Source organism: Ambystoma mexicanum, chromosome 6q (genome assembly GCF_040938575.1).
Source record: "Ambystoma mexicanum isolate Mex_15411 chromosome 6q, UKY_AmexF1_1, whole genome shotgun sequence".
Taxonomy (NCBI): domain Eukaryota; kingdom Metazoa; phylum Chordata; class Amphibia; order Caudata; family Ambystomatidae; genus Ambystoma; species Ambystoma mexicanum.
In genome coordinates, this window is record NC_090937.1 from 332,234,590 (window position 1) to 332,306,678 (window position 72,089).

The following is a 72,089-nucleotide window of genomic DNA, read 5'->3' on the forward strand; positions in this document are numbered from 1 at the left end:
GCTGCATGTATCTGCACCGTGTACATGTGCATGTGTGTGTATTTCACAAGGGTGCAACAGTGATGCAACATGGATGCTTGGGACACTGATATGTAGAAGACTGATTGCCACATGTGACATGGATGCCGATCTCATCACTGTGACAGTTGGTGGAGGTGTACACATGCATGTAAGTGTGGTGGCTTGTGTGCATGTCTAGTGCACTCCCTGTGTTTCATGTGATGTCTGGTTCACCTTTGTCTGCTCATGCTGTTGTATGTGTATGGTTGGTGCTGGCTGTTGCCATATGGCTGTGGAATTGCTCATGTGTGTGAGTTGACATGCCATGTGTGTTGGGGATTGTGATGCCATGTCTGAAGTTTGACACTGCCACTCATGTGCAACTGGCATGTGTGTATCAGTCCATTGTACAGTGTCCTGATGCCTGTCTCCTATCTCTCCCTGTCTGCAGCGTCAACTGATGTAGAGGGCGGAGAGGGTGTTGTGGAGAACAGCGGCGGGAATCACACCACCAGCCGGAGATGCAAGGCGCGGCTCCCCTCCCAAGTTGTGATCTCATCAGGGAGTGAGGAGTCCATTGCCGTGTCCCAGGCTGCAGCTGCTGAGGGTAGGTATAAGAGGCGGAGGTCGGAGTTGGACTCCTCGGCAGCAGAAGGGGCAGCTGAGACCCCACAGGGTCCGATGAAGGAAGATGGCATGGAGTCATCCAGGTTGGTTGGGGGTTTGGTGGAGGAAGAGGCCGCGCAAGGGACAGAGACATGATCTGGAGGTGGGGATTCCATGGTGCCAGTGGTGCAGTGCAGGAGCAGGGACAGGAGGCAGCACAGGCTGCCGCGGAGGTGCCTGTGTGTAATCCTGTCCCCGATCCTGTGACTGCATCATCCCACACCAGCAGGGATGCCTACGTCCAGACCCGTTTTCAGGGAGGGGATCCGCTTACAACAACTGGCCTTCGTCTCCCTGCGAATGTGGCTATCCTGGACCGGGTTGAGCCTGTCCTGGAAGGGGTGGCGTTGCGTCAACGGGCCATGCGAGGTGACCTGCAGTCTTTTCATGGGGAGACTGCACGTCATCTCGAATGGCTCGTTGACCACGTCACCCTACTGCGACAGGTCACCCAAGCCGGATTCCTCCGTTTGCTGAACCTTGCTTCAACTCCCTCCTCACCTGAACCGCCTATGCGCCAGTCGTCCTCCGTGCCATCTTCCCACCCATGTATCACCTGGGTAGCATGTGGAGCTTCCTCTGACCATGCGGCCAGGCTGGTGGAGGACACATCCCTGCCACAGTCGGGAGTCGAACGTCCAGCAGGGGTGTCCACGTCATCAACTGCACCACAGCCGGAGGATGATGTGCAGGCAGCAAGAGCCAGGGCACAGGCACAGCAGCAGCAGCAACAAGGTAACAAGGTGGGAGCCATGATGGCTCGGGGCCTTCGACATCGGAGGGGCAGGCATTGGGCGGAGGGCAGGAGGACCCAGGACGGGAAGTGTCTTCCGTGTGGCAGCGGTTAGGCCATGCTATAGATGCGGAGCGGCAGCGGGCGGAAGAGGCACGGCTCATGATGGTCAGGGTGGAGAACTCCATGCAAAGGGCTCTGAGGCGGGCCGAGTGCCTCGAGGCAATTCGCAGGGACCTGGAGGTCCGGATGTCATCGTCCCTGCGAACCCTCGGGGCCATGGAAGAGGACCTCCTCCGGGACATTGAGCAGGAGTTCGATGATGCCCTGGCCCGGGAAATCAGGAAGTGAGCCGTCGGACTAGCCCGCTGCCATTGTATATAGTTAATTAGTGTTAGGTTTCCTTTTGGTTTTCATTTCATTTGGGGCGCTTGGACAATGCCCCACCTTTTTGTATATAGTTGTTCATTATGCAGGGTTTTTGTAGGTTTCCTTTCAATGGAGGGGCTCATGGACCCTGGATTTGTACTTTGTATATAGTTCAACACTGGATTTCACTTCATTTAAGTTTCTATTTTACCATGGATCAATGGATGTGTCTTATTTTTACACTTTGGATTTGGTTTGCCGGACAGACTCTTTGGACCCATTTGCTTTTGGATTGATTTGGATTCTGCTTTCACACATGTTTTTTTAAATATTTTGGACATGCAGCTTTTTCTTCATTATTTCCATTATTGTTTGTTTTTGTTTTATTCATTTGGTTAATTATTGAATACATATTTATTATATACTTTACTGATGTGGTCTTATATCATTTGTTTTGTGCATGTCACAATGTTGATCTTTTCATAGTCATGTGTCACCATTGCGTGGGTCTGAGGGACATTGATTCATGGCCATGCTGGTTATGTATTTTCTATCATGACTTTGGAAATTCAATGTGGGGTGTTTGGACTGGGGTGGGATTTGGGTGGCCATGAGGGGCATGGGTCTGTGATGACCTGTCAAGAGAGACATGTGTGGAGGCCTGCTGGCAGGTTCCCCTGACTGCTGTGGGGTGGGGGTGCAGGGGGACATGTGTGGGGGCCTGCTGGCAGTAGCCCCTGACTGCTGGGGGGTGGGGGTGCTGGGGGACATGTGTGGGGGCCACTGGCAGGTGCTCCTGACTGCTGGGGGTGGGGGTGCTGGGGGACATGTGTGAGACATGAGTGGGGGCCTGCTGGCAGGTGCCCTGCACTGCTGGGGGGTGGGGGTGCAGGGGGACATGTGTGGGGGCCTGCTGGCAGGTGCCCCTGATTGCTGGGGGGTGGGGGTGCAGGGGGACATGTGTGGGACATGAGTGGGTGCCTGCTGGCAGGTGCCCCTGACTGCTGGGGGTGAGGGTGCTGGGGGACATGTGTGGGGGCCTGCTGGCAGGTGCCCCTGACTGGTGGGTGGTGGGGTTGCTGGGGGACATGAGTGGGACATGAGTGGGGGCCTGCTGGCAGGTGCCCTGCACTGCTGGGGGGTGGGGTTACAGGGGGACATGTGTGGGGGCCTGCTGGCAGGTGCCCCTGACTGCTGGGTGGTGGGGGTGCTGGGGGATATGAGTGAGACATGAGTGGGGGTCTTCTGGCAGGTGCCCTGCACTGCTGGGGGGTGGGGGTGCTGGTGGACATGTGTGGGGGCCTGCTGGCAGGTGCCCCTGACTGCTGGGGGGTGCGGGTGCAGGGGGACATGAGTGGGACATGAGTGGGGGCCTGCTGGCAGGTGTCCTGCACTGCTGGGGTGTGGGGGTGCTGCGGGACATGTGTGGGAGCCTGCTGGCAGGTGCCCCTGACTTCTGGGGGGTGGGGGTGCTGGGGGACATGTGTGGGAGCCTGCCGGCAGGTGGCCCTGACTGATGGGGGGTGGGGGTGCAGGGGGACATGTGTGGGGGCCTGCTGGCAGGTGCCCCTGACTGCTGGGGAGTGGGGGTGCAGGGGGACATGTGTGGGACATGAGTGGGGGCCTGCTGGCAGGTGCCCCTGACTGCTGGGGGGTGTGGGTGCTGGGGGACTTGAGTGGGACATGAGTGGGGGCCTGCTGGCAGGTGCCCCTGACTGCCGGGGGTTGGGGGTGCAGGGGTACATGTGTGGGACATGTGTGGGAGCCTTCTGGCAGGTGCCCCTGACTTTTGGGGGTTGGGGTGCTGGGGGACATGTGTGGGGGGCCTGCTGGCAGGTGCCCTGACTGCTGGGGGGTGGGGAGCTGGGGGACATGAGTGGGGGCCTGCTGGCAGGTGCCCCTGACTGCTGGGTGGTGGGGGTGAAGGGGGACATGTGTGGGACATGAGTGGGGGCCTGCTGGCAGGTGCCCCTGACCGCTGGGGGGTGGGGGTGCTGGGGCACGTATGTGGGGGCCTGCTGGCAGGTGCCCTGCACTGCTGGGGGTGGGGGTGCTGGGGGACATGTGTGGGGGCCTGCTGGCAGGTGTCCTGCACTGCTGAGGGGTGGGGGTGCTGGGGGACATGTGTGAGGGGCCTGCTGGCAGGTGCCCCTGACTGCTGGGGGGTGGGGGTGCTGGGGGACATGTGTGGGGGCCTGCTGGCAGGTACCCGTGACTGCTGGGTGGTGGGGTGCTGGGGGACATGAGTGGGACATGATTGGGGGCCTGCTGGCAGGTGCCCTGCACTGCTGGGGGGTGGGGGTGCTGGGGGACATATGTGGGGGCCAGCTGGCAGGTGCCGCTGACTGCTGAGGGGTGGGGGTGCTGGGGGACATGTGTGGGGGGCCTGCTGGCAGGTGCCCCTGACTGCTGGGGGGTGGGGGTGCTGGGGGACATGTGTGGGGGCCTGCTGGCAGGTACCCGTGACTGCTGGGTGGTGGGGTGCTGGGGGACATGAGTGGGACATGATTGGGGGCCTGCTGGCAGGTGCCCTGCACTGCTGGGGGGTGGGGGTGCTGGGGGACATATGTGGGGGCCTGCTGGCAGGTGCCCTGCACTGCTGGGGGGTAGGGGTGCTGGGGGACATGTGTGGAGGCCTGCTGGCAGGTGCCCCTGAGTGCTGGGGGGTGGGGGTGCTGGGGGACATGTGTGGGGGCCTGCTGGCAGGTGCCCCTGACTGCTGGGGGACATGTGTGGGGCCTGCTGGCAGGTGCTCCTGACTGCTGGGGGGTGGGGGTGCAGGGGGACATGAGTGGGACATGAGTTGGGGCCTGCTGGCAGGTGCCCTGCACTGCTGGGGGTGGGGGTGCTGGGGGACATGTGTGGGGGCCTGCTGGCAGGAGTCCTGCACTGCTGAGGGGTGGGGGTGCTGGGGGACATGTGTGGGGGGCCTGCTGGCAGGTGCCCCTGACTGCTGGGGGGTGGGGGTGCTGGGGGACATGTGTGGGGGCCTGCTGGCAGGTACCCGTGACTGCTGGGTGGTGGGGTGCTGGGGGACATGAGTGGGACATGATTGGGGGCCTGCTGGCAGGTGCCCTGCACTGCTGGGGGGTGGGGGTGCTGGGGGACATATGTGGGGGCCTGCTGGCAGGTGCCCCTGACTGCTGGGGGGTGGGGGTGCAGGGGGACATGAGTGGGGGCCTGCTGGCAGGTGCCCTTCACTGCTGGGGTGTGGGGGTGCTGGGGGACATATGTGGGGGCCTGCTGGCAGGTGCCCCTGACTTCTGGGGGGTGGGGGTGCTGGGGGACATGTGTGGGAGCCTGCTGGCAGGTGCCCCTGACTGATGGGGGGTGGGGGTGCAGGGGGACATGTGTGGGGGCCTGCTGGCAGGTGCCCCTGACTGCTGGGGAGTGGGGGTGCAGGGGGACATGAGTGGGGGCCTGCTGGCAGGTGCCCCTGACTGCTGGGGGGTGTGGGTGCTGGGGGACTTGAGTGGGACATGAGTAGGGGCCTGCTGGCAGGTGCCCCTGACTGCTGGGGGGTGCAGGGGTACATGTGTGGGACATGTGTGGGAACCTGCTGGCAGGTGCCCCTGACATTTGGGGGTTGGGGTGCTGGGGGACATGTGTGGGGGCCTGCTGACAGGTGCCCTGACTGCTGGGGGGTGGGGTGCTGGGGGACATGAGTGGGGGCTTGCTGGCAGGTGCCCCTGACTGCTGGGTGGTGGGGGTGCAGGGGGACATGTGTGGGACATGAGTGGGGGCCTGCTGGCAGGTGCCCCTGACCGCTGGGGGGTGGGGGTGCTGGGGCACGTATGTGGGGGCCTGCTGGCAGGTGCCCTGCACTGCTGGGGGGTGGGGGTGCTGGGGGACATGTGTGGGGGCCTGCTGGCAGGTGCCCTGCACTGCTGAGGGGTGGGGGTGCTGGGGGACATGTGTGGGGGGCCTGCTGGCAGGTGCCCCTGACTGCTGGGGGGTGGGGGTGCTGGGGGACATGTGTGGGGGCCTGCTGGCAGGTACCCGTGACTGCTGGGTGGTGGGGTGCTGGGGGACATGAGTGGGGCATGATTGGGGGCCTGCTGGCAGGTGTCCTGCACTGCTGGGGGGTGGGGGTGCTGGGGGACATATGTGGGGGCCAGCTGGCAGGTGCCCCTGACTGCTGGGGGGTGGGGGTGCAGGGGGACATGAGTGGGACATGAGTGGGGGCCTGCTGGCAGGTGCCTGCACTGCTGGGGGGTAGGGGTGCTGGGGGACATGTGTGGAGGCCTGCTGGCAGGTGCCCCTGACTGCTGGGGGTGGGGGTGCTGGGGGACATGTGTGGGGGCCTGCTGGCAGGTGCCCCTGACTGCTGGGGGACATGTGTGGGGCCTGCTGGCAGGTGCCCCTGACTGATGGGGGGTGAGGGTGCTGGGGGACATGTGTGGGGGCCTGCTGGCAGGTGCCCCTTACTGGTGGGTGGTGGGGTTGCTGGGGGACATGCGTGGGACATGAGTGGGGGCCTGCTGGCAGGTGCCCTGCACTGCTGGGGGGTGGGGGTTCAGGGGGACATGTGTGGGGGCCTGCTGGCAGGTGCCCCTGACTGCTGGGTGGTGGGGGTGCTAGGGGATATGGATGGGACATGAGTGGGGGTCAGCTGGCAGGTGCCCTGCACTGCTGGGGGGTGCGGGTGCTGGGGGACATGTGTGGGGGCCTGCTGGCAGGTGCCATGCACTGCTGAGGGGTGGAGTTGCTGGGGGACATGTTTGGGGGGCCTGCTGGCAGGTGCCCCTGACTGCTGGGGGGTGGGGGTGCTGGGGGACATGTGTGGGGGCCTGCTGGCAGGTACCCGTGACTGCTGGGTGGTGGGGTGCTGGGGGACATGAGTGGGACATGATTGGGGGCCTGCTGGCAGGTGCCCTGCACTGCTGGGGGGTGGGGGTGCTGGGGGACATATGTGGGGGCCTGCTGGCAGGTGCCCCTGACTGCTGGGGGCTGGGGGTGCAGGGGGACATGAGTGGGACATGAGTGGGGGCCTGCTGGCAGGTGCCCTGCACTGCTGGGGGTAGGGGTGCTGAGGGACATGTGTGGAGGCCTGCTGGCAGGTGCCCCTGACTGCTGGGGGGTGGGGGTGCTGGGGGACATGTGTGAGGGCCTGTTGGCAGGTGCCCCTGACTGCTGGGGGACATGTGTGGGGGCCTGCTGGCAGGTTCCCCTGACTGATGGGGGGTGAGGGTGCTGGGGGACATGTGTGGGGGCCTGCTGGCAGGTGCCCCTGACTGGTGGGTGGTGGGGTTGCTGGGGGGCATGCGTGGGACATGAGTGGGGGCCTGCTGGCAGGTGCCCTGCACTGCTGGGGGGTGGGGGTTCAGGGGGACATGTGTGGGGGCCTGCTGGCAGGTGCCCCTGACTGCTGGGTGGTGGGGGTGCTGGGGGATATGAGTGGGACATGAGTGGGGATCAGCTGGAAGGTGCCCTGCACTGCTGTGGGTGGGGGTGCTGGTGGACATGTGTGGGGCCTGCTGGCAGGTGCCCCTGACTGCTGGGGGCTGGGGGTGCAGGGGGACATGAGTGGGACATGAGTGGGGGCCTGCTGGCAGGTGCCCTGCACTGCTGGGGCGTGGGGGTGCTGGGGGACATGTTTGGGGCCTGCTGGCAGGTGCCCCTGACTTCTGGGGGGTGGGGGTGCTGGGGGACAATTTTGGGAGCCTGCTGGAAGGTGCCCCTGACTGCTGTGGGGTGGGGGTGCAGGGGGACATGTGTGGGGGCCTGCTGGCAGGTGCCCCTGACTGCTGGGGGGTGGGGGTGCAGGGGGACATGTGTGGGACATGAGTGGGGGCCTGTTGGCAGGTGCCCCTGACTGCTGGGGGGTGGGGGTGCTGGGGGACATGTGTGGGGGTCTGCTGGCAGGTGCCCCTGACTGCTGGGTGGTGGGGGTGCAGGGGGACATGAGTGGGACATGAGTGGGGGCCTGCTGGCAGGTGCCCCTTGTTAGGGAGAATTGTCTGTTTAGGCTGAATTTCCTAACCTTGTGAGTCCCCCAGCAGCTTTGCTGGATTTCTGGAGTTTTTAATTTTCATCCTGCCAAGAGTGAGACTCTTTTTCTCCCACTCTTAGACATTAATGTGTGTAATACCTTTGAATGTCCATGTTTTCTATGGGCTATGGGGTCTTTTACTCCATAGGGTCTCATATGTTTTACTATGTGTGTTACAACGCACCCTCCATGCCGTAGCACTGGGGCGTCCTAGCGGACCTCCATCATAGACTCCATACCCGGGGACTGACTACTGTCTCCCCGGGCATGTAAAGTCACCATTGGCTTTACTAGACCTAAATTTACTAACAGAACTAGTACAAACCATCCTATTGTGGACGTACTAGTAGGGGTAATTCGATTACTCCTGGGTCTGTTATTCGAGGGGGCACTGTCCCGTCCCCCCTCGGCGAGTTTTGGCTGGTGGCAGTGGGATCTACTTGTTATATTCGACCCCGAATATAACCCTATGGGATTCTTCCCATTGTTGGAGATTGATACTTTTCCTCGTTAATCTCTAACATACCACCGGTTTACTTATCTTAAATAAATCTATCGGATGGTATTTTCTGCCAGAACTCGGTTTTTAAAATGGCGTCTGTGTTCGTCTCTGTGACTCCTAAACCAAAGGTTGAGCCCTTTGTTCAACTTTTGGCGGGCTTTTGTACAGAGACCCTCCAAAGTGGTGCCATTCTATCTGGGTTACCACAGGGGTGTGGGAGGGGGTTTAGGCACCCTGGACCGAGTTGCCTTGCCAACTCCGGTCTCACTCTAGTGTGATTGGCCCAAGTGGTGAGCCACCCCACTCACCACTTAGCGTGTTTTGATTAACAGCTAGGTTGAATGAATGGGGGTATTCTGCATAAAAGCAGGGCTTTTGGGACTGGATCTTCAGAAGTCACCACAGGACCTAAGAATCTGACGAGGGTAAAGCTGAGCCGACCTGCAACGACGACACCTCCGGTGGAGCCCTGCGGAACCGATTCACCACTTCCCGACGACAGAGGAGATCTCCCTGCCGGAGAGTCTCTTCCCCTGACTGGTGGGAACAACCAGTCCCCTTTGCTTTTTCTTCGCTGAAGGATGCAGTGGTCGAATTGCCCGTGCAGAGCACCTCGGCAACCGGATAGCCACTATCACTGTACCGCAACCAAAAGGTGGTGCCTTGTGACGGAGCACTCCGCGGCTGGTCTCTTCCCTGGTGGTGCACCGGACTTCACTTTTCTTCGACGACGAGATCATCTCTACTCTTGGCAAAGACCCGACGTGCATCCACCACCAGGAACAAATGCCCCCGCCGGAGCTGTCTCTCCACAAACAAGGTACCGTGTCCGCCTAGCTTCCCTTTCTGCCGGATAGAGTGAGGTGTCTTATTCCTCACCTTTCTATTGGGTCGCCTCCAAGCTTTCTTTAACGTGTTGTTCTGAACTGGTCCAATCTTTCCATAACAATTTGCGATAAAGACTCGAAGCACATTTCCACTGAGACACTTTTTGGGACATATCGCCTTGCCTCTCTCCGAGTGGGCCTGGCCTCTGAACTTTGTGATCTGCAGTAGACCCTGCCTTACTTGCCTTGCATTTGTCCGTAAAGTATTGGTACATAGTTGACTTCATAACCTGCCTTATTTTTCTCTCCCGTCCTAACGAATACTAGAGTGCCATCTAGGTTAAAGCATACACCTCTGTCTGCAAATAAGTGATGCCGTGGAACCTAAACTTGTCGAACTATTGTTAGAGGGATTGATATTTTCTTCGTAGAGTAATTGTGATTGAAATCGTTTGCCGTATTGAGTGCCAGAGTGTTTTCTATAGATGTGTTCTTATAAATAAATAACTATATATCTTTACACCAAAGCCTTGTTGCGTGTTTGCTTGTCTTACTGTGTAGATTACCCTATTTTGTATACTCCACATACTGCCTAACTCTTCTTGAGGGAAGTCTGACTGCTCAGCCACAGCTACCAAGTGAATCTGTGTGGTACAGACTGCTACCAAGTGGGTTTACTGCCAAACACCTGTAGTCCTAAATCTTTTGCAGTGGTCCCAGAGGGAACTGCCAGGTTTCCGCCTAACACCCCTGACTGCTGGGGGGTGGGGGTGCAGGGGGAAATGTGTGGGACATGTGTGGGAGCGTGCTGGCAGGTGCTCCTGACTTTTGGGGGTTGGGGTGCTGGGGGACATGTGTGGGGGGCCTGCTGGCAGGTGCCTTGACTGCTGGGGGGTGGGGTGCTGGGGGACATGAGTGGGGGCCTGCTGGCAGGTGCCCCTGACTGCTGGGTGGTGGGGGTGCAGAAGAGACATGTGTGGGACATGAGTGGGGGCCTGCTGGCAGGTGCCCCTGACCACTGGGGGTTGGGGGTGTTGGGGGACGTGTGTGGGGGCCTGCCAGCAGGTGCCCTGCACTGCTGGTGGGTGGGGGTGCTGGGGGACATGTGTGGGGGCCTGCTGACAGGTGCCCTGCACTGCTAGGGGGTGGGGGTGCTGGGGGGCATGTGTGGGGGGCCTGCTGGCAGGTGCTCCTGACTGCTGGGGGGTGGGGGTGCTGGGAGACATGTGTGGGGTCCTGCTGGCAGGTGCCCCTGACTGCTGGGTGGTGGGGTGCTGGGGGACATGTGTGGGACATGAGTGGGGGCCTGCTGGCAGGTGCCCTGCACTGCTGGGGGGTGAGGGTGCTGGGGGACATGTGTGGGGGCCTGCTGGAAGGTGTCCCTGACAGCTGGGTGGTGGGGGTGCTGGGCAACATGAGTGGGACATGAGTGGGGGCCTGCTGGCAGGCGCCCCTGAGTTCTGGGGGGTGGGGGTGCTGGGGGACATGTGTGGGCCATGTGTGGGAGATTGCTGGCAGGTGCCCCTGACTGTTGGGGGTTGGGGTGCTGGTGGACATGTGTGGGGGGCCTGCTTGCAGGTGCCCTGACTGCTGGGGGGTGGGGTCCTGGGGGACATGAGTGGGGGCCTGCTGGCAGGTGCCCCTGACTGCTGGGTGGTGGGGGTCCAGGGGGACATTTGTGGGACATGAGTGGGGGCCTGCTGGCAGGTGCCCCTGACCGCTGGGGGTGGGGGTGCTGGGGGACGTGTGTGGGGGACTGCTGGCAGGTGCCCTGCACTGCTGGGGGGTGGGGGTGCTGGGGGACATGTGTGAGGGCCTGCTGGCAGGTGCCCTGCACTGCTGGGGGGTGGGGGTGCTGGGGGACATGTGTGGGGGGCCTGCTGGCAGGTGCCCCTAACTGCTGGGGTGTGGGGGTGCTGGGAGACATGTGTGGGGGCCTGCTGGCAGGTGCCCCTGACTGCTGGGTGGTGAGGTGCTGGGGGACATGAGTGGGACATGAGTGGGGGCCTGCTGGTAGGTGCCCTGCACTGCTGGGGGGTGGGGGTGCTGGGGGATATATGTGGGGGCCTGCTGGCAGGTGCCCCTCACTGATGGGAGGTGCGGGTGCAGGGAGACATGAGTGGGACATGAGTGGGGGCCTGCTGGCAGGTGCCCTGCACTGCTGGGGGGTAGGGGTGCTGGGGGACATATGTGGAGGCCTGCTGGCAGGTGCCCCTGACTGCTGGGTGGTGGGGGTCCAGGGGGACATTTGTGGGACATGAGTGGGGGCCTGCTGGCAGGTGCCCCTGACCGCTGGGGGTGGGGGTGCTGGGGGACGTGTGTGGGGGACTGCTGGCAGGTGCCCTGCACTGCTGGGGGGTGGGGGTGCTGGGGGACATGTGTGAGGGCCTGCTGGCAGGTGCCCTGCACTGCTGGGGGGTGGGGGTGCTGGGGGACATGTGTGGGGGGCCTGCTGGCAGGTGCCCCTAACTGCTGGGGTGTGGGGGTGCTGGGAGACATGTGTGGGGGCCTGCTGGCAGGTGCCCCTGACTGCTGGGTGGTGAGGTGCTGGGGGACATGAGTGGGACATGAGTGGGGGCCTGCTGGTAGGTGCCCTGCACTGCTGGGGGGTGGGGGTGCTGGGGGATATATGTGGGGGCCTGCTGGCAGGTGCCCCTCACTGATGGGAGGTGCGGGTGCAGGGAGACATGAGTGGGACATGAGTGGGGGCCTGCTGGCAGGTGCCCTGCACTGCTGGGGGGTAGGGGTGCTGGGGGACATATGTGGAGGCCTGCTGGCAGGTGCCCCTGACTGCTGGGGGGTGGGGGTGCTGGGGGACATGTGTGGGGGCCTGCTGGCAGGTGCCCCCTGACTGCTGGGGGGTGGGGGTGCAGGGGGACATGTGTGGGGGCCTGCTGGCAGGTGCCCCTGACTGCAGTGGGGTGGGGGTGCTGGGGGACATGTGTGGGGGCCTGCTGGAAGGTGTTCCTGACAGCTGGGTGGTGGGGGTGCTGGGCGACATGAGTGGGCCATGAGTGGGGGCCTGCTGGCAGGCACCCCTGAGTGCTGGGGGGTGGGGGTGCAGGGGGACATGTGTGGGACATGTGTGGGGGCCTGCTGGCAGGTGCCCTGCACTGCTGGGGGGTGGGGGTGCTGGGGGACATGTGTGGGGTCCTGCTGGCAGGTGCCCTGCACTGTTGGGGGGTGGGGGTGCTGGGGGACATGTGTGGGGGGCCTGCTGGCAGGTTCCCCTAACTGCTGGGGGGTATGGGTGCTGGGAGACATGTGTGGGAGCCTGCTGGCAGGTGCCCCTGACTGCTGGGTGGTGAGGTGCTGGGGGACATGAGTGGGACATGAGTGGGGGCCTGCTGGCAGGTGCCCTGCACTGCTGGGGGGTGGTGGTGCTGGGGGACATATGTGGGGGCCTGCTGGCAGGTGCCCCTGACTGCTGGGGGGTGGGGGTGCAGGGGGACATGAGTGGGACATGAATGGGGGCCTGCTGGCAGGTGCCCTGCACTGCTGGGGGGTAGGGGTGCTGGGGGACATGTGTGGAGGCCTGCTGGCAGGTGCCCCTGACTGCTGGGGGGTGGGGGTGCTGGGGGACATGTGTGGGGGCCTGCTGGCAGGTGCCCCTGACTGCTGGGGGGTATGGGTGCAGGGGGACATGTGGGGGGCCTGCTGGCAGGTGCCCCTGACTGCTGTGGGGTGGGGGTGCAGGGGGACATATGTGGGGGCCTGCTGGCAGGTGCCCCTGCCTGCTGGGGGGTGGGGGTGCAGGGGGACATGTGTGGGACATGAGTGGGGGCCTGCTGGCAGGTGCCCTGCACTGCTGGGTGGTGGGGGTGCTGGGGGACATATGTGGGGGCCTGCTGGCAGGTGCCCCTGACTGATGGGGGGTGCGGGTGCAGGGAGACATGAGTGGGACATGAGTGGGGGCCTGCTGGCAGGTGCCCTGCACTGCTGGGGGGTGGGGGTGCTGGGGGACATATGTGGGGGCCTGCTGGCAGGTGCCCCTGACTGATGGGGGGTGCGGGTGCAGGGAGACATGAGTGGGACATGAGTGGGGGCCTGCTGGCAGGTGCCCTGTACTGCTGGGGGGTAGGGGTGCTGGGGGACATATGTGGAGGCCTGCTGGCAGGTGCCCCTGACTGCTGGGGGGTGGGGGTGCTGGGGGACATGTGTGGGGGCCTGCTGGCAGGTGCCCCCTGACTGCTGGGGGGTGGGGGTGCAGGGGGACATGTGTGGGGGCCTGCTGGCAGGTGCCCCTGAATGCAGTGGGGTGGGGGTGCTGGGGGACATGTGTGGGGGCCTGCTGGAAGGTGTTCCTGACAGCTGGGTGGTGGGGGTGCTGGGCGACATGAGTGGGCCATGAGTGGGGGCCTGCTGGCAGGCACCCCTGAGTGCTGGGGGGTGGGGGTGCAGGGGGACATGTGTGGGACATGTGTGGGGGCCTGCTGGCAGGTGCCCTGCACTGCTGGGGGGTGGGGGTGCTGGGGGACATGTGTGGGGTCCTGCTGGCAGGTGCCCTGCACTGTTGGGGGGTGGGGGTGCTGGGGGACATGTGTGGGGGGCCTGCTGGCAGGTTCCCCTAACTGCTGGGGGGTAGGGGTGCTGGGAGACATGTGTGGGGGCCTGCTGGCAGGTGCCCCTGACTGCTGGGTGGTGAGGTGCTGGGGGACATGAGTGGGACATGAGTGGGGGCCTGCTGGCAGGTGCCCTGCACTGCTGGGGGGTGGGGGTGCTGGGGGACATATGTGGGGGCCTGCTGGCAGGTGCCCCTGACTGCTGGGGGGTGGGGGTGCAGGGGGACATGAGTTTGACATGAATGGGGGCCTGCTGGCAGGTGCCCTGCACTGCTGGGGGGTAGGGGTGCTGGGGGACATGTGTGGAGGCCTGCTGGCTGGTGCCCCTGACTGCTGGGGGGTGGGGGTGCTGGGGGACATGTGTGGGGGCCTGCTGGAAGGTGCCCCTGACTGCTGGGGGGTATGGGTGCAGGGGGACATGTGTGGGGGCCTGCTGGCAGGTGCCCCTGACTGCTGTGTGGTGGGGGTGCAGGGGGACATATGTGGGGGCCTGCTGGCAGGTGCCCCTGCCTGCTGGGGGGTGGGGGTGCAGGGGGACATGTGTGGGACATGAGTGGGGGCCTGCTGGCAGGTGCCCCTGACTGCTGGGGGTGGGGGTGCTGGGGGACATGTGTGGGGGCCTGCTGGAAGGTGTTCCTGACAGCTGGGTGGTGGGGGTGCTGGGCGACATGAGTGGGACATGAGTGGGGGCCTGCTGGCAGGCACCCCTGACTGCTGGGGGGTGGGGGTGCAGGGGGACATGTGTGGGAGATGAGTGGGGGCCTGCTGGCAGGTACCCTGACTGCTGGGGGGTGGGGGTGCTGGGGGACATGAGTGGGGGCCTGCTGGCAGGTGCCCCTGACTGCTTAGGGGTGGGGGTGCAGGGGGACATGTGTGAGACATGAGTGGGGGCCTGCTGGCAGGTGTCCCTGACCGCTGGGGAGTGGGGGTGCTGGGGGACCTGTGTGGGGGTCCTGTTGGCAGGTGCCCCTGACTGCTGGAGGTTGGGGGTGCTGGGGGAGTGTTAGGGAGAATTCTCTGTTTAGGCTGAATTTCCTAACCTAGTGAGTACCCCAGCAGCTTTGCTGGATTTCTGGAGTTTGTTTTTTTCCATCCTGCCAAGAATGAGACTCTTTTCTCCCACTCTTGGACATGTATGTATGTAATTCCTTTGAAATGTCAATGTGTTCGATGGGCTATGGGGTCTTTTACTCCATAGGGTCTCATATGTTTTTCTATGTGTGTTACACCGCACCCTACGTGCCGTAATACTGGGGCGTCCTAGCGGACCTCCACCATAGACTCCATACCCGGGGACTGACTACTGTCTCCCCGGGCATGTAAAGTCAACATTGTCTTTACTAGACCTAAATTTACTAACAGAACTAGTACAAACCATCTTATTGTGGACGTACTAGTAGGGGTAATTCGATTACTCCTAGATCTGTTACTCGAGGGGGCACTGTCCCGTCCCCCCTCGTCGAGTTTTGGCTGGTGGCAGTGGAAACTACTTGTTATGTCCGACCCCGAACATAACCCTAAGGGATTTGTCCCATTGTTGGAGATTAATCCTTTTTCTCGTTAATCTCTAACGTACCACAGGTCTACTTATCTTAAATATGTTTATCGGATGGTATTTTCTGCCAGAACTCGGTTTGTAAAATGGCGTCTGTGTTCGTCTCTGTGACTCCTAAACCAAAGGCTGAGCCCTTTGTTCCACTTTTGGCGGGCCTCTGGACCGAGACCCTCCGAAGTGGTGCCATTCTGTCTGGGTTTCCACAGGGGTGTGGGAGGGGGTTTAGGCACCCTGGACCGAGTTGCCTTGCCAACTCCGGTCGCACTCTGGAGTGATTGGCCCATGTGGTGAGCCTCCCCGCTCACCACTTAGCATATGTTGTTTGACAGCTAGGCTGAATGAATAGGGGTTGTCTGCATAAAAGCAGGGCTTTTGGGACTGGATCTTCAGAAGTCGCCACAGGACCTAAGAATCCGACGAGGGTAACGCTGAGCCGACCTGCACGACGACACCTCCGGTGGAGCCCTGCGGAACCGACTCACCACTTCCCGACGACAGAGGACATCTCCCTGCCGGAGAGTCTCTTCCCCTGACTGGTGGGAACAACCAGTCCCCTTTGCTTTTTATTCACCTCAGGACGCAGTGGTCGAATTGCCCATGCAGAGCACCTCGGCAACCAGATAGCCACTACCCCTGTACCGCGACCAAAAGGTGGTGCCTTGTGACGGAGCACTCCGCGGCTGGTCTCTTCCCTGGTGGTGCACCGGACTTCACTTTTCTTCGACGACGAGATCATCTCTACTCTTGGCAAAGACCCGACGTGCATCCACCACCAGGAACAACTGCCCTCGCCGGAGCTGCCCTCCACAACAAGGTACCGTGTCCGCCTGGCTTCCCTTTCGATCGGTTCGAGTGAGGTGTCTTAATCCTCTCCGTTCTGTTGGGTCGCCTCCAAGCTTTTCTTATTCTTTTTCTGAACTGGTTCAATCTACCGATAACAATTTGCTACAAAGACTTGAATGCATCTCCGCTAGACACTTTTTGGACATCGCGCCTTGCCTCTCCGAGTGGGTCTGGCCTCTGAACTTTATGACCTATTGTGATTCTTGCCTTCTTGCCTTGCATTTTATCCACGTAGGATTGAACTGTGTTGATTTCATGACTATCTTTTTCTCTCCCGTCCTAACTAATATTCGAGTGTCATCTAGGTTGAGGTATACACCTCTCTCTGAAAATAAGTGGTACCAGTAGAACCTAGAGTTGTCGAAGTATTGCTAGGGGGATTGATCGTTTTCTGCTTAGCAGAGTAATTGTGTTTGATTTGTTTGCCGTGAATTTGCTCTGATGTTTTTCGAAGATGTTTTGTTATAAATAAATACCTTAATATCTTTACACTAAGCCTCGTTGCGTGTTTGCTTGCCTTGCTGTGAAGAATTGCCCTATTTTGTATACTCCACATACTGCTCAACTTTTCTTGAGAGAAGTCTGACTGCTCAGCCACAGCTACCAAGTGAATCTGTGTGGTGCAGACTGCTACCAAGTGGGTTCACCGCCAAACGCCTGTAGTCCTAAATCTTTTGCAGTGGTCCCAAAGGAAACTGCACAGGTTTCCGCCTAACACTGGTGTACAGTGGTGGGATTTGTATCGAGCATACAGTTTAGAGTGCTTTTTGACACTGTAAGATAACTAACCACAAAACTTTGCACAAAAAGCAACTTTCAAAAAACATGTCTACGATGGAAACTTACAGTCAAGAGTCCTTGTCAGGTGAAAATACTGAGAGTTTGCGAGCTCTCTGTAGGCAAGCGAATCTTTCTGTAAGAGGCAAGAAGTTAGAACTAATCGAGAGATTGCTGGCGAACCAAAGTCTGGGTACTGGTTCAGAGGAACCAATCTCCCCAGCGACTGTAAATAACAGTGATGGTGTTGATCTGAATCGTAATTCTGATGATAGCGATGAAGAGGCTGACGAGGACGGCGAGGCTAACGAAACTGTCTCCCCTGCTCCTCTACCCGCCTTACCAGCTGTGCTTACGGGGACTATACCAGGTCCCACAAGTAACCCTGCTTATTTTGAACTTGAAAAAATGAAGCTCGAACTAGAATACAAACGGTTCTTGGCTCAATCTGAACGAAACCAAGAGCTCGAGTTCAGACGGATGAATGCCCAGGCTGAGCAAAAACAAGCTGAGTTAAGACTCAGAGAAATAGAACTTAATCACGAATTAGAGATGAAAAAGTTGTCTATGGAAAATGCTTCTCTCTCCTCTGGTTCCTCTAGGAGCTCCAGTCCCTAAAGACCCCGGATGCCGAAGGAATTAGTGGGTATGTATGAACCGAGATTCGATGTGTTGGATTGGTTAAAACTGTTTGAATACAATCATGGGCTCCAGGACATCACCAGGAATGCTTTGCTTCCCTGGTTGTTCTCTAGGCTCCCTCCTGTTGCGATTGATGTGGTAATGGAGTTGGGGGAGGCGGATAAGACGGATTACGAAAGTGTGAAACTAGCTTTAATAGCTAGATTCGGGAAGACCCCTTCCCAGTATCTTAAGAGGTTTAGAACCCTAAAAAAGCATGATGGTACCCCTTGGGCTACCTGGGTGAGTGAAGGGTTGAAAAACTTAGAGGGATGGATTAAGGGTTACAAAGTGAACACTTATGAGGGTATGAGAAATCTTTTTATGTTGGAGTCTATTTATGATGCCTGTTCTCCTGAGCTCAGACAGCACTTGGCTGATTCAAAGGAATTGGATTCCAGGGAGCTAGCTAAGGCTGCTGACTTGTGGGTTGCCAACAGGGCTACTCATAAGGATTCTGGGACAACTCAGAAAAAGGATGAGGGAAAACAGCCTAAAAAAGACTCAAAAGAGAATTCTAATAACTCACATTCCAAAGAGGGCCCATAACAAAACCAGAAGGGTAAGCCACCAGGAAAACCACAGCAGAATAGTGTGCCTTCTGGTGCCAAACCGGAAGGAGGTCAGAACAAGCCACCATTCCAGAAAGCATTTGGTAAATGCTTTGTTTGTGGCGCGACTGACAACGTGAAAGGAGATCCCAGGTGTAAGGGTAAACCTTCAGGGGTCCAGCTTGTCTCCTTAGCCTTCGCTCCAGAGGAGGAAGTCCAAATGGCAAGTGGAAACTTTCTACTGCTAGCTGACAAACCCATTGGAGTCTCAGCCAGCGTTTCTTTAGTATCTCTGGGGTTGTGGGAACAACAGAATTTAGATGTCTATAATTCTATCCCCGATAATACTAAAGAGTATTATAAGGACAGGGTCCAGGTGAATGGTCAGGAGACTCCTGTCATTAGGGACACTGGGGCCAGCATAACTGTGGTGGATAAATCGTTTTTTCAGGCTGAGGATGTTGCTAAGGCACCCAAACGCCTCACCAAGTTAGCTGGAGGGCCTGTGCAGATGCTTCCCCAATTACCAGTTCTCATCCAGTGTAACGACATGACTGTGAAGATACCTGTCAGCATACAGAGTGAGGTACCAGGACGCATACTGTTGAGTAACGATTTAAAAACTCTCGGAGTTGTATCGCATACTCCCAGACCTCCTAGTAAACGGTTACAGGAGCTAACCAGACCTGCAAGAGAGAGGACCATGCGCGGTACTCTCCAGGAGATGATGACGAAAGATATCACTCCTGCTCCACTGGAATTGTCGGCCGCTGTCTCCAAGAAATCAGAAGCGAAAGGGAAACCTAAGACTTCTACCCCGAAACCAGCAGCCCGCATTCCAGTGCAGCCAACACGGACTTCCCCGCGGTTGTCCACAGTTACACCCGTAACTCCACCTCCAGCCGAGGCTGAGAGCGAGGTACAACCCTGTGTGGTAGAATTAGACTCTGAGGAAGAGCTAATGGAAGGCCAGGAACTCATTGGAGATCTGGATCCTGTTGACCATCCTGAACTGCAGTCTTTACTGGCAGAAGGTGGACCCAGCAGGGCAGACTTCAGTAAGGGACAGAGAGAATGTCCAACTCTGGAAGGTCTTCGCCACCAGGCAGAAGCTCAGGCTGAAGGGCAAGAGCCTGGGAAATACAGGTTGCACTGGGAAGATGGCCTCTTCTACAGTGAACCAACCAAGTCTGCACCTGGAGACTACAAACGACTTGTAGTACCCCAAGAGAACAGACCACAGTTCTTGCAGTTAGCCCATGAGATTCCATTGGCTGGTCACTTGAGTTTCAAGAAGACTAAGGAAAGGCTCTCTCTCTACTTCTATTGGCCGAAGATGGGGGCCAAAGTAGAAAAACACTGCAGGAGCTGCCACACCTGCCAGATCTCTGGTAAGGTTGGCTCCAAGAATGTGGCACCTTTAATGCCTCTCCCAGTCGTGGGAGTCCAATTTGAGAGAGTAGGGATTGACATTGTTGGTCCCCTTGATCATCCAATCTCCTCAGGCAACAGGTTTATACTTGTTGTAGTAGACCATGCTACTAGGTATCCTGAGGCAATTCCTATGAGGACTGTTACAGCCCGGCTGTGGCTAAGGCCCTCCTTGGTATTTTTACTAGGGTCGGGTTTCTGAAGGAAGTAATCTCTGACAGGGGGTCAAACTTTATGTCCCACTACATGAAAGCCATGTGGAAAACCTGCAGAGTTACTTACAAGTTCTCAACGGCTTACCACCCACAAACCAATGGGTTGGTAGAACGGTTCAACCGAACAATGAAGAGCATGATAGGTGCTTTAGAGGAACCCCTTAAGCGCAAGTGGGACATTCTACTGCCATGCCTTCTCTTTGCTTATAGAGAAGTCCCTCAGGAGGGTGTAGGTTACTCGCCCTTCGAACTCCTCTATGGTCATCCCATCAGAGGTCCATTGGCCCTGATTAAGGAGGGGTTGGAGAGTGCTCCTTCCCCCAAACCAGTCAGAGTGACTGTCTACGTGAATGGTCTCCGGAGGAGAATGTCGCACATGATGACGGAAGCAAGCGATAACTTGAAAGCTGGACAAGCATTGGTCAAGCACTGGCACGATCAAAAGGCTAACATGGTTGAGTTCGCTCAAGACCAGCTCGTTCTCGTTATGATCCCAACAAGGCAGAGGGCCTTGCAAGATAAGTGGATGGGACCCTTACGAGTAGTGGGTAAACTCGGAGAGGTTAACTATCTGGTGGACTTGGGCAATCCCAAGGAGGCTCCGACAGTCTTTCACACCAACCGACTTAAAGCGTATGTCTCGCAACCTGATGTAGGAGCGTTGCTTCTAGCGTCACCTGAGGAAGAAGAAGAGAGTGAAGCTCTTCCGGATCTCCTCAGAGGCTTACCTTTAGATGGAAAAATTGAAGGAGTAAATCTCTCCTCCAATCTGACACCCGAGCAACAGGAAGAGTGCAAATCTATGTTGAATCAGTTTGCCTCTCTGTTCTCGCTTTCACCAGCCTTGACCCCTTGGGGCCAGCACGACATACTCACTGGTGACTGTCTGCCAGTCAAAAGCAGAGGATACCGCATGTCAGAAAACGTACGAACCCACATCAAAGGTGAGGTCAGCAAGATGCTTGATCTCGGGGTAATAGAGCCCTCTACTAGTCCATGGTCTAGCCCAGTTGTGTTAGTACCAAAGGCCGGATCTAAAGAACTTAGATTCTGCCTGGATTATAGAGCTCTTAATGCAGTCACCAAGACTGATGCCCACCCTTTGCCAACAACAGATGAGTTGATGGATAAACTTGGCGCCGCCAAGTTCCTCAGCACATTTGACTTGACATCAGGCTATTGGCAAATATCCCTGACAGACCATGCCAAGGAGAAAACTGCATTTTCTACCCCCGTTGGCTTATACCAGTTTAGGGTAATGCCTTTCGGATTGAAAAATGCACCTGCTACGTTTCAACGGATGGCAAACCAGGTTCTGAATGGGATGGAGGACTTCTGCATGGCATACTTGGATGACATCGCAGTGTTCAGCAATTCCTGGGAAGAACATGTAACCCACCTAAGAGATGTTTTGCAGGCTCTTGGACGAGCCAATCTGACCATAAAGGTGAGTAAATGCCAAATTGGACAGAGTAAGGTAGTCTATCTTGGGCATGAGGTAGGCGGTGGAGAAATAAGGCCTTTGCTCAGTAAAATTGAAGCTGTGCAAAATTGGACAACGCCGACTACTCAAACCCAGGTGAGGGCCTTCCTAGGCCTCACTGGGTATTACAGGAATTTCATAGAGAACTATGGGACCATAGCTTCTCCACTGAATGTCATCTCCTCGCCCAAATTTCCTAAAAAGGTGAAATGGAACGAGGAGTGCAATCAGGCTTTTGAAAACCTGAAAAAGGCTCTTTGCCAAGCCCCAGTACTCAGAGCTCCTGATTACCGCCAACACATCATTGTGCAGAAAGATGCTTCAAATGTAGGAATAGGTGCCATACTCAGTCAACTGTATGGGAAAGGTAGGGAGCACCCCGTTTGCTTCATCAGCCGCAAGCTGAAGGATCCTGAAACAAGGTGGGCAACAATCGAAAGAGAGTGCTTTGCTATCGTGAGGGCTCTGAAGAAGTTTAGGCCGTACTTGTATGGTTCTACTTTTGTCATTCAGACTGACCACCAACCCTAGAGATGGTTGATGCAAATGAAAGGGGAAAACCCAAAACTATTGAGATGGTCGATCTGCCTGCAAGGGTTTGATTTCACCATCGAGCACAGGTCAGGATGTCACCACCAAAATGCTGATGGTCTCTCTAGGATGTATGTCATCGACTAGAGGTATGAGATTCATCCAGGAGTGGATTAAATCCTCCTGTTCCTTAGTCTGGGGGGGGGTGAGTGTTAGGGAGAATTCTCTGTTTAGGCTGAATTGCCTAACCTAGTGAGTCCCCCAGCAGCTTTGCTGGATTTCTGGAGTTTGTTTTTTTCCATCCTGCCAAGAGTGAGACTCTTTTCTCCCACTCTTGGACATGTATGTGTGTAATTCCTTTGAAATGTCAATGTGTTCGATGGGCTATGGGGTCTTTTACTCCATAGGGTCTCATATGTTTTTCTATGTGTGTAACACCACACCCTACGTGCCGTAACACTGGGGCATCCTAGCGGACCCCCACCATAGACTCCATACCCAGGGACTGACTACTGTCTCCCCGGGCATGTAAAGTCACCATTGGCTTTACTAGACCTAAATTTACTAACAGAACTAGTACAAACCATCTTATTGTGGACGTACTGGTAGGGGTAATTCGATTACTCCTAGATCTGTTACTCGAGGGGGCACTGTCCCGTCCCCCCTCATCGAGTTTTGGCTGGTGGCAGTGGAAACTACTTGTTATTTTCAACCACGGACATAACCCTATGGGATTCGTCCCATTGTTGGAGATTGATACTTTTTCTCGTTAATCTCTAACGTACCCCCGATCTACTTATCTTAAATAGGTTTATCGGATGGTATTTTCTGCCAGAACTCGGTTTGTAAAATGGCGTCTGTGTTCGTCTCTGTGACTCCTAAACCAAAGGTTGAGCCCTTTGTTCCACTTTTGGCGGGCCTCTGGACCGAGACCCTCCAAAGTGGTGCCATTCTGTCTGGGTTACCACAGGGGTGAGGGAGGGGGTTTAGGCACCCTGGACCGAGTTGCCTTGCCAACTCCGGTCGCACTCTGGAGTGATTGGCCCAAGTGGTGAGCCTTTCCGCTCACCACTTAGCCTGTGTTGATTGACAGCTAGGCTGAATGAATGGGGGCTTTCTGCATAAAAGCAGGACTTTTGGGACTGGATCTTCAGAAGTCGCCACAGGACCTAAGAATCCGACGAGGGTAACGCTGAGCCGACCTGCACGACGACAGCTCCGGTGAAGCCCTGCGGAACCTACTCACCACTTCCCGACGACAGAGGAGATCTCCCTGCCAGAGAGTCTCTTCCCCTGACTGGTGGGAACAACCAGTCCTCTTTGCTTTTTATTCACCTCAGGACGCAGTGGTCGATTTGCCCATGCAGAGCACCTCGGAAACCGGATAGCCACTACCCCTGTACCGCGACCAAAAGGTGGTGCCTTGTGACGGAGCACTCCGCGGCTGGTCTCTTCCCTGGTGGTGCACCGGACTTCACTTTTCTTCGACGACGAGATCATCTCTACTCTTGGCAAAGACCCGACGTGCATCCACCACCAGGAACAACTGCCCCCGCCGGAGCTGCCCTCCACAACAAGGTACCGTGTCCGCCTGGCTTCCCTTTCGATCGGTTCGAGTGAGGTGTCTTAATCCTCTCCGTTCCGTTGAGTCGCCTCCAAGCTTTTCTCATTTATAGTTCCTAACTGGTTCAATCTTCCGATAACAATTTGCTACAAAAACTTGAATGCATCTCCGCTAGAGACTTTTGGGACATCACGCCTTGCCTCTCTCCGAGTGGGCCTGGCCTCTGAACTTTATGATGTATTGTGATTCTTGCCTTCCTGCCTTGCATTTTATCCGCGAAGGATTGAACTGTGTTGATTTCATAACCTGCCTATCTTTTTCTCTCCCGTCCTAACTAATGTTCGAGTGTCATCTAGGTTGAGGTATACACCTCTGTCTGAAAATAAGTGGTACCAGTAGAACCTAGAGTTGTCGAAGTATTGCTAGGGAGATTGATCGTTTTCTGCTTCGTAGAGTAATTGGGCCTCATTACGACCAAGGCGGTAAGTTACCGCCTGGGCCATGACTTTACCACCATGGCGTAAACTACGTTTACGCCATGGTGGTTCGCGGACTTACCGCCCCATTCCGAGGTTGGCGGGGGCGGTAAGTCCCCAATCCCCATTTACCCTTCCCCATTCCCATTTTTGCCCCATAGGGCATAATGGGAGTGGGGAAGGCGTTAATTACGCCACCGTAAATTACGGTGGCGTAATTAACTCCATGGTCCCTTAGCGCCATGGATTTTAACACCTGCTAAAAGCAGGTGTTAAAACCTCCATGGCGCTAAGGCACCTCGTACTCAGGCGGTAAGGGTCGGCGCTATTTACGCCGCCGTAAACCCCTTACCGCCTGAGTCGTAATGAGGCCCATTGTGTTTGATTTGTTTGCCGTAAATTTGCTATAATGTTTTTCATAGATGTTTTGTTATAAATAAATACCTTAATATCTTTACACTAAGCCTCGTTGCCTGTTTGCATGCCTTGCTGTGAAGAATTGCCCTATTTTGTATACTCCACATACTGCTCAACTTTTCTTGAGAGAAGTCTGACTGCTCAGCCACAGCTACCAAGTGAATCTGTGTGGTGCAGACTGCTACCAAGTGGGTTCACCGCCAAACGCCTGTAGTCCTAAATCTTTTGCAGTGGTCCCAGAGGGAACTGCACAGGTTTCCGCCTAACACACATTCCAAAGAGGGCCCCAAACAAAACCAGAAGGGTAAGCCACAAGGAAAACCACAGCAGAACAGTGTGTCTTCTGGTGCCAAACTGGAAGGAGGTCAGAACAAGCCACCATTCCAGAAAGCATTCGGTAAATGCTTTGTTTGTGGCTCGACTGACCATGTGAAAGGAGATCCCAGATGTAAGGGTAAACCTTCAGGGGTCCAGCTTGTATCCTTAGCCTTCGCTCCAGAGGATGAAGTCCAAATGGCAAGTGGAAACTTTCTACTGCTAGCTGACGAACCCATTGGAGTCTCAGCCAGTGTTAGGCGGAAACCTGTGCAGTTCCCTCTGGGACCACTGCAAAAGATTTAGGACTACAAGTGTTTGGCGGTGAACCCATTTGGTAGCAGTCTGTACCACAAAGATTCACTTGGTAACTGTGGCTGAGCAGTCAGACTTCCCTCAAGAAGAGTTGATCAGTATGTGGAGTATACAAAATAGGGCAATTCTTCACAGTAAGACAAGCAAACACGCAACGAGGTTTAGTGTAAAGATATTAAGGTATTTATTTATAACGAAACATCTATCAAAAACACTATGGCACTTTCACGGCAAACAAATCAAACACCATTACTCTACGAAGAAGAAACGAACAATCCCCCTAGTAATATTTCGACAAGTCTAGGTTCTACCGGCACCACTTATTTACAGACAGAGGTGTATACCTCAACCTAGATGGCACTCTAATATTAGTTAGGACGGGAGAGAAAAAGATAGGCAGGTTACGAAATCAACACAGTTCAATCCTTCACGGGCAAAATGCAAGGCAGGAAGGCAGGAATCACAATAGAGCGTAAAGTTCAGAGGCCAGGCCCACTCGGAGAGAGGCAAGGCGATATGTCCCAAAAAGTCTCTAGAGGAGAAGCCATCAAGTCTTTGTAGCAAATTGTTATCGGCAGATTGAACCAGTTCAGAACAATAAATGAGAAAAGCTTGGAGGCGACCCAACGGAAAGGAGAGGATTAAGACACCTCACTCGAACCGATCGAAAGGGAAGCCAGGCGGACACAGTACCTTGTTGTGGAGGGCAGCTCCGGCGAGGGCAGTTGTTCCTGGTGGTGGATGCACGTCGGGTCTATGCCAAAAGTAGAGATGATCTTGTCGTCGAAGGAAAGTGAAGTCCGGTGCACCAACAGGGAAGAGACCAGCCGCGGAGTGCTCCGTCACAAGGTACCACCTTTTGGTCCGGTACAGGGGTAGTGGCTATCCGGTTGCCGAGGTGCTCTGTACGGGCAATTCGACCACTGCGTCCTGAGGCGAATAAAAAGCAAAGGGGACTGGTTGTTCCCACCAGTCAGGGGAAGAGACTCTCCGGCAGGGAGATCTCCTCTGTCGTCGGGAAGTGGTGAGTCGGTTCTGCAGGGCTCCACCGAAGGTGTCGTCGTGCAGGTTGGCTCAGCGTTACCCTCGTCGGATTCTTAGGTCCTGTGGCGACTTCTGAAGATCCAGTCCCAAAAGCCCTGCTTTTATGCAGACAACCCCCATTCATTCAGCCTAGCTGTCAATCAACACATGCTAAGTGGTGAGGGGGGAAGCTCACCACCTGGGCCAATCACTCCAGAGTGTGACCAGAGTTGGCAAGGCAACTCGGTCCAGGGTGCCTAAACCCCCTCCCACACCCGTGTGGTAACCCAGACAGAATCGCACCACTTTGGAGGGTCTCTGTACAGAGGCCCGCCAAAAGTGGAACAAAGGGCTCAACCTTTGGTTTAGGAGTCACAGAGACGAACACAGACGCCATTTTACAAACCAAGTTCTGGCAGAAAATACCATCCGATAAACTTATTTAAGATAAGTAGACCGGTGGTACGTTAGAGATTAACGAGAAAAAGGATTAATCTCCAACAATGGGACGAATCCCATAGGGTTATGTTCGGGGTCGGACATAACAAGTAGTTTCCACTGCCACCAGCCAAAACTCGACGAGGGGGGACGGGACAGTGCCCCCTCGAGTAACAGATCCAGGAGTAATCGAATAACCCCTAATAGTACGTCCACAATAAGATGGTTTGTACTAGTTCTGTTAGTAAATTTAGGTCTAGTAAAGCCAATGGTGACTTTACATGCCCGGGGAGACAGTAGTCAGTCCCTGGGTATGGAGTCTATGGTGGAGGTCCGCTAGGACGCCCCAGTGTTACGGTACATAGGGTGCGGTGTAACACACATAGAAAAACATATGAGACCCTATGGAGTAAAAGATCCCATAGCCCATAGAACACATTGGCATTCAAAGGAATTACACACATACATGTCCAAGAGTGGGAGAAAAAGAGTCTCACTCTTGGTAGGATGGAAAAAAACAAACTCCAGAAATCCAGCAAATCTACTGGGGGACTCACTAGGTTAGCAAATTCAGCCTAAACAGAGAATTCTCCCTAACAGAAAGCGTTTCTTTAGTATCTCTTTGGTAGTGGGAACAACAGAATTTAGATGTCTATAATTCTATCCCCGATAATACTAAAGAGTATTATAAGGACAGTGCCCAGGTGAATGGTCAGGAGACTCCTGCCATTAGGGACACTGGGGCCAGCATAAATGTGGTGGATACATTGTTTTTTCAGGCTGAGGATGTTGCTAAGGCACTCAAACCCCTCACCAAGTTAGCTGGAGGGCCTGTGCAGATGCTTCCCCAATTACCAGTTCTCATCCAGTGTAACAACATGACTGTGAAGATACCTGTCAGCATACAGAGTGAGGTACCAGGGCGCGTACTGTTGGGTAACGATTTGAAAACTCTCGGAGTTGTATCGCATACTCCCAGACCTCCTAGTAAACGGTTACAGGAGCTAACCAGACCTGCAAGAGAGAGGACCATGCGCGGTACTCTCCAGGAGATGATGAAGAAAGAAATCACTCCTGCTCCACTGGAATTGTCGGCCGCTGTCTCCAAGAAAACGGATGCGAAAGGGAAACCTAAGACTTCTATCCCGAAACCGGCAGCCAGCATTCCAGTGCAGCCAATACGGACTTCCCCTCGGTTGTTCAAAGTTACACCCGTAACTCCACCTCCAGCCGAGGCTGAGAGGGAGGTACAACCCTGTGTGGTAGAATTAGACTCTGAGCAAGAGCTAATGGAATGCCAGGAACTCATTGGAGATCTGGATCCTGTTGACCATCCTGAGCTGCAGTCTTTACTGGCAGAAGGTGGACCCAGCAGGGCAGACTTCAGTAAGGGACAGAGAGAATGTCCAACTCTGGAAGGTCTTCGCCACCAGGCAGAAGCTCAGGCTGAAGGTCAAGAGCCTGGGAAATACAGGTTGCACTGGGAAGATGGCTTCTTCTACAGTGAACCGACCGAGTCTGCACCTGGAGACTACAAACGACTTGTAGTGCCACCAAGAGAACAGACCACAGTTCTTGCAGTTAGCCCACGAGATTCCTTTGGCTGGTCACTTGAGTTTCAAGAAGTCTAAGGAAAGGCGTTCCCTCTACTTCTATTGGCCAAAGATGGGGGCCGAAGTAGAAAAACACTGCAGGAGCTGCCACACCTGCCAGACCTCTGGTAAGGTTGGCTCCAAAAATGTGGCACCTTTAGTGCCTCTCCCAGTTGTGGGAGTCCCATTTGAGAGAGTAGGGATTGACATTGTTGGTCCCCTTGATCCTCCAACCTCCTCAGGCAACAGGTTTATACTTGTTGTAGTAGCCCATGCTACTAGGTATCCTGAGGCAATTCCTATGAGGACTGTTACAACCCCGGCTGTGGCTAAGGCCCTCCTTGGTATTTTTACTAGGGTCGGGTTTCCTAAGGAAGTTATCTCTGACAGGGGGTCAAACTTTATGTCCAACTACATGAAAGCCATGTGGAAAACCTGTGGAGTTACTTACAAGTTCTCAACAGCGTACCACCCACAAACCAATGGGTTGGTAGAACGTTTCAACCGAACCATGAAGAGCATGATAGGTGCTTTAGAGTAACCCCTTAAGCGTAAGTGGGACCTTCTACTGCCATGCCTTCTCTTTGCTTATAGAGAAGTCCCTCAGGAGGGTGTAGGTTACTCACCCTTCAAACTACTCTATGGTCATCCCGTCAGAGGTTCATTGGCCCTGATTAAGGAGGGGTTGGAGAGTGCTCCTTCCCCCAAGCCAGTCAGAGTGACTGACTACGTGATAGGTCTCCGGAGGAGAATGTCGCACATGATGACAGAAGCAAGCGATAACTTGAAAGCTGGACAAGCATTGGTCAAGCACTGGCACGATCAAAAGGCTAACATGGTTGAGTTCGCTAAAGACCAGCTCGTTCTCGTTATGATCCCAACAAGGCAGAGGGCCTTGCAAGATAAGTGGATGGGACCCTTCCGAGTAGTGGGTAAACTCGGAGAGGTTAAGTATCTGGTGGACTTGGGCAATCCCAAGGAGGCTCCGACAGTCTTTCACACCAACTGACTTAAAGCGTATGTCTCGCGACCTGATGTAGGAGCATTGCTTCTAGCGTCATCCGAGGAAGAAGAAGAGAGTGAAGCTCTTCCGGATCTCCTCAGAGGCTTATCTTTAGATGGAAAAATTGAAGGAGTAAATCTCTCCTCCAATCTGACACCCGAGCAACAAGAAGAGTGCAAATCTATGTTGAATCAGTTTGCCTCTCTGTTCTCGCTTTCACCAGGCTTGACCCCTTGGGGCCAGTACGAAATACTCACTGGTGACTGTCTGCCAGTCAAAAGCAGAGGATACCGCATGTCAGAAAACGTACGAACCCACATCAAAGGTGAGGTCAGCAAGATGCTCGATCTCGGGGTAATAGAGCCCTCTAATAGTCCATGGTCTAGCCCAGTTGTTTTAGTACCAAAGGCCGGATCTAAAGAACTTAGATTCTGCGTGGATTATAGAGCTCTTAATGCAGTCACCAAGACTGATGCCCACCCTTTGCCAAGAACAGATGAGTTGGTGGATAAACGTGGCGCCGCCAAGTTCCTCAGCACATTTGACTTGACGTCATGCTATTGGCAAATAGCCCTGACAGACCATGCCAAGGAGAAAACTGCATTTTCTACCCCCGTTGGCTTATACCAGTTTAAGGTAATGCCTTTCGGACTGAAGAATGCACCTGCTACGTTTCAACGGATGGTAAACCAGGTTCTGAATGGGATGGAGGACTTCTGCATGGCATACTTGGATGACATCGCAGTGTTCAGCAATTCCTGGGAAGAACATGTAACCCACCTGAGAGATGTTTTGCAGGCTCTTGGATGAGCCACTCTGACCATAAAGGCGAGTAAATGCCAAATTGGACAGAGTAAGGTAGTCTATCTTGGACATGAGGTAGGAGGTGGAGAAATAAGGCCTTTGCTCAGTAAAATTGAAGCTTTGCAAAATTGGACAACGCCGACTACTCAAACCCAGGTGAGAGCCTTCCTAGGCCTCACTGGGTATTACAGGAATTTCATAGAGAACTATGGGACCATAGCTTTTCCACTGAATGTCATCTCCTCGCCCAAATTTCCTAAAAAGGTTAAATGGAACGAGGAGTGCAATCAGGCTTTTGAAAACCTGAAAAAGGCTCTTTGCCAAGCCCCAGTACTCAGAGCTCCTGATTACCGCCAACACTTCATTGTGCAGAAAGATGCTTCAAATGTAGGGATAGGTGCCGTACTCAGTCAACTGGATGGGAAAGGTAGGGAGCACCCCGTTTGCTTCATCAGCCGCAAGCTGAAGGATCCTGAAACAAGGTGGGCAACAATCGAAAGAGAGTGCTTTGCTATCGTGTGGGCTCTGAAGAAGTTTAGGCCGTACTTGTATGGTTCTACTTTTGTCATTCAGACTGACCACCAACCCTTGAGATGGTTAATGCAAATGAAAGGGGAAAACCCAAAACTATTGAGATGGTCGATCTGCCTGCAAGGGTTTGATTTCACCATTGAGCACAGGTCAGTGTGTCACCACCAAAATGCTGATGGTCTCTCTAGGATGTATGTCATCGACTAGAGGAATGAGATTCAACCAGGAGTGGATTAAATCCTCCTGTCCCTTAGTCTGGGGGGGGCGAGTGTTAGGGAGAATTCTCTGCTTAGGCTAAATTTCCTAACCTAGTGAGTCCCCCAGCAGCTTTGCTGGATTTCTGGAGTTTGTTTTTTTCCATCCTGCCAAGAGTGAGACTCTTTTTCTCCCACTCTTGGACATGTATGTGTGTAATTCCTTTGAATGCCAATGTATTCTATGGGCTATGGGTCTTTTACTCCATAGGGTCTCATATGTTTTTCTATGTGTGTTACACCGCACCCTACGTGCCGTAACACTGGGGCGTCCTAGCGGACCTCCACCATAGACTCCATACCCAGGGACTGACTACTGTCTTCCCGGGCATGTAAAGTCACCATTGGCTTTACTAGACCTAAATTTACTAACAGAACTAGTACAAACCATCTTATTGTGGACGTACTAGTACGGGTAATTCGATTACTCCTGGATCTGTTACTCGAGGGGGCACTGTCCCGTCCCCCCTCGTCGAGTATTGGCTGGTGGCAGTGGAAACTACTTGTTATGTCCGTCCCCCAACATAACCCTATGGGATTCGCCCCATTGTTGGAGATTAATACTTTTTCTCGTTAATCTCTAACGTACCACCGGTCTACTTATCTTAAATAAGTTTATCGGATGGTATTTTCTGCCAGAACTCGGTTTGTAAAATGGCATCTGTGTTCGTCTCTGTGACTCCTAAACCAAAGGTTGAGCCCTTTGTTCCATTTTTGGCGGGCCTCTGTACAGAGACCCTCCAAAGTGGTGCCATTCTGTCTGGGTTACCACAGGGGTGTGGGAGGGGGTTTAGGCACCCTGGACCGAGTTGCCTTGCCAACTCCGGTCGCACTCTGGAGTGATTGGCCCAGGTGGTGAGCCTCCCCGCTCACCACTTAGCATGTGTTGATTGACAGCTAGGCTGAATGAATGGGGGTTGTCTGCATAAAAGCAGGGCTTTTGGGACTGGATCTTCAGAAGTCGCCACAGGACCTAAGAATCTGACGAGGGTAACGCTGAGCCGACCTGCACGACGACACCTCGGGTGGAGCCCTGCAGAACCGACTCACCACTTCCCGACGACAGAGGAGATCTTCCTGCCGGAGAGTCTCTTCCCCTGACTGGTGGGAACAACCAGTCCCCTTTGCTTTTTATTCGCCTCAGGACGCATTGGTCGAAGTGCCCGCGCAGAGCACCTCGGCAACCGGATAGCCACTACCCCTGTACCGCGACCAAAAGGTGGTACCTTGTGAAGGAGCACTCCGCGGCTGGTCTCTTCCCTGGTGGTGCACCGGACTTCACTTTTCTTCGACGACGAGATCATCTCTACTCTTGGCAAAGACCCGACGTGCATCCACCACCAGGAACAACTGCCCCCGCTGGAGCTGCCCTCCACAACAAGGTACCGTGTCCGCCTGGTTTCCCTTTCGATCGGTTCGAGTGAGGTGTCTTAATCCTCTCCGTTCCGTTGGGTCGCCTCCAAGCTTTTCTCATTCATTGTTCTGAACTGGTTCAATCTGCCGATAACAATTTGCTATGAAGACTTGAAGGCTTCTCCACTAGTGACTTTTTGGGATATATCGCCTTGCCTCTCTCCGAGTGGGCCTGGCCTCTGAACTTTACGCTCTATTGTGATTCCTGCCTTCCTGCCTTGCATTTTGCCCGTGAAGTATTGAACTGTGTTGATTTCGTAACCTGCCTATCTTTTTCTCTCCCGTCCTAACTAATATTAGAGTGCCATCTACGTTGAGGTATACACCTCTGTCTGTAAATAAGTGGTGCCGGTAGAACCTAGACTTGTCGAAATATTACTAGGGGGATTGATTGTTTCTTCTTCGTAGAGTAATTGTGTTTGATTTGTTTGCCGTGAAAGTGCCATAGTGTTTTTGATAGATGTTTCGTTATAAATAAATACCTTAATATCTTTACACTAAGCCTTGTTGCGTGTTTGCTTGTCTTGCTGTGAAGAATTGCCCTATTTTGTATACTCCACATACTGCTCAACTCTTCTTGAGGGAAGTCTGACTGCTCAGCCACAGCTACCAAGTGAATCTGTGTGGTACAGACTGCTACCAAGTGGGTTCACCGCCAAACACCTGTAGTCCTAAATCTTTTGCAGTGGTCCCAGAGGGAACTGCACAGGTTTCCGCCTTTCAGGGACATGTGTGGGGGCCTGCTGGCAGGTGCCCTGCACTGCTGGGGGATGGGGGTGCTGGGGGACATGTGTGTTGGGGCCTGCTGGCAGGTGCCCCTGACTGCTGGGGGGTGGGTGTGCAGGGGGACATGTGTGGGACATGAGTGGGGGCCTGCTGGCAGGTGCCCCTGACTCTTGGGGGGTGGGGGTGCTGGGGGACATGTGTGGGGGGCCTGCTGGCAGGTGCCCCTGACTGCTGGGGGGTGGGGGTGCTGGGGGACATGAGTGGGGGCCTGCTGGCAGGTGCCCCTGACTGCTGGGGGGTGGGGGTGCAGGGGGACATGTGTGGGACATGAGTGGGGGCCTGCTGGCAGGTGCCCCTGACCGCTGGGGGGTAGGGGTGATGGGGGACATTTGTGGGGGGCCTGTTGGCAGGTGCCCCTGACTGCTGGAGGTTGGGGTGCTGGGGGACATGTGTGGGGGCCTGCTGGGAGGTGCCCTGCACTGCTGGGGGGTGGGGGTGCTGGGGGACATGTGTGGGGGCCTGCTGGCAGGTGCCGTGCACTGCTGGGGGGTGGGGGTGCTGGGGGACATGTGTGGGGGCCTGCTGGCAGGTGCCCCTGACTAATGGGTGTTGGGGGTGCTGGGGGACATGAGTGGGGGCCTGCTGGCAGGTGCCCCTGACTCCTGGGTGGTGGGTGTGCAGGGGGACATGTGTGGGACATGGGTGGGGGCCTGCTGGCAGGTGCCCCTGACTGCTGGGGGGTGGGGGTGCTGGGGGGCATGTGTGGGGGGCCTGCTGGCAGGTGCCCCTGACTGCTGGGGGGTGGGGGTGCTGGGGGACATGAGTGGGGGCCTGATGGCAGGTGCCCCTGACTGCTGGGGGGTGGGGGTACAGGGAGTCATGTGTGGGACATGTGTGGGGTCCTGATGGCAGGTGCCCTGCATTGCTGGGGATGGGGTGCTGGGGGACATGTGTGGGGGCCTGCTGGCAGGTGCTGTGCACTGCTGGAGGTTGGGGGTGCTGGGGGACATGTGTGGGGGGCCTGCTGGCAGGTGCCCCTGACTGCTGGAGGTTGGGGTGCTGGGGGACATGTGTGGGGGCCTGCTGGCAGGTGCCCTGCACTGCTGGGGGTTAGGGGTGCTGGGGGTTATGTGTGGGGGCCTGCTGGCAGGTGCCGTGCACTGCTGGGGGTGGGGGTGCTGGGGGACATGTGTGGGGGGCCTGCTGGCAGGTGCCCCTGACTGCTGGGGGGTGGGGGTGCTGGGGGACATGAGTGGGGGCCTGGTGGCAGGTGCCCCTGACTGCTGGGGGTGGGTGTGCAGGAGGACATGTGTGGGACATGAGTGGGGGCCTGCTGGCAGGTGCCCCTGACTGCTGGGGGGTGGGGGTGCTGGGGGACATGTGTGGGGGGCCTGCTGGCATGTGCCCCTGACTGCTGGGGGGTGGGGGTGCTGGGGGACATGAGTGGGGGCCTGATGGCAGGTGCCCCTGACTGCTGGGGGGTGGGCGTGCAGGGGGACATGTGTGGGACATGAGTGGGGGCCTGCTGGCAGGTGCCCCTGACCGCTGAGGGGTGGGGGTGCTGGGGGACATGTGTGGGGGGCCTGCTGGCAGGTGCCCCTGACTGCTGGGGGTGGGGGTGCTGGGGGACATGTGTGGGGGCCTGATGGCAGGTGCCCTGCACTGCTGGGGGATGGGGGTGCTGGGGGACATGTGTGGGGGCCTGCTGGCAGGTGCCCTGCACTGCTGGGGGTGAGGGTGCTGGGGGACATGTGTGGGGGGCTTGCTGGCAGGTGCTCCTGACTGCTGGGGGGTGGGGGTGCTGGAGGACATGAATGGGGGCCTGCTGGCAGGTGCCCCTGACTGCTGGGGGGTAGGGGTGCTGGGGGTCATGCGTTGGTGATCAGTAGTGCAAGGTGATATGTGGCTTGGCTGGGGGGCATGCCCATGGTGGATGGGCTGCCTGCGGGACATGACCAGGGGTGCAGGGTAGTCCCCTGTGGTGTGGGCTGCCTGCAGGGGCCGTGGAGGGTGTAAAGGGAACACCTGGGAGAACCCACACTGCCAATTCACCTGTAGGACTCACCGGCACCCCAGTTATACACATACCCCACTTGCACAGGACTTATCACGTGTGAAACTCCACGCATACTCTAGAAATACACGTACCCCACTCGCACAGGCCCTTTCGCGTGTGAAACTTCCCACGCACCGCAGTTATACACGTACCCCACTCGCCCAAGGCCTATCGCGTGTGAAACTTCACACAAACCCCAGAAATACACGTTCCCCACTCGCAGAGGGCCAATCGCGTGTGAAACTTCACGCGAACCCCAGAAATACATGTACCCGGATCCAATCGCGTGTGAGACTTCACGCGAACCCCAGTTATACAAGTAACCCGCTTGCCCAAGGCCTATCGCGTGTGAAACTTCCCATGCACCCCCGAAATTCACGCACACGCTATTTTTCACACAGCGGGTGTCCGTGTTTGTCACGTACCCCTTTGCACGTCATTTGTCTTAGAGGGACACAGTATGGGACATTCATCATAGCTGTATGTACATGCTTTTTGTTAGCGCACATTTTTTTCATGTGCAGGGACGCTACCGCCTGCCTTTGTGTGGCGGACGTGTTTAGGCCTGTGCGCGTCTTTGCCCGTGCCCTGGTTTGCCCTATTCGATTCCATGAATACGTGTTGTAGGCGAGCGTGTGGGCGTTCTGCGCACTTGCCTCCTGTCCTTCCCCCGTGACGCCCACATTTTCACGCGTTGTTCCCCATTCCGCGTGTCACGCCCCGTGTTACTCCTACTTTTGTTGTGTGCGCCGCGCTATGTGCGCTTTTGCTGTGCACTTAGCGCACACTGTTTGAAGGCGTGTGCGCCAGCATGCGCCAAGCAGGATTTCAGCACACATCCATGGATTTCCACGCGCACGGACTTCCATGAATCGCGGTGTGCGGGTTTCGCTGCGATTTTCGCACTGGCACTGCGATTTGCACGCTTTCGCACGCTTGCGTTGAAAATTTCAGCGCACATTAATTCCATAATTCCATGAATCAGCCTGTCAGTGTGTATGACAGTGTACTGTGCATGAATAAGTAAGGACATTACGATGTTTACACAAACTTAGTGGGCATTACGAGACTGGTGTTCACATGAGAATACAAAAAGTGGACCTTGTAAGGTGCAATGAGTAAGAGTGAAGCATATGCTGTTTGTTTGCATATACTTTGGTAGGCTACAATACAGCAAAACTGCGCTGTCTGAGCAACAGGAGGAATACTACTACAGTACTGCATAACTTTGTTAGATGTGAAGAGTAGGTTTCTTCTGGGTTTAATCTTCCAGTGGAGACATTTATGTGTTTCAGGAGGCTGTTCTTCATAGCAATTGTGAAAGAAGGAATTTAGTAGGTATGTATGTTAATGGCACAATAATTTGCAGTAGGAGAACATAGTATTACACATTGTAGGAATATTTGTTGGGAGGCAGAGTTATTAATATTGTATGTGATTATGAATGCGGTTGTAACACTGCTGTTGGTGCAGATAGGTGGGTACTACATTCTTAAGACTTGTTTGTTAGCAAGCTTCCCAGTGTCACTAGGATATTACAGGCCAAAATTGGAGTGTAAGGAATTGTATTCACTTTCCCACACATAAATGCTTGCTACATAAGTGCCATTGCAGTATATTGCAGAAATCCTTTCTTGTGGCTTTCATTTAATTATCACAATTTACACATAGCACTGTTGCCACTGTACACATGCATTTCTTTGCTTTCTTTCAAATGGTGGTGAAATGTGTAGTTGTGAGCACAGTGCATTTTGTTAATTGTGCACTCTATGTACTTGCCATGCGTTTGTAACATATGTGCATTTTTTTTTCTGTGTATATTCTGGGAATTTTACAACAGGTGTGTTAGTGGGAGAAGTGGCTGTAAAAGAAACAGAATGAAAGAAGAAAATACAAGTTTGCACATTAGAATGGGTGCATGGGCAAGCATGCATGCTGTGGTAATGTATTGAAGTTTCACATCAGAACTGGCACTTGCAGTTGCTGTGTAAATGTTTCCAATGTGCTTTTCTTTCTTTGTTTTTAACAAGGAATCACAGAGATTGCTGCTAAAAGTGAAATATGGGGTTTGCAACTGTTATGCATGTGGGCTTTAAAATAACACTTTGAAAGCACACAGCATTGTAAGTAACTGCCACTTGATGTCAGGAAATGGAAACAATGACAGTATGCTTATTGAATAGGTTATGAAGGATTAGTGGCAGGTACCCTGTCCGTATGTATTTGTAAAAGAGTTACAAATGTACTGTACAACATATATGCATATTTGTAGTTTGTGTTGATGGGTGCAGAGGTGGATGAATCTGGAAGCAAACATATTTGAGAGTTTTGCAATACTTTTTGATGTAGGTGATTTGGAATTAAAGAAGATCTGTACTCTGAGTGTTCAACAGTACACCTAAAGTGTTGAACTGTGATGAAAGAGTTAGATGTAGAGTTCTTGGCTGTAATTGGTCAATGGGTGTGTGGCTGATGAACAGTAGCCAATGAGGGAGTGCTGTGAAAGGTAAGAAGGGCTTCCCATGTGTTATGGGGTCCGCGGACACCGCGGTAGTCCACGGACAAGGCGTGCCACATCGGGGGCTTCTCAGCATGCCTGGCATGGAAATGGGATTGTGGGGATTAGCCAATAAGTTGTTCAGGTTGTGCTTTACAGGCAGGGAAGGTAATACTTGTTTTATTGCTGTTCTGGTTGTGTAGTAAAGATGGCTGGTGTTGGAAAGATGCAGAGAGTTAGTGTATGGATAGTGGGAGATACCTGTGTGTATGATCTGGAGAGGTATGCAGAGTGAAGAGGTGTTTCTGCTGATCCTGGGTTTCCAGGCCTGCAGGCTTTGCTGTACAGTGTGCCTGGCCACAATCTGCAGGGACTTCTTGCACTTTTTAGAGACATGGCTACTTTTGGTACTCTTGGTGTTCTGGTGGTGCACTGTGGAGGAGAGCATTTGGGCTACATCCTTGCTCCAAGTTTGGTTTCTGGCCTGAAGTTGTTGGTGGAAGAACTGATGCTGCTTTTTCCTACTGCAAAGGGTTTTTTTTCTTCAGAAATACCACCTAGAGCACAATGGAACAATCCAATGGCCTTTGTCCCCAGCAAAATGCTGGAAGGTGCCTCATTAACAGAGGCATGGGTGTATGTTTGCAACATGCTCAGATGTTCATTTTACATAATAAGAACATTGATTCCTTTAGACTGCACTACTTCACTGCAGATGGCATTTCATTGTCCATGCTTTGAAATGCTCTTTTTTCGTAATTTAAGGGATGCTTTGCAGAGGTTGATGTAAGGCAGTAAGGAGGGAAATGAGAGAAAAAACACAAAAAATATACAAAACACAAATCTCCTACCCTGGGTTAAATTTCTCTCCCCACCCCCTTGACTTGGCCGATTTATCTGTGAGCATTGCAGTTGTTTGCGGATCGCATGTGCCACATCCGGGACTTTTGAGGTTGGCAGGCATGGAAATGGGACTGTGGAGGCCAGGGGATTGGCCAATAAATTTTGCTGGGTGTGGTGTGCAAGGAGGGAATATGCCAGAGGGTCTGTTTGCTGAGAGGAGTGCAGATGGCTATGGCTATGGCTATGGCTGTGTCTTTTAGGAGGGAGAGTGTCTGGATTTGGGTGACTCTTGGATAAATTGGTTGCAGGTGTATGCAGAGCACTGTAGAACGGCTGCACATCTTGGATTCCATCATGTGGATGTGCACTGGTATGGAGTGTGTGGCATGAAGTGGCTGGATTGGTTTCTCTTTGTGCCACTTTGGTGATGCACCATCATCCAGTCATCATTATTGTTCATTGTGATGGGAACAGTTCAGGCCCCGTTATCAGAATTTCACTGCAGTTTGCGATTAAGGAGGCACTTGGGAAAGTCATGGACATGTTTCCAAATTCCCGAGGTAATTTTTTCTCGCATTGCCCAGAGACAGATGTGGCTGCACTCTTCTTCATTTGGTCCGCAAATGGAGAAAGCGAGGCGCAATGTCAACAAGGTTGTTGGTGCATTTTTGCAAGATGTTGGCATGTCCTGCTTCCACAATGAAAACATTGCATTTTGTAGCACCAACATTTTTCTCTAAGATAGAGTCCATCTCATTGATGCTGGCAATCTGCTTTTTTTGTGAAGTAGGTATTGGTCACTTCAGACCTTCCAAAAACAAAACAAAAAACACCAAAAGGCTCTTTTCAGAGCCACCACTTTCTCGCGGAAAAGAATTCAATGTTTTTGATGGCATCACAACCCACTTTTATTTAGGAGTCTGAAGACTACCGCACTTTCTGTGGACTTCACGGACTGCGCATGTGCCTGCCCAATTTCTTTGGCATTTCCTTTTTGAGCTGTGAAAGGTAGCTCTGGAAAGTGCCATTTTCTTTTTTTTGTTTTATATTTTATTGTTTTTTAACATGACACACAAGGAAGGGAAGGGATGGCAGGGTAGGGAAGGGGTATCAACCACAGGTACGAAGGGACAGCTGGAAAGAGGAAGATGTTGGGTGGACATCATGGAGGTAGCGGGCACTTTCCCTCATGCTCCCGGACTGTTGCCTCGAAAGCACTCCAGAATTGCTCACCCCTGCAGAGTAACGTGTCGCAGTACATACACAGTACAGTGACCTTTGAAAGGTAAGGGTCAGCTGCGGTTCGTATGGCCTACGAGGCTGGTTCAGGGATCCGGTGCCTGACAGGACTGTCCCTTCTGGTGACAGGAGCAATTGCAGAGGATGCTGTAGAGGAATTCAACCTGCTACCCTGTTCGGTGGGTAAGACCGTCTGAACTGCTGCCTTGTGGCTCGACCTCAGGTGTCGCCGCATGGAGGTGGTTGCGTAGCTATACAGCCCAGGTTTGCCATGACTGAGTACCATATTGCACTCACTGCAGCGAACCTTGGACGCACACCCCTTGGGTGCCCTCCCAACCGTGGTAAAGAGCCTCCACACCCAAGACTCACTTTAGCAGCTGGTAGTGCCTCATCCTCTTCCTCTTCTTGTTCCCCCTCTAGATCACCACGCCTGTTCCCCTCTCCAAGCCCTCCCGGAGATGGTGGTGGTGGAGGGGGTGGTGCTGAGTAGCCAGCAGAAGCAGCAATGGATGCCATTATAGAATAAATCTGGCAATTCAACAAACCAGGAAACCAGCAAACAACAATCTGGTGCAAGCAGCAAAAGCAGTAATCTGGAACAAGCAGCAATCTGGCTCAGATCTCTGTCCTGGGTATCCAAAAACAGAATGAGGAGCAGCACTGGGGTGTGGCCTTTTATAGGGGTGCAGGGAAGTGCTCCACGAACAGTCGAGCACTTCGCAAACACTTTATACCCCAAGCTGGCTCAAAAAGTTGCAAAAAGTCTCTAGATCGCCAGGGGCATGGTGTAGGACCACTGCAAGGGTGAAATGTCTCTGTAACACACCTTGGATTGTTCATAAAAGCACTTTTTGGATGTCCGGGGGCCCGGACAGTGTTCACGAATAAGGACCGATGCTCAGCGTGGGTGGGGGCACATGGTGTTGTTGCTGTTCATAGGACACATATTGCGCTGGATGCGATGTGCACATGAGCCTATGTGTCTGCAGGACAGGGCCGGGATCCCCAAACTAATTAAAAGTGCTACACATGCAGCAGACCTTGTGGACAGGGACGGTGTTCGGAGGGCACATGGGATTAAATGCGCATGCGCCCAAGTGTCTGTAGGACAGGGGCAGGATCCCCAAACTAATTAAAAGTATGCCACAACTTTACAGATCTTGCGGACAGGCGCAGTGTTTGGAGGGCACAGGGGATCAAATGCACATGCACCCAGGTGTCCGTAGGTCAGAGGTGGAACCCCTGAACAAATTCAAATTGTGACACAACTTTATGGACCTTGTGGACAGGTGCAGTATTTGAAGGGCATGGGGGACCAAAAGCACATTCGCTCAGGTGACCGTAGGACAGGGACGGGAGCCCCAAACTAATTAAAATTGTGACACAACTTTATGGACCTTGCGGACAGGTGCAGTATTCAGAAGGCACAGGGGATTAGATACGCATTCGCCCAGGTGTCCACAGGACATGGTGTGGGTCCCTGAATCATATAATGGTATGTGATGACTTTCTGGACATGCACAGAGAGGCACAGTGCTCTCAGGACACCTTCATCTTGATTGCGGACATCCCGGACAGATGCGGTGTCCGTAAGACACCTCCATTTTAATTATGGACAGCCGAGACAGTCGCACACTCAGCTGACTCCTAAAGGGGCTTAAAAAAATACAGCCACACTAAACACATACATATGTATTAAGACAGATCAAAAACATTAATTAGGAAAGGTTTTGCAGAGGCTGGTTATCAGCAGAGGAAGGGATGAAGATCTCATCATAGCGTCTCTGACTGAAGGGAATTTGTGGAGATGGTTGGCTGGGACAGGGGGGAGTGGTACAGGTGCAAGTTGGGAAGTGGTACTTAATATTTCCCATTATATGCCTTTCTACTAATACTTTTAAGTTGGCAAAATGGTTGTTCAATTTGTCCATTTTTGGCCCCAGGCTCATGAGTTAATTTCCCACACTGTCAATGTGGGTCTGTATGTGTCCATCCACTTGTAGAGCAGCTTGTGCTTCTGAGTTATTACCTTCATTTGTAGTATGTACTGTTGAAAAAAAAAACACGTTTCAGTTAATTGTGAAGCAATGTGCATTCATTGTTCTACTTTTCAACTTGTACTGTGTACCATTGGAGTTGCTATTGTCACTTATTCCATCAAGCCGGAAATTCTCCTCAAGCCACTCCAGGGTGCTTGCCATTTTTGTGTAAAAAACAAAAAATGCTTCTTACTAGTCATGTACACAGAACAAACTGCAAAGATGACAGGAATAAATATAGTGTACTTACCTTTTTCTTGTATGGCTCTGCTGTTTCTACGTTGCACTGTGACAGTTGCGTGTCATTGTGTATGCAAAGCAGAACTGTTGGATGCACAGGTTATTTCTTTCCTTGGTGCATTCCATTATGTTGCACACCATATGTAACTGCACTGATGATTTTATATGTACAGAGTATGTAAATCTAATTCGTTTTTCCTTATAATACACTTATGTGCTGCTCTTTAAACGTCTTCAGTTTCTTTGCTGCACACTACAACACTGTAAGACAACCCCTGTGCTTTTGGGCAGTGTGGAAGCTGCCCAGGGTCTGCGGACAGTAGCATAGTCTGCGGATTCTGCGGCTATCACATTGGGCCAGGGGGGTCAGTACTTTGTATGGTACATGTAGACAAGTTAAGGGTACCCCAGTAAAAACCTGTGAAAGTCAGTGAAATAACTTGGTTAAAGGGACGTTATGGTTAGTTTGCACTAACAAAAACCTATCAAAACCAGAGGAAAAAGTGTGTTAAAAGGATATTATGGATACAAGGAAAATCGAAAAAACCCAGAAATTCACCAGTTATGGTAAGCAAAACAACCATAACTAATGCCACCACCGTGGACTGCTAAGACTAACACCCATGACATCAACGATTGCATCACACATGTCATTGATGACATCACTGATGACATCACATGTGCATTTACTTTTCATGAAAAGTTCCTTCAAGGGGTAGTGATTGTAATGTTGGCAATAAACTGCCATGGGTGATCGGGAGACACATACTTCAGTAAACAATGTAGTGCTATAAACAACATTCAATTGCAGTGTTCTTTGTAGTACAGGAACCTAATCATACAAAGATATAGGCATTGGCTGCAGCATGCACCATAGAGGTGCAATATTTATTATCTTGCAATGTTGGCTAGTAAAATGATGGATGCTTCCGTATCAGACTTTTGCGTACTGTGAAACATGTAATAACTAGTTAATAATGGATCACTTACTACATGCTTGTACTAACACAAACAAAATATAAAGAGTCCACAATGCATACAAATATGGGGCATAGACAGGGAAACTAAAGTAAGCAAAAAAGAAGCAGTGTCATCAGAAACTGTTCATAACATAAATGATTATCTTCATGCACAGAAATGATTGCTGTGTTTCAGGCCTGCTTCATCCCCTATGCATATGCATCATATGATGCAACTGAAATCTAAGGAAAGTACTGTAAGAACATATCAGAAGGGTAACGGCTACAAATATATTACCTTTTTAATTTTTAATTTTCAGTTTCTGACTGTCAGTGAAGAAAACCACCTGACCTACATTTGTCAGTGAACAAAAAAAGGGTCACACATGCGATGTCATCAGTGATGTGATTAATGACATTTGTGATGCTATCTTTGATGTGATGGGTGTTAGTCTTAGCAGTGCATGTTGGCAGTGCAAGTTATGGTTGCTTTGCTTACCATAACTGGCGAATTTCGAGGGTTTTTCAATTTTACTTTTAACCATAATATCCTTTTAACACACTTTTTGCCACTGGTATTGATAGGTTTTTATTATTGCAAAGTAACCATAATGTCCATTTAACAATGTTTTATTCACTGAATTCGATATCTTATATATAGTTTAACTTTTCAATGATTCTTCCTGCAAAACGTGCACTGCTGTGAACAGTGACAGAAAAAACGTGAATCAGCAGCTGCACCATATTAATAATAATTTGCATTTATTTAGCGCTACTAACCCTCAGGTATCTGAGCGCTGCTTATTATTACCTACGGTGTGGTGCTCATTTATTAACCTCAGAAGGATGAAAGGCTTAGTTTGGCCCTGCCTGGATTCGAACCTGTGTCGGCATGCTCTGCACGGGTGTCAAAGCGGTCGCTCTACTCGCTGTGCCATCTGACCGACCGGAAACAATTAATGGAAACAATAACCTGGAACAAGTGCAATTATTTGCTGTGTATTATAATCACTGAATAAATCAAATACACGGAGGACCTGATTCACAAAAGGTTTAGTGCGGCACTAGATGACTTTGTATGGTGCACAAAGTCTGATTGCCATTCACAAAAGGCACTTTGCGCCATCACTGTGTTCCTTGCTACCTGCTGAAGCATACTGCGCGCAATGGCATTAGCGTCACATTAGAACGAAAGAAGGACTAACGCAAAGGCAAAGAATGGGGCAGAATATGCATGAACCCTCATTATATATCATGATTAAGAGGATTGTCATGGGCTTGAAGGGAGGCATTGGGCAAACTCTCAAACAGACCCACCAAAGGGCAAAAGCAACCTAATTCACAAAAAATATAGAGCTGCTCTGCAAACGTCAAATGTCCGGAAATGTACCGTCTATCAGGAGCAGGGGCAAAATACACATGCACCATGCAAGAATAATTAAAAAAGCACGCCCTGAGGAAGAGGTGGAAGAGGCCCAGGGTCTTCAACAACTGCACCACAATGTTTGTAATAGCAGATATGTTCTATATCACCTACCGATTTCCCCCACACGTAATTCTGGACATGGTAAGGGAGTTGGAGCCTGACTTAAAAGCACGTACCATGTGCTCAAATGTTGTACCTCCACATGTGAATGTTTTAGCAGCCCTTCATAACCTGGCCAAAGGGTCGTTTCAGACCACTTCCATAGTAGGGAGCATATCACAACCCACCCAATCCTGGTACGTGCATCAGGTGTTGCAGTGCATCATTGCACACCTGCATAGCCATATCATACTACCCCACACTCAGTAGGAAAGACACAAAGTTTCTAAGAATTCTATGCCATAGTAGTTGCCCAGGTTTCTGGGAGCTATTGACTGCACACGTGTAGTGCTGCAATGCCTGCTCAACATACCAAGCACATATACAGGAATTTCAAAAATTGGCATTCCATTAATGTGCAGCTCATCTGCTATGCAAAAGGCCACATTAACCATGTTAACACCCATTTTCTGGGATGTACCCATGATAGCTACACCCTCTACCATTCTCCTGGACATAATAGGCTGTCATCTCTCACCTTTGACAGCATGTGTCTCCTTTGTGAGAATGAATGATTGCATCCATCATACAACACACATAAACCTGCACATACAGACCATGCACTTACCACAGGAACCAAGCTAACCAAATGTTACAATTTATCCATTTGCAGGGGACGGTGCATACCCACTCTCACCATTCCTCCTGACACCCTTCAGGAATCCATGTATTCCATGTGAGACTGGCTACAATGCTGCACACATTGTCACTGGAGGTATAGTTGTGCATTGCTTTGGAGTGCTAAAATCAGGTTTCCGCTGTTTTGATCACTCTGGTGGTATTTTTCTATTCTAGAATCCTTAACAGATTGGGGGCTCATCTGGGATTGAGATTGTGTTTCACCCATGGCATCTTAACACAGAAGGCTAACCTTCAAGGTAGTGTTACTTTGTGGGGTAGAAAGCTGTGTTACACTGTAGAAAGTGCCTCCCCAAAACATAGACCCTAAGTACCAGGGCTGTGTGTAAAGCTAAAGCAAAATCAACCCCAAACTAGACAAAAAAGCAACAGAACATAGGTTACCCTTATATAAATAAATTAATAAAGAAACAACACTTTCCAAAATGATCACAGTAAAGATCAGAGGGGAATGGGCACAGCAAGATGAGGCGGTCTGGATAGAAGAAATGATGCAACAGGCCACCGCCATAGACATGGATATGTGGCAGGACCGTAGCCTATTCCATCAAGCTTTGAGCGAGTTGTACATGACTCCCAAAATTAAAGAGGAACAGATTCAAATTGTCAGAATCATAGCCTAAATGTATCTCCATATGGGAGTGATGCAGGCAAAACTTGAAGAAAACAGAAGCCTTGCGCACAACCAGTCTGGGCTCTTAAACCAAATCCAGACTGAATTCAAATTAATGGAAGAAAAATTGCAAAAAAGCCAAGATTCTGAGGTTCAAGCTGAGAACTACATCTAACATCTAAAAGAGGACTTGGCTCCACAACAGCAAAATCATTCAGACCAAGAGGCCCAATTAAATGCATTAAGAGTGGAGTGTCAAGAAGAGGTTGACTCTTTGGAAGAGAGTCAACTGAAATTAAAACAACAAGTGAGATACAATAACATCAGCGTAGAGCAAATAGTCACTTTACAGAAACAGATAAAAAAATTGGAAGAGGAAAATAATAAATTAATTATGAAAGAACTCCACTTTCAATCAGAATTTGATCAAGAGCACCAGAAATTAGGTGCCATAACGCAACAAAGGGATGACCTAACTGAACAAAGGGGCCCTCTGTATCAGGAAAGGTGTAAATTAAAAACCAATCTGGAGAGAAGGGAGTCTCACCTTTAGGGAACGACTGGCATAAAATAAGAATGTGAAAAATTAATTGGACAGAGGAGACAACTGGAACTCGAGTTAGAGCAGGTCAAAGAGGCTGTAAATGTTCAGAAAAAGGAGGTTCACCTCCTGCAACAGAAATTGTCTCAGTGTTCCCAGACCATACAGGTAGTGCAAAGAGATAATGAGGCCCTCTGTGAGGAGAACAATGGACTCCACAAGCAGTTGGCAGCTCAAGAGAAGGTCATAGAGGCCTGTCAAGCCCTGATAGAGGAGCAAACAGCTCAGACCATTGCCTGCTATCAAGAGGTAGTGGCTGAGAGTGTGAAACTAGGGAGGTTGGATGAAGAGCATGCAATGCTAAATCCAAACTTGAGGGACCCTGAACAAGTAGAGAGGGACAGGGCTACCCCTGATCACATTGTGCTGCCCTCTGTACTAAGGGATTCAAACCCATTTAATACTTTTGGCACTGCAGACTTCATGTCTACAGGTTCACATGAGCCAGAAACCATGAGGCCGTCAGAATTAAATAGGCCCAGCATGATGGAGCTGACAGGTCAGTGCCTCTCAGAAACTGATGGAGGGGCATAGCTGTATAAATACAAAAATAAAAATAAAAATATTATGGCTGATGTCTCTTACCAGGAAGCCTCTTATGAGGAGAAATTCAGGGAATTAGATCTGCAGAAGCATCTTCAAGGGGACCATTTGGTTCGATTTGCATAAATACAGTATGAAACGAGGCCCCAAAAGAGCATTCTCAAAGCTTCCACCCAATCAGGGCAGTGGGGGGATCCTCTGCAACCCTGGAACCAGGGAGGAGTCAGAAGACCACAGTCCTGTGTGCCACATGGTAGAAGAAAGAAGGCCCCACCATTCTGCAAGCCCCTCCCAAGCTTACAGAATCAGGGAGCACCTAGAAGATCATGAGCGGACCTCATGCAGTAGCGGCTTGGAGTGTGAGGGCGAGTGGACTCAGGTGACATGGCAAATGAAAGAGAGGAGAGTTCTGGTGAAAGACCCCATTAGACAGATCAAGTCCATTTCATAAAACTACCACAAAATCGCTAAATATTCTGTCTAGAAGCATTTGGAACTATATGAATAAATGATGAGCACTTTTCACATTAAAGATAGCCAGAACTGCATAGATTATGCCAAATGGATGTTCTCTCTGGAGTACTCCAGCTTCTTTGCTGGACTGGAAGACCAAAACCATTCAAGATGGTCCACATACAAGGCAGCCATCTTGAAGCACTTTTCCACCCACATAAACCCCAAGGAGGCTCGCAAAGCAGCCTACAATTTGCAAAGCAGAGATGATCAGGCCCCAAGAGAACTTGTGCAGGAGTAAAAACGCATCTTTGCACAAACTACCAGGTGGGTGCGCACTAGTTCCAGAGAATTTATAACCACTTATTTTTCATGCACTCCCAAAATACATAATGACCCAGCTGGTGAGGGATTTTCATGATAAAAGGACCCTGGACTGGGTAATAGAGCAGGCTACCGGGATCTATGAGGTCCAAAAACCTGCAGAAAGTAAAAACCAGATAAAAACCCCAAACCAACCAACACCACCGCTGCTGCTGACGTGGCTGAGATGAAGGTTGCCACCATTTTAGACCTAGAAATGGGGAGGCCTAAAAACCAACTGTCTCAAAATCAGCCAAATCAGAGGCAAAGAAGGTCATCTGATCAATCAGCAACATGTGGCAGACCGGGAGGTAACCTCACCAATGGGACCCCTAACTCTCCTAATTACATAAGTCCCAGATACAAGGGCAACCAACCTATCTTGGGGTATGTATGGATTCCCCCAGCCCAAGAGGGGGATTCATCTAGGTGAGTACTGCCCCAGGAAACTTCCTGCCTAAAATCCCTCAGGAGGGCAGTAATCGCCCAAAATCCATGGTTACGTTTCATTCCCCGGTACCTGCCGAACCTCAACCTGCTGGACAACCCTCCTTTCTTTCCCTGGTTTCAGGAGTCCCGACCATCCAATCCGGGGGAGGGGAGGCCAAGGGTGAGGGTTACCAAAATTCCCAATACCCAGGGTACTCCGGGAGAAGGGATAGTTACACTTCTTGAGAACCACCTAGGTATGAACAAAGACCACCGTACCAGCCGGAAAGGGTGTCCCAACTGGAGAGCCAGGTCCAGAACCACACAGAGGATCTGAGCCACATGTGGAGGGCTCAGCAGAACCCTCAGATAAACATGGCGGCTCAGAACCCCACAAACCAAGGGCCTGGAACCCCAGAACAATGGCATGGAGAGAACCCCAACAACTCACTGGTTCCAGAGGAGGAGGCATTGGAAGAAGGGGGGTATAAAGCCCTAGAGGAAGCTTCCCTCACCTCTGAAAAGCCCCAGGACACCCTGGAACCAGAACTAAAATCTCCTTCCCCCGAAAACCTGCAACCCAGGGAACAGAGGGTGGATAGGAGAAATAAAGACATTAAAAAAGGCCCATTTTGTGGAGGAAGTTAATGTCCTCCAGTTTGAAGGGGAAGAATCATTAGAGGATTCTAGGAAATACATCTTCTCCTTCAGAGATGGGGATTTCCTCCCAAACAATAATGGGTCCCCAGAGATCTGAATGAAGACTGAGTGGGTGTGGGGACTGAATCCGAGTCACCCATCCCTGAACCCCAGAATTGTCATCCTCAGAAAAAATTAGTAAAAAAGGGATCCTCGCCACAAATTGGTTCTAGTGACTGCCACCAGGTAAGAGGGGGCAGCACAGAGCTAAGGGTTAAAAAAGGGGATTCAAAAATCCCATCTATTTCAGGATGCCAAATTTTTGTTACAGATTCCTAGACTCCGGCACAGAAAAATGTCCACAACCCGACCGTAGCGGAGTCCAAAATTAAGAAATTGACCACCCAGCTTGCCCAAAATGCCCATTACTTTTGCCCGCTTGACGAGAAGGAGGGAAGATTCTATGCCCGCGTCCGAGTGCAAGGGCAATGTGCATTTTCAGCACTGGTGGATACTGGATCCCAAGCCACTCTTCTGTCAAAAAGGGCCTTTGAGCAGCTAAATTCAGGAATGGGGGAGAGACACAAGATCCCTCTCACTCCTCTTCCTGGACAATTCCAGAACTTTGACGGGAGTGAAATTCCTGTCGACGGGACTGTGGATCTGGAAATAAAAATTGGGTGACCATAAGGTGAAACACTCGGTCATAGTCGTGACTCGCGAGAGAACCCCCTGTCTATTAGGGATTTGAGGTTTATGCAGAGGTCACAAGACCCCTGATCTATCTGTTGAAGGGGGGTCAAGTGAGAGTGGGGTCCAGAACAAGCTGAGGCAATAGAACAACCCAAAAGAAGTCTCTCACAAGCACCTTGTCTAGCTTACCCTGTCAAAAAGAAGGAGTTCTTCTTGGCGACAGGGTTCTCGAATACATGCTTGACAGCAGCATTATATCAAAAGTATGACAAGGTCAATAAAGTAATGTCCTATTCAAGCAAGACATTATCCTCTGTGGAAGAAAAATTCAACGATTGTGAGAAGGCACTCTTGGCAGCGGTGTGGGCATTGAAAAATTACCACCCGTTCATCCAGGGGGAACACATCATAGTGGAGGCTCCCCACCAGCCTTTGCAATGCCTCCAAAGCGACATTCCAATTCCTTATAGATTTTCCGTAATCACATTTCTCGTGCGTGGAAAAGTTGCTGCGATTTTGTATTTGGCTCAATTTCACTCCATGTAAAATAGCTATTTCTTGCTTTCAACTTCTGAATTTCGTTTTCCATCTGCTAAGCATTCTACAATCATTGCTAGTGTGGACCTGAACCAATCCAAAGCCACTCTCACTAGTTCTGAATTCAATTTAGCGAATTAAAACCATTTTAGCATTTTTCCCATCCAATTCAAACCACATCTAAAAGCAATTGACCTGTTTTAAAATCATGATTGTTCTCTCTAAGCTTGCTGGGGGGAATCAGATTGAAACTGCAATTGTTGATTGTTATTCCTGAAATCTGTGTGCCCTCATTCCATATCTTCATATTGCATATTGGAGGGAGTGACTAATAACAGGGGGAAAGAGTGATTACATTGTCTTTGGTTGAATTCATATCAAGTTTTATTTCGGTGTTGCATTCTTTCTTATCATTGCATTTTCTTGAACCCATACAAAGTAATCTCTGCTGCATTATTCTTCCTATTCCTACTCCCAATTGATTAAAGTGATTGTTGATATTGTAATATTACCCATTGCTGATCATTGCATAAATATTCATAAGTGTGATATTCAGATATTATTCATATATATATATAGAAGTGTGATATATTGTTTAATTCTTCAAATAAATCTTTTAACTTTGCAAAACAACCTTATTCTTGGTTCAGTGAGACTGGAGGATTCAAAGAGAGGGGCGTTATATAAGGGTACATCATCCAGAATTAAAAAAAAAATGTACATACAAATATATAAATAATGGTTTCCATTGGCCATCCCATACTAGGCATTGAATTAGTTGGAGTGCTGGATTGAAATCACTTACAGATTGGGGGCTCGTAGCGGGATTTCTGGATTAGTTCTACCACTTGTGCAGTTTAATACAGTGTGCTACCTAATAGGATACATAAATCCTGTTGGGTTACCGCGCTGTGTTACACTGTAAAAGCACCCCTCAAAAGGGAACGCTCTAAGGAAACGGTCTGTTTTGCAAAGATAAAATAAACTTCTGTAAATCAGGAAAGAAATAAATATTTCCAAAATGGCGACATTGGTAGACATCAAGATGGCTAGAGAACACCTTTTGCATAAGTTATTTGTGAGAGGTGAATGGACTGAGCAGGACCAGAATGTGTGGTTGAATGCAATCACACAACAGGTCACTGCAATAGGGTTATATATATGGCAAGAACAGGGTCCCTTACATGTGGCCCTGAGTGAACTATATATGGCCCCTAAGGCCAAGGATGAGCAAAATAAGATTGCCAAGCTAGCGTCATATCTATATTCATCTATTGGAGCCATACAGGATAAATATGCTGAAGGCCAAGATCTGGCAAGTAGGCAACTGATGGCATTAGAAAAGGCCCAATCTGATCTGGACTCTTCTGAGCAGAGGCTGCAGAGGAGCCAGGAGTCAGAAAACGAAAGCAGGCATTATATAGTTGAAATGAAAGAGAACATGGGTATCCTACAGCAGGAAAAGGCAGACCAGGAAACCAGAATTCTGGCCTTGCAGAAGGAGTACCAAGAAAGTTTGGTCTCCCTACTGCAGAGCCAGAAAAAGCTGGAGCAACAGATAGATTTCAACAGGGCATGCACAAAGCAGGTGGCCACCCTGCAAAGCCAATTAGATAGAGAAAAGGAAGAGAGCAATACATTGATTTGGAAAGACCTGGATACCCAGGCAGAGTTTGATGAAGAGCGCTAAAAAGCTGGTGCCCTCCAAAGGCAGAGGGACGACCTGGCGGCGCAGAGGCAGGCTCTTGCTCAGGAAAGGGACCCCTTAGGCCAGGAAGTCTGTCACTTAAAAGGGAAACTGGAAGAAAATCACCTGGCCCTCCAGGGTCTGGGTGACCTCCAAAAAGAGCATGATAGATTGTTACAGCACACGAGGAGGGTGGAAGATGCTCTGGCAAGGAAGGAGCAGGCCAGTATGGACAGGACTCAGGAGGTAACCCTCCTGCAGCAAAGACTGGCCCAGTACTCAAAGACAAACCAGGACGCACAGAGAGAAAATGAGGCTCTCTGTCAGAACAATGATAGGCCCCATAGGCAGGTAGCCATGCAAGAGGGACTGATAGAGACTAGTAAGACCTTGATTGAGGAACAGAAAGCTCTGGTTCTTGCATGGCAACAGGGAGCAGGGGCTGATAGAGATGAGGTCGCTGGGAAAGAGAAACACCTGAGCATAACCTCAGGAACCCTAGTACCAGAGGCCTTCATCTCTCCCAGTCCCTGGACTCTGCCACCCCATGTCATCTGGCGCACATGAGCCCAGGGCCACGAGGATGGCAGATTACTATCCAGTCAGAAGTATGGGGCTCATAGACCAGCACCTCCCAGGAATGGATGGGCGGGCATCTGGGTATGGGTACCCAAGCACTGTGAAGTTTAGTGGGAAACTCCATGAGAGTAGGCCCACTAAGGGCATCTTGAAAACCTCCGCCCAGCTAGGACAGTGGGGGGGGGTATCCATCAAATCCTGGGAGCAAGGAGAAATCAGAAGAATCCTCTGAGCGCCCCAGGATACAGGAGACTAGGTCCCCACATTCTGCCAGCCATTCCCAGGCTCGCAGAATCCAGGAAAACCTGGAAGACCAGACGGGCACCTATGGGAGCAATGCCTCTGAGACAAGGGAGGATTGGACCAGGGTTACCTGAACCAAGAAGACCAATAAGGCAAAAAGGGCCTTGCTTAAGGACTCCTTAAAACAGATCAAGGCAATAAGGAGTGTCATCACGCCTTATCATAAGAACGTTAAGTATTCTGTTTGGGAACACTTAGAGCTCTTTGAGCAGATGATGGAAACTTTCCATCTGAAAGACAGCAGTAGCTGCATTCAGTATGTGAAATGGACCTTTTCACCAGAATACTCCAGTTTCTTTGCGGGGCTGGAGGACCAAAATCATTAAAGATGGTCCACATATAGGGCGGCCATCTTGAAGCATTTTTCTGTTCACAGAAATCCCCAAGAGGCTCGCAAGGCAGCCTACAACTTGCAATGTGGGGAGGATCAGTCCCCACAAGAATTTGTGCAGGAGTTAAAGCGTGCCTGTGCGCAGAATACCGGAAGGGTGCGCACGGACAACAAAGAATTTATCAATACTTTTTTCCATGCTCTACCAAAATACATCATGACCCAGCTAGTGAGAGATTTTCATGAGAAAAAATCACTAGACTGGGTCATTGAACAGGCAACCCGGATCTATGAGGTGCAAAAGCCCATAGAAAACAAGAATTCTCAGAAAAGCCCCAAACCAACCAACACGGCTGCTGCTGCTAAGGTGGGAGAGGTAAAGGTTGCCCCCATTTTGGATTTTGAGATGGGGGGCCTAAAAACCTGCCTGCACAGCAGAATAATTCCAAGCCCAGAAGGCCCTCGAGCCAGTCACAGACAGGGAGCCAAGGAGGTAGTCCCACAAATTGGATCCCTCACTGCCCTGACTATGTAAGTCCCCGCTACAAGGGGAACAGACCCATCCTGGGTTATGTGTGGACTCCTCCAGCCGAAGGGGGGATCCAACCAAGCAGCCCCTAACCCAGGGAACTTCCCTCCTAACTTCCCCCAGGAGGGCAGAAATTCCCAAAATCCTGGGCAGAACTTTTTCCCCAGGTATCCACACAATTTTCAATCCAGAATAATCCATCCTTCTTTCCCCACTTTCCTGAGCCCAGACAACCTAATCCGGGAGAGTGGAGGCCAAAGGTGGAGGGGTACCCAAATCTTCCCAACCCCGGGTATTACCAGAGAAGGGATAGCTACCCTTCCTGGGATCATCCCAGGGGAGAAATGAGAACCCTGTATCAGCCTGAGCGGGTGTCACAGCTAGAGCGCCAGGTCCAAAACATGGCACAGGATTTGGGTCGCATGCTTAGTGCTCAGCAGAATCCTCAGATGAGCATGCCGGCGCAGAATGCCTCAAACTCTGGACCTGGTACTCCAGAACAATGACGGGGTCAGCACCCGGACAACCCACCGGTTCCAAAGGAGGAGGCACAATGGTAAGGGGGGTGTAAAGCCTTGGAGGAAGCTTCCTTCCCCACTTGTAAAGAGCCTCTGGAAACCCAGGAACCAGAAAAAAAATCTCCTGCCCCTGAAAGTCTGCCACCCAAGGAGAAGAGAGGGGGTAGGAGAAACAACGCACCCAAACAGACCCATTTTGAGGAGGAGGTATCCTCAGAGGATCATGGGAAAAGGATCTTCTCCTTCAGAGATGGGGGAACTCCTCCCAAGGAAAAATGGGTCCCAAAGGATTCAAATCCAGACTGGGTAGATGTGGGGACTGAGCTAGTGCATCCCATCATTCCATCCCAGAACCAACTGCATGAAAATCCCCTAGTTCAAACCCATCCTGGTGACTGCCTCCAAAAAGGGGGGTGGGTGGCCCAGAACCGGAACCAGGGTAACTCAAAACATCTCCCATCTCTAGTTGTGACCTTTTCTTTTCAGATTCCCTAGACTCCCCAAAGAATTCTGGCCAAATCTCTTCTCTCTCAATGTCCAAAACTAGAAAATTACCCCACAAGTTGTCCAAAAATTTGCATTATCTGTGCCTCCTTGCGGAGAAGGAGGGAAGATACTATGCCCCGGTTGAAGTACAGGGGCAGGGTACAATTTTGGCACTGGTGGACACTGGATCCCAAGCTACCCTTCTTTCCAAAAAGGCCTTTGATGAACTGAATTCAGAAAGGGGGGAGAATTACCAAATTCCTCTCACATCTCTTTCTGGACAACTTCAGAACTTTGACGGGAAGGAAATTCCCGTGAGGGGACTGCGGATTTGGACATTAAAATTGGGTGACACAAGGTGAAACACTAGGTTATAGTTGTGACTCCAGAGTTTACTAGGGAATGACCTCCTGCAAAGGTTGTCACCCCTAATAGATTGCGTAAACAAGGTCCTCTGGACCACGACTAGCCGATCAATAAAGTTAAAACAGAGTGTCAATCATGTTAGTTTAAACAGCACATGCCACATGGTTGAACAAAGATCTGACCAAGTAGAATTTCACTTCCAGAACAATCAAATTCCAGATGTAACAGTAATAGCAGTAGCACAACTGACTGGTGATGGGGGGTCATCTCTATTCAGACATTCCCACTACTATAGTCCAGAAAGATGAGAAATCAGCTCAGAGCCTGGCTGATATTCAGCAAATTGGAGAGCAGTTGTTTATCCCTGTTCAGTTAAATGAAGGGAAGGACTCTGTTCTCGCCTGAGTGTGTGCGAACAACGGTAAGAGCTTCATCAGCGAAGCCATGTTCTGCCAACTCCCAAAAGATCCAGCCATTCCCACATTTAGACTGATAGACAAATGGGAAATGGATCTGGAAACACCCAAATCCAAATATCTCCTGCCAAGTATGTGTATGCTCAAAATCTCCATAGGCAACAAGAGCATAGTCCATAATTGTTGGGTCATGCGAGACATCACTGCCGCCTTTTACTTAGGCAGTGACATTCTCAATCGCTTGCCATTAGTTTGGACCTAATAAACTTGAAAGCTTTGTCCCGATTAGCGGATAATCCCATGGGCTTTGATGATCCAGAGAAAGCATTTAGGTCAGCTCAATTGCTACCTTATGCAGTTGAAACTCAGATTGGAGAGGAAGTCACCATCCCAGAAAGGACCCGACAATTCTCCCTGGAAGTGAAAGTTAAAAGAGGGCAGAAATTGAAAAACCCTGATGCCTATATTCATTTAAATGCTTCTCTCCAACAGCAAGGGTTGGGGGTAAACCCAACACCATTAGTTAACATAGAACATGACACCATTCCAATAGAGGTGGATAACAGCGACTTAAAAAGTATCACTCTAGCCGCAGGCACCATTATTGGAATCGCGGTTGATGACCGACATTTTTCCTTTGATGTAGGAAATGAACTGTTAGGACCAATCCCCAAGGACTGTTTTGACAGGGACAGTGATGACAACACAACACCAGACAGGATCTTTACCCGGCATGGGGGGAACTTCCTGGGGTACACTTCCTGCCCTTATGGTAAGGAAGATGTGACTTGTGACTTCAGGAGGGATGAGGTGATTCTCCAGGTCCGTGAGGACTGCCTTCCCCACCTGAAGCTACCAATCCAAATCAGCACTCTGACCAGGGACTTCTCCACCCAGCTGGAGGAGGCCGCTTAGATAGCAAAACCAGAAGTCTTTCCAGGCTTCAGGCAGATGGTTGAATAGAGAGTCAACCTAGCGGATGCCTGTGAGACTCTGGAGCAGAAGCAAAAGTTGAAACAAGTTTTCTTAGATTTTCAAGATCTCTTTGCGGTGGACTCATAAGACTATGGTCACACCGACATCCACACAACAACTATTCCCACGGACCCTGGCATGACTCCAGTGTTTGTGAAGCAATATCCCTTGCCTCTCGCATCAATGGAGTTCTTTACTGAAATAATTAAGAACCTTGAGTCCCGTGGGATAATCTGTCCAGTCCACAGCACCTTCAATAATCCGGTGTGGGGATATTGACGCCAAACGGCCAGTGGAGACTCTGCGCTGACCTTAGGGAGCTCAACAAACGGGTCCACACTTCCCGATGACCTCTTCCCTACATTGACCAAGGGCTGGCCCAGATCCAGGGGTCACAGGTATTCACTGCAATAGACCTGACCAATGGATACTGGACTGTACCTGTCAGTAGGGAGGACCAATACAAACTGGCTTTTACCTTTCGGGGGCAGCAGTACAAATGGACCCGGACTCCCTTCGGATACATCAACTCCGGCAATGAATTCAAATATTTTCTACATAAGGCCATGCCCGACTTGGGTGAAAGGGGTAACCTGGCCTATGTAGATGATGTACTCATCAAAAGCTCAACTGTATAGGAACACATAGCGGAGATCCGTTATGTTCTGACACAGTTGAGGGCCGCCGGAGCAAAACTTTCCGTTCAAAAGGCACAGTGGTGTAGAACCCATGTCAATTTCTTGGGGCATGATATTATTCCTCAGGGTCACTGTCCCCAGGAAAAGAAAGTGGAAGCACTCCAGAAATTGAAAGACCCCACAACTCTGTGGGAACTAAGGAGCCTCCTTGGACTGACTAATTACAGTAGAAAGTTCATTGAGGGCTATGCAGAGATCACAAGACCCCTGATTCATCTTTTGAAGGGGGGGTCAAGTGGGAATGGGGTCCCGAACAAGCTGAGACAGTAAGACAACTCAAAAGAAGCCTCTCACAAGCGCCTTGCCTAGCTTACCCTGTCAGAAACAAGGAGTTCTTCTTGGAGACAGGGTTCTCTAATACATGCTTGACGGCAGTATTATAACAAAAGCATGACAAGGTCAATAAAGTAATCTCCTATGTGAGTAAAGCTTTATCCTTTGTGGAGGAAAAATTCAATGATTGTGAGAAGGCACTCCTGGCAAAGGTGTGGGCATTGCAGAATTACCGCCTCTTTATCCAGGGGGAACACATGATAGTGGAGACTCCACACCAGCCTCTGCAATATCTCCAAAGTGACAGAATCCGGGCCGGAAATGTGAGTAATTCCCAAATTACTTCCTGGATTCTGTCAATGCAAGGCTTTCCTGTGGAGGTCAGATATGACCAAAACAAGAAGAGTCCCCTCTCGCAAGGTCTGGCTGACTTGCATGATTGTGCCAGAGAAAACTGTCTCAAAGACGAAAGTCTAAAAATCAAGGACAACATGGAGGCATACCTTAATTCCCCACACAAAGTCTTTGAAGAAGACAAGTGTGAGGGAATGCCCACTGTCTATGTGGATGGATGCTCTTACCATGTTGACAACAGCAGGGAAAAAGAACTTGTGGCCGGCGTAGGGAATGCATGGGTGAATGAGATCCCAGAACCCTCCGCTGGGTACAAGATTGGTCCTCGAAGTAGTCAAGTGGCAGAGCTGATGGCTGTGCATTAAGCCATCCTCACTGCTGTCCAACATGAACTCCACAAACTGGTCATAATCACAGATTCGGATTATGTACGGAACGGGTTCGTGGAGCACCTGGTTAATTGGAAAACCAGAGGCATGTTATGTGCTAATAACAAACCCATGAAACATGGGAAATTAATTCAAAACATTGGTGATCTGGTCACCTCGAATGGGATGACCATCTACTGGAAAAAGATCAAGGGTCATTCCAAAGTAGAGGGACCAGACAAAACTGGAAATTACCTAGCTGATCAGCTGGCCAAAACCGGAGCCATCCAAGGGGATCTAATAGAGATCGAGTCTCTGTTGGGGGAAAACCAGGTCACTGCTATCACCAGGTCCCAGACAAATGCTCACAATGATCTCTCAACTGCACAATGGAGTAAATGGACCCCAGATGCTGATTTGATTATGGCTCAAAAAGGGGATCCAATAATTGGTAATTTTTATCAACACATTGAGGTCCCTGAAAACTTTCCCCTGACGGATACTGATTACATTTGGAAAGAGGACCTCAGAGTGTTGATGAAATGTCCAAAAATGTTCCAAATCCAAGACGGTTTGTTGGTGAAGAAATCCCTAGCTGGCCATGATAAGTGGGTGGTTCCTACCTCATTCCGAAGCCTGATGTTAAGTCACGCCCATGATGCGGTCACAGCCGGTCATAGGGGTTTTCATACAACACTTGAAATCTTAAGAGAGGTTGCATACTGGCCACACAAGGGGCAGGGCCTAGACCAATACTTGAAGAGGTGTCTTGTGTGTGCACAATTTCAGCCAAAATCCCTCACACACTGTGCGCCTCACCAAAAGAGGAGGATGCAACTTCCATGGTCAGATTTACAAGTCGATTTTATTGGGACAGTGATTCGCTCCTCTAGGGGAAACAAGTGCATGTTGACCGTGACATGCTTGTTTAATAAATGGGTGGAATGTCTCCCAGCCCCAAACTGCAAGGCAGAAACAGCAGCTGCCCTGATGATCAACCACATCTTTTCGCGTTTTGGACTACCCCAAAGGATCGAGTCAGACAGAGGTAGCCATTTCACCAGCAAAGTAATGACATGGATGTGGGAGATACTTGGGGTTAAAAGGAAGCTACACATTGCTGACTGGCTAGCCTCTAGTGTTGCAGTGGAGAGATACAACAAAACCATTGTGAGCATGTTAAAAAAGTTTGTGGCAGATTCTGGGCCAAGTTGGGATATTCGATTACCTCTTGTCCTAATGGCCATCAGATCTACCCCTTCATCTGCAACCAAAATATCACCGTTTGAGCTGATGACTGGACGCAGGATGGTGCTTCCCCAGCATCTGCTCTACAGGACCCAAGAGCAGACATTGATCAATGCCTCCACAACTCATGAGTATGTTGAGAATCTAAGAAAACACCTTCAACATGCTTTTGCCTATGCTCAGCGAAAGCTAGAGAGATCTGCAGACAGCATGAAGACCCACTATGACTTAAAGACTACCAAGAAAGAATACAATGCAGGAGACTGGGTCTACTTATACAATTTCCAAAGGAACCAGGCCAAACAGTGCACATTTTTGCCTACCTGGAGGGGTCCTTTTGAAATTGTAGACAAAATCTCACCAGTCACCTACAAAATCTGCATCCCCAAAGGCAGTTTGGCAGAGGGGGAAGATAAGTGGGTCCATATTAATCAACTAAAGTGTTGCCATCCTAGGCACACTCTGCAGCAACTGGAGGAGTCTTCTGGAATCCCAGATGGGGCCACTCCAGCTCCATAAAACTCCAACTCTAAAATACTCCATATATAGTCTATAAAATACAATAATAAAAATGTGTCTGATTTATAAAAATGTATGTGTACGCCCCACTACTTTAATAGTGGTGGGGAAATGTCTACAAATATGTTTTTGCTTTGTCACCCTAGGATAACCTATAGTTGATTGGAAAGCATGGAGACTAACCAAGGAGGACTACCCGGGGACTGGGAACAAAGATCTGAGGGGCCCGTAGTATCGCTCAATACTCACATCAGGACTGGCAAGGAGAACCAATCGATCCACCTTTGACAGAGGAAAAGAAGATGAACTTTGCCATTTGTGGAATCAGAAGAGATGAAACTGACATCCCAGTCTTGCGAATTGCCATTGATGGAAGCTCAATGCCAAATCGCAAGAGAGGGTGCTTGTGGGATGCTTCAACCCACTAGTCCAGGCCCTGCAACATTACTGTGCATTGCTTGCATCAGGAACATCAGAATGGCCGCAGGAAAGTATGCTGCTCGCTAAAAATCACCCAAAAGTGCACAGTAAAAATCTGAAAAATAGGCCGCCATCCACTTTTGCCTATCTCAGTGGTAACACTGGAGACCACTTTCAAAACCCATCATTTGGCTGCCCACAGAGCAAGGCTGATTGCAAAAGAAACACAGAGCTGTGTGAAAATCCGTTTTTCTTAGTTGTCAAATTTTCAAAAAGCATGGCTCACAAACCACCCAAAAGATCCAACCTCCTTGTTGGGTGTTAAACATCATTCTACTTCAAGAATCCACATAAATACAATGTCCACAGAAGTACACTTATCAGAAGAAAATCCACATTGAAGATTGCTTGCTGGAAAAAAAAAATCACAAAAATGGGTGAAATACCGTTACTCGCCTCTGTTAGAAGCTGGCGATCTCTAAATCTGACAGGTAAAACTTGTGTCTCAAAAGCTAAATATGCCAAAGAAAGACTTGCTATCAGAAGCCTAAGAGGTGGATACAATTCAAAACTATATTTTAAAAAGGCTTGAATTAAGAAATTGGTTGATGTATTTGTTAAAAATGTGATTTATATTTTAGGACAAGACAATTTCAGACATTGGGCCTTTTTACGACCCAGGCGGAGGACCATGGTTGTATTAGCACCATGGTCCATGCCGGTAAGTTACAGACTCCGCCATGGAGAAAGGGGGAATTACCACCCCATTACAAGGTTGGCGGGGCGGTAATTCCCCCTTCCTCCATGGCCGTTCCCCATTCCCATTTTTGCCCGATAAGGCTCAATGGGAATGGGGAAGGCGCTAAGTACGGTGCCACAAATTGCGGCACCGTAATTAGCACCAAGGTCCCTTTGCGGGTCCCTACTTTAACGGCTGGTTTACACCAGCTGTTAAGGTCGGGTCCCGCAAAGGGACCTCGTAATTAGGCGCTAATAGGTTAACGGCGCTGCAGCCTTTTACGGCGCAGTTAACCCATTAGCGCCTTGGTCGTAATGAGGCCCATTGTGTTTAAAAGTTAAAGTTAGCCACACTGAGCTTCAAAGACATTCCACACCTTCTCCCAAACAAAGGAATCTTCCCCTGCTCTCTGCTAAGAAACTGGCAGGCTGGTGTGAAAGGAACTGGGAGGGGGACTTCTGGCCTGTTGTCCTGCTAGCAGACAAAGGACTCCCTTGAACTGAATGGAAATGCTAATTTGGGGCGTCAATAAAAACCAGCCCTGGCAGGAAGGAGCTCAAGTTTCTCTCTGGATCAGCGAAGACCTTGGAGGCGGGCCAGACTGAAAATATGGATTTGAAACTGGAGTAAATATATGTTTAAGGAAAAGACTATAAAATCTTGCACCAAACTGACAAAAATATGAAATTTAGAGATTATTAAAATGAAAAGATTGCTCAGAGTTTAAAACGAATCTGGAATCTGTGTGATGTTCTGAGACTGAATCACAAAAAAGTTCATATCTAGCAATCGTGATTATGTTAGGAACATGAAAAATTACAGGAATATGCCCAGAGGGTATGTGCATGCATGTGTAAAAAATTGTACAGATCCAAAAAATGTGTAACAAACCAAAAGCGTGAAAAATTGTCATTTATGAACCAAAACTCATAAGAAGATAACATTTGGACAGAAACATACCTTAGGCAATCTGTGATGTGTATATGTCTTCTTACCAAGTTGTGTATATTGTAAATATGTTTTTTTTATGAAAAATAAGATATACTGTACAGAGACAAAGGGGAGGTTTTCCCCCTAAGCCATAAACATGACACATCATGACACACTGTTCCTTTCTCAGATCAGGAGAGGGGGAATTCTTTGACTTATCAGATTCTTAGAGCGTTGGGCATAGACAATCAGCCTCCCCACCCACTTTGGAAAATGGATAAATAGGGACTGCTGAGGACAGGCAAAACACACACACATTCACTCATCAGCTGATCAACTGGTGAAGCACCCTGCAGGAAGATCCAGACTCCAGAACCAGACTCCACAACCAGACTGCAGAACCAGACTCCAGAACCCTGAAGCAGAGGCCTAACCCAAAAAGCTGAACCCTTTTCAGCAGGCCTTTAAAATCTAGCAACCTGATTTTAACCTCTAAACTTCCACGGGGCCTAAACCATTCAACAGCCTGGCTGAGCTGTTTGCTGCTTCTAGCCAAGAACCCGTGCTAGAACCCAGAGATCCAAATTGGTAGAGCAGTGCTGTAACCCACAACCCATCAGATCCAGTCCAAGAGGCCGTGCAGACCAGAGTGCCTTGCTGAGAGCAGATCCCAGCGCCTCAGACCTGTCCGGTGGCGAGCGAATCCCAGCCAAACCCTTGACCAGATCTTTGACGGGCCCATTCCATTCCAAAGCCATAGTAGTGAGTATTTAGTATAGAACTGTCCATAGTCATCTCTTAGTTTAAAGTAATCCTATTCAATCCATTTCAACCTATCCAGAACTGCATTATAGAATCTTGTGTCCATCCGGAATCATTCTCATTATATAGTCTGTGATAATTGTAGTGATAATCATCTGTGCGCTGATATTTTTCTGAAGAAAGGCCTGTTCTGGTGGCTGTCCCATTGGGTATCTTGCACTTTCATAACCCCTTGGCATAAGTCCATCTGGGTTCCTAATCTTTAAAGTGCATCTTTCATTTTGAAATTTTGGCTCGTTTGAGAAAAATCTACCTTCACTAAAACCTCTGTAACCTTTGAACTGTACGTCCTAGAAACTGAATTTAAATGTCATTATGAAGCTAACATCCTCGGCTTTCAAATGAACCCAAGATCACATTCTTATTCCTTATAGTTTTTCCATAATCGCATTTATCGTGTGCAGAAAAGTTCCCGCGATTTTGTATTTGGCTCAATTTGACTCCATGTAAGCTATTTCTTGCTTTCAACTTCTGAATTTTGTTAACCATCTGCTACGCATTCTACAATAATTGCTAGTGTTGACCTGAACTAATCCAAAGCCACTCTCACTAGTTCTGAATTCAATTTTGCAAATTAAAATCATTTTAGCATTTTTCCCATCCAATTCAAACCACATCTAAAAGCAATTGACCTGTTTTAAAATCATGATTGTTCTCTCTAAGCTTGCTGGGGGGAATCGGATTGAAACTGCAATTGTTTATTGTTATTCCTGAAACCTGTGTGCCCTCATTCCATATCTTCATATTGCATATTGGGGGGAGTGACTAAGAACAGGGGGAAAGAGTGATTACATTGTCTTTGGTTGAATTCATATCAAGTTTTATTTCAGTGTTGCATTCTTTCCTATCATTGCATTTTCTTGAACCCATACAAAGTATTCTCTGCTACATTCTTCTTCCTATTCCTACTCCTAATTGATTAAAGAGATTGGTGATATTGTAATATTACCCATTGCTGATCATTGCATAAATATTCATAAGTGTGATATTCAGATATTATTCATATATATAAAAGTGCAATATATATTGTTTAATTCTTCAAATAAATCTTTTAACTTTGCAAAACAACCTTCTTCTTGGTTCAGTGAGACCAGGGGGATTCAAAGAGAGGAGCGTTATATAAGGGTATCATCATCCAGAATTTAAAAAAAACTTTTGACATAAAAATATATAAATAAGCGTTTCCATTGGGCATCCATACTAGGCAGTGACTTAGTTGGAGTGCTGGATTGAAATCACTTACAGTACACAACCAATATGTTCCTGAACAAGTTAGGCTCCCCTGAAGTGTGAGCAAAATGGCACTTCATTAACTTTCAAAAGGGGCAGAAAGACAAAGGTTAGAAGGAATTAAAGGACAATTACTTTCATAGGCAGGGAAAATAGTTTCAGTTCACTACAACAGGCAATTCACTACAATAGGCCTGGGCCAAAGTCAATGGTTCAGTGTCTTGGATAGGATAGCACAGTTCTGGTAGTAAACGGTTAAGTCTTTGCCAATGTTCGAAAAAGTAGTTTGCCAGAAAAAGAGTTATATGTCAGATTAGGAGCGAACAAGACTCCAAAGTTGGGAAAGTTTCACAAATTTTCACCACGGCAGAAAAGATTTTCACATCGCGTTTTTACAGTACCTTAGGTATGAAGAAAAGCTGTAGGTGAGGCCGATGTTCCTGGCAGTTCCTGCAGATCTCGCTGTTCCTAAGATTCAGTCGTGGGGACAAGAAGGAGGACGTCAGGAGGTTCCTGCACTGCCCAGAGAAGAGGCCAAAAGCTTGGCTAAGCATCGGTTTTTAAGGTGTGAGTGCCTTAAAGTCCACAAACTGGTATCCTTCTCACTGGCTATCCAGTGTTCAACAGCACTCTGATGAAAATCCGACCAGTATGGAGACGGTGTCCAGGTGTCTTACGAGTTGGTTGTTCCCATCAGCTCAAGGGAAGAAGTTTGTTCTTGAAGTGGCTTCTCTGTCGATGGAGTTTCAGGCAATTCAGACCTGCAGCAACGCTTCACCAGGCAAACCAACGGTCCAGGAGTTGCAGCAGTAGTCTTCCTTCAGCTTGTCTATGCTTCTTTCGTTCCAGTGGTCGACTCTGCCTTCCAGTCCTGGAGACTCATTTTTTAAACAGTTTTCTCCCATTCATTGTAGCCTAGCTGTCACTCACCCAGTCCTTGCCGGATAGCCAGCCAGCCAATCACACTAGAGTGCATTCAGGTTTGCTAGGAAACTAAGCACAGGGAGTTTCGGGCACCTCACTCACATCCTGTCTGCCCCAGACTCTAAGGCGCCAGAGGAGGGCTTCAGCACTGAAGCCCGACAAAGGGCATCGAACAAATGGACCAAACCTGGTTTGGCGCGCAGAGTCAAACACAAGAAGGATCTTTCCTAAAAGAAATGGTGAAAAAAGATGACCAGAGTCTGTTTTTACAGAGGGGTCATGGGTGCCATATTGAAAAACATGTCTGACCCGATTTTTAGCTACCGGTGATCGCAGTCGGGGAAAAATCATGGTAGTTTGTTCTAAAACCACTGCCACCAGCCATTTCAAAAGGAAGGGGTAACATTTGACTGTTACAATGGTGTTTAGACCTAGGGGATTCTAGGCAACCCCTCCAGCACTCTTATGAAGATAGTGTGTGCTGGGTCTATGAATTTAAAAAGACTAGCAAAGTCAATTTAACCTTACATGCTCTGGGAGACGGTTGTCAGTTCCAGAGAAGGTATTTAAACCGTGGGTAGTTTGAAAGACCCCCCTGTGCCACTGCACTGAAGGTGATGTGTGACACACAAGAAAAATATGATTCCTATGGAGTTTAAAACTCCATATCGAAAGAACACAAAAGTAAAACACACATCAAAATACATGAAAGAGTGGGAAAAAAGGCTCACAATCTTTCCAGGTGAAAAATGTAAATCCTAGAAATCCAGCATAGTTGCTGGGGGTCTCCAAAGGTAAGGGAAATGAGCACATTCTTGAGAATTCTCCCTAACAACGCCCAATTAGAATCCTTAACAATACTCATCACCAGTGGTATGCAAAATCAGACTGGTATAATGTTTTCTGCACAACATAGCAACACACTATGGAATACCTCTGGGGGTGCAAGAGGGTTTACGGCTAAAACCCCATGCCCTACCCTTACCCATAGCAGTGCCAAGGGCAAAGGGAGAGGCCACTTGCACCCAGGTGGTTCTAATATTTTCTGCATGAATTACAGCCTAGGCTGTCAACGAATTTCATTGATGAAAGAGTGCAAGGCATATATTCTCAACATAATACCCTTAGTGTGTGCACAATGACGTGAAACAACACACTGAAAGGACATCTGCCACTGGATGCTAGAAATATGCCCAAACACACACGGGAAAACCATACCACCTGACTCGCAATATCACTACCCTTTCAACATAGATGAGGTGCCATCATACCATCATCTAGCTCCCCATCAGAAGCATCAACAACAACTTGCATGAACACAACTAAAAAACACACATACTTAAGATGACACTCTGCAACCAACACTTGAAGGACTCATCCACCAAATCACAACACTCAAGGCGTTAACATGGAAAAGACTTCATATAACCACACAGAACACTGACAGTACACTTAGTAAATGAGTGTAAACATCCCATTACCTATACAGATGTTGCAGAATGGCAACATGTGCACCCATATGAGTGGCTTCACACTCCACTCTCAGTGACAGGATGTGAGCATGTACGCCTGCAGTGGCAGATCATAGTGGAGCCTATGCCATGGAACAATACATTTACTAGAAGTACCATAGGTGCATTATCTGATATTGTGCCTAAAACAAATGCAGACAAGTTTACATACAAACCTCCTGAAGAAGAATCATACTGGCAAAATAACACAGTGAGGCATGGCACCCCAAGCAACACATCACACCAGTAGATAACGCAAACACCACCTTCAAGCTCAAAAGAGCAAGAGGGAAGGGCCCCACTAATAGCATGCATGCAAAACATAAACCAATCAAGGAGAGGCAACATGTCCCCAGTCACTGGGCCCCACTCCTTCTGTGGGGCATTCTGGGCTATTGATCAGTTATGGGTTTGGGTGCATTCATGAGGTATGCGTGACTTCTAGGAAGGTCCACATGAATCATTTTCCATGTGATTCAAACTTTGCAGAACACATTTTAAGTTGTTTGGTCGGGAATAGGTTTTAACAGGTTGAGCATGCCTGGGCCTTTTAGGAAAATACAGGTTGAAAGGTAGCAGTAAATCCCACGGGGCTACAGGCCAGAAGAAGTGTGCCAATTACAATACATCCCAACGAAATTGAGCAAGAGCATGTGGTACGACAAAAAGTGCCTGAACAAATGATCTCTTTCCTACTGGCAAGTAAAGAGAGAATAATTTAATTAAATAGTTGATCTAACCAAGATAAACATGCAATATCCAGGTTTATGTACCGGTTGAATGGCTGAATGAGCCTCTCAGACAATTATCCAATGCATTTGTCAAGGCAAAAACATGCTTGTCCCTTAATTGTCATCTGTTCGTTTTTTAGAAAACTAGGAATCTTCTCTGAATTGATTGTTTTGAGTTATATTCACCTGAGATGCTGAACATTTTTTTTAAATGGTTGCAGATTACTGAATCTGTCGTATCTCACTGCCATAGCGTCTGCGTTGATCGATTCCTTTATATATCCTTTACCCTAAAGCCATCTATACCTCCATCGCTTCTGAAAGGTGATGAAAGTGAACATTCTCTTAAGAACAAGAATGACAAACAAGCAGGGGTGAACTGGGAACCAAAAGAGGCCCACGAAATACTTTTCAAAGTGGCCCCATATTACAAATGTTCAGCAAGCCAAACCATTTTCCTATGGTAAAATGTGGAAATGCCACAAAAAAGAGACCTACAGAGAAATCTCCAGAATTCCCAATAGACCAGTCCACCCCTGCAAACAAGTCGCCATATATCGTGCTGTATCATGAGTTGCTGTCTCAAAATGATGTCAGTGAGTGTCATTGAAACAGAAATTCCATTAGAATCAAAGTTGTTTCACCTATTGGTCACCGATATTTCACTGTAATGGGCAGGACTTGTGGGATGGGAACAGCCAGGTGGGCTGCAGAGAGGACCCAAGTTATTTCTAGGGACGCCGAAATGGCTTTTTTCTGTCTGCTTTAGGAGAGAGTTAGGGTCCATCAAGTCCAATGAGTTTGTTTGGCCTTGGCCATACAAGCTGTCAACACCACTTGTGAAATATTGTATGTTGTGTCATGATGGGCGGAAGGGTCAGGCAGCTATTAAAGTTTGATGACATGATAACGCTTCTCAACGCCTAGCCGTAACTCTATTTGTAGGCTCACTCAACAAACAGAAGAAAGGCAAGCCTGCAAAGATTCTGACTAGTAGGTTATAGCGAAGAGCAAAGCACTGGGCCAACCTACTACTGCCAAAGCCTTGAGCAATACTATCAAACTCAACACCACAGCCATCAGAATTGTAGCTGCTCGGAGGAGCATCACACCACCTGTGGGAGCAGCCAATAGTAGGGAAGGAAAGTACGTAACTTCTGTGCCCTTGCTCTCATTAAACACCAGTAGCCCAGGATGTCGTCTCTTTGCATTGGGCCCACATCCAAACATCCCCATCAGGTGAGAAGCTGGGATGGCGCAAAAAAAAAAAATACCCCTGCCTGGTATGCAGTGGTTGACCGGGTGGCCACAGGCAGCCTGGGCAGCAAGGGGCACTAGCCATTGGAAAACATGTAAACTATTCCTCTGAATACACAGCATTGTGAACGCCTGAATGGTTATAAGCATGTCGCAAAATTAGAAGGCTTATATGCCCTTTGCTGGCATGGCAGTGTCAGCAGTGTGAAAACAGAAACAAAATATCGAGGCTGAGTACCCCAAAAGGAATACACCAAACACAGGTTACAAATGAACATACAAAGTACTTTATTCTCTATCGAATTCAATTACAAAACAGTGCAAAGTCAGATAGCTATCGGCCCTCAGTACAACACAACGAACTCCAGCGTGGTTCAGTGTGTTCAGTGAGAGACTGTACATTATGATATGATATGATAGTTTATTTATATAGCGCCTATACACAATGTGTTTCAAAGCGCTTTAAGGCAAGGGACGGAACAAGGGAAAATATAACCACATTCTTACAGGCCATGAACAGTAAGGATGTGAAATTAACTATCATACTCGGCCTGACGACATTTCAGATAGTGCAAGAGCTAAGACATAGATAAGGAAGTGAGGGGGAGAGTGGGAAGGAAATGGAAACAGACAGGCGACTACCGTACTAGGCCTGACAACATTTATGGTAGAGCCAGAGAAAAACAAAAGGTGAGGGAGAGGGGTGCAGAAAGGGAGGGGAGGAACAAAACAAGCGACTATCATACTAGGCCTGACAACATTTCAGATAGTGCTGGAGGGGTGGTGGGGAGGAAAAAAACAGTAATGGGAGGGTGGAGGAAACAGACGAGGTCGCTATCACATTAGGTCCATGGACAATTCTGATAGAGTAAGTGCATAGAAGAAAATAAGGGGAAGAGATAGGAAAAGGGAGAAGGGAAAGGAGGAGAGAACAGAGAGTAAGCAGTCAAAAAGAGTGGAGAAGCAAGAGTGGAGAGCGAATACAATTGCAGAAGTCAGTAGTAACACATAATGTTGCAAGCCAGGATACAAGATGAAGATAAGAATAGCATGATTCAAGCCCACCATGAGTACAAGATGCAAAGGAAGTCCAGCATGAGAGTTGAGAAAGAGTGATGCACCGTGAATTAATGAAGTCCATAAAAGTCAAATCCAGCATTGGCCACAAGACAGTGATGGTGAAGGAAGGCACCAGGTGGTCGGGGCTTGCTAAGTGGTGAAAAAGAGCAGCAGGCAGGAAGGCACCAGGTGGGCTGGGCTTATGCCAGGTGACCTAGATCCACTTGCACCTGCTCCCCATCTGCAAAGGAAAAGAAGCTGGAGGGCTCCTTAAGTAGGGAAAGAGAGCGGCAAGCAGGAAGGCACGAGGTGGCCGTGGCTTGCTAAGTGGTGAAAAAGAGCAGGAAGCAGGAAGGCACCAGGTGGGCGGGGCTTGCTAAGTGGTGAAAAAGAGCGGCAAGCAGGAAGGCACCAGTTGGGCGGGGCTTGCTAAGTGGTAAAAAAGAGCAGCAGGCAGGAAGGCACCGGGTGGGCGGGGCTTAGGCCAGGTGACATAGATCCACTTGCACCTGCTCCCCATCTGCAAAGGAAAAGAAGCTGGAGGGCTCCTTAAGTAGGGAAACAGAGCGGCAAGCAGGAAGGCACCAGGTGGACGTGGCTTGCTAAGTGGTGAAAAAGAGCGGGAAGCAGGAAGGCACCAGGTGGGCTGGGCTTGCTAAGTGGTGAAAAAGAGCGGCAGGCAGGAAGGAAGGAAGGCACCAGATGGGTGGGGCTTAGGCCAGGTGACCTAGATCAACTTGCACCTGCTCCCCATCTGCCATTAGAATGCATTCGCTTTTTATACATTTTGTGAGCATTATGTCCAACCCCTCTTCGGGTTAATATTCTACTTTATACATCACCAATTCTAGGGTTCGTTGCCAAGTCTCAAATAACCGCATCTAACTGGTTTGTTCTTTATTACATGTAACAATAAGCGTATGCATTAACTGTGTATTCTAAGTTTCGTATTGCAAATCTTCTTAAACATTAATACAATGTAGTAAAACAGATGTTCTTTGTTCAATGTGTAAATAGTAGTCCTTTTACACATAGGTCAACGTAGGATGAGGTCTCAGTTCATGACCTCAACAAGTAGCCTGCAGGCAGATTACACATTAGCGATGTACAGAGGTCAAGACGGCCATGTTGGTTTTTTTTGTAATGACATCGTCCACCATTTTAGCTCACAGGGTGACTTCTCCACATTAATCCTAAAATGGCGGTTTGACCTAAAATGGCGGCCTGCATGGATTAAAGGTCAGGACCTTGTAACACAGATCTCGCAAGTGACTTTTGAGCAGCTTTGCGTAGGCCAATATTAATATATTTATTACAATAGGAGGCACAATATACTTTTTATTCTGACAAACCCTCCTTTTGGCCTATGCCAAGTGCTAAAAACTACTTTGGGTCTCCTTTCTACTAACTCCATGCATCAGTATCCATGTACCCTGAATCAATATCTGAAATATCTATTGCCATTAGGTCCTTTACTAATATATCTTTTAACACATATTCTTTAGAAGTCGTATCTAAGGCATACATTTTATGTCCTATCAAATCTATTGCTTGTGCGCAACACCCCCCTAGCATCGAACACATACCAGGCAGACACTGATTACAGCAACAAAGGAACAACCGTACTCCTAAAATAGTTAATAAGACCGGAAGTACCTTCCAATCCCAAGATCGCAAGAAGTCCCAGAACCAAGTGCCTAGATCCCAGTTTCCCTCGGGAGCATGCACTTCAGAACCAAGGACATGCAGATTTTGTATTGCCTTGAAGATAGTTGGGGAGGAATCTGGTACGAAAACACAGCAAGCGTACACGAGTAATTTGCATGCTCCACCACGCTCAGCTAAAATTACGTCTAATGCCATTCGATTTTGGAGTGCTACTAATCTTATTGCTTTCTGCTCTAATGTCATATTGTAGAGTATATCCGTGGTCCGGTTGATGGTTCTCTCCAGTACTCTCGCTAGTCTCCTGATATCTTCTGAATTCACTATCTGCCCCCAAAATGGCACGACTGATTTCGCTATATCTCCCAAAACTTGAGCTGGGGTGTCACCATTCTCGTCCCGCCGTGGACGAGCTTTTGAAATTTCTATAGTACTTGCTATTAACACCCCAGGTAACAGGATCCCTAAATAACAGGTTCCCTGCCAATCCCTGGGCAACCATGGAAGCGCTATGTTGCCACAAACAAAATAGACAGGTTCGCCTACATACAAAGGTCTGTCTTCCCCAGTCAAATTTGCAACGTTGGCACAACCTTTAAAATCTCCCATTGACCGAGTGCCATTCCTCTGTATGCAGAAAGAAACTGAATCTGGGCTATGGTTAACAGTGTAAGAAGGAGGCATGGCATCCTTATTGCCTATCAGAGCCATTTTAAAGGAACTCAAAGATTGAAAAGGACGAGACAATTTATCAGAAGGCCTAATAGAAGCTACATTCGGTCTACTCCTATTTGCAAAAAGAGAATATCCCAGGGGAGTCAAAACACGTTTCTCGAAACTATTCAAATTGGTGCCATCAAAGTTCCCTGAGATGCTATCATTCCATCGGCCAAAGAACAGTGCTCTAAGAGAAGCATAGCAAGCAGTTATCAACAGTAAAGGATGAATATACCAACCTAGCCCCTTATCCCTGTGTTGCCGTAAATGTGAACAGACCCAGCAATTGGATCTATTAAAAATGGCATGTGTAGCATATATAATAAGTAACAGAGTATTATTATGATACTTTTGTCTGTGCTGGGAATCTCTACGGGACAAAGTATGCGAATGCACAAAAGGTGTATGGACAGTGGGTACATTTTTAGTAGATAGCGAAAACTCTAAAGGATAAGCTTCTTCTAAATACCAAAGGCCTACAACAGTGCCTATTATAAAACCAAATATTATTACAAAAATACAGCAGTACATTTTTGGGGCCCAGGCATTTTGTCCATTGTCCCGGTTGGTCACCGCCTTATTTACAAGTCCAATATGAGCGGCGGCGGTAGCAGGCATTGCAGTCTTCAAACGGAAACCCCAATGTTCGCTGCTGGCGACCCCCAGGTCACGCGATTTCTGTGTCCTTCCAAAACCCTAGCCAACAGAATCCCCTTTCTCAAATTTGGGCAAAAGTAAGCCCTCGATGATTCTTTTCCTTCCTTGAATGCACAGTCGAACCGTGCCGTATGTCTATTTTCTCGGAACAAGTGATATCTGGCTTTTCCTGGTACTGATTGATCCGGAAGAAATGTGTCGTCACTTCCCGTTGGAA